Source organism: Fundulus heteroclitus, chromosome 12, assembly GCF_011125445.2.
Source record: "Fundulus heteroclitus isolate FHET01 chromosome 12, MU-UCD_Fhet_4.1, whole genome shotgun sequence".
Lineage (NCBI taxonomy): Eukaryota > Metazoa > Chordata > Actinopteri > Cyprinodontiformes > Fundulidae > Fundulus > Fundulus heteroclitus.
Genome location: NC_046372.1, coordinates 20,982,119 through 21,054,207, shown reverse-complemented (window position 1 = coordinate 21,054,207; position 72,089 = coordinate 20,982,119). Strand labels below are relative to the sequence as shown.

The 72,089-nt window shown below is 40.2% G+C and overlaps 3 protein-coding genes and 1 long non-coding RNA gene across 4 annotated transcripts in view; 2 read left to right on the top strand and 2 right to left on the bottom strand.

Annotated features, from left to right (window-relative positions):
• LOC105922586 (phospholipase A and acyltransferase 3-like) overlaps window positions 1–3,414 on the top strand; it is a 3,889-nt gene extending 475 nt beyond the window's left edge. Inside the window, exons 3-6 of the mRNA XM_036144797.1 lie at window positions 1,234–1,265; window positions 1,963–2,074; window positions 2,150–2,409; window positions 3,177–3,414. Coding sequence (XP_036000690.1) covers window positions 1,234–1,265; window positions 1,963–2,074; window positions 2,150–2,409; window positions 3,177–3,275 — 503 coding nt within the window. The 3' untranslated portion in view covers window positions 3,276–3,414. The remainder of the gene's footprint in view (window positions 1–1,233; window positions 1,266–1,962; window positions 2,075–2,149; window positions 2,410–3,176) is intronic.
• An 11,981-nt stretch (window positions 3,415–15,395) lies between these two features.
• LOC118565111 lies at window positions 15,396–17,638 on the top strand. Its single transcript, XR_004932196.1, has 3 exons — window positions 15,396–15,537; window positions 15,705–15,755; window positions 17,603–17,638. It is a non-coding gene; the product is annotated as an uncharacterized LOC118565111 (long non-coding RNA).
• A 10,922-nt stretch (window positions 17,639–28,560) lies between these two features.
• Window positions 28,561–47,566, bottom strand: LOC105923168 (actin, cytoplasmic). The gene is made up of 10 exons (XM_012859068.3): window positions 47,496–47,566; window positions 45,410–45,534; window positions 45,288–45,296; window positions 35,261–35,362; window positions 34,783–34,893; window positions 34,573–34,657; window positions 34,052–34,210; window positions 33,746–33,931; window positions 33,439–33,620; window positions 28,561–28,854 (listed from the first exon to the last, which is right to left on the bottom strand). The coding sequence occupies exons 2-10, from the start codon at window positions 45,530–45,532 to the stop codon at window positions 28,711–28,713; spliced, it is 1,101 nt and encodes a 366-aa protein (XP_012714522.2). The 5' UTR covers window positions 45,533–45,534; window positions 47,496–47,566; the 3' UTR covers window positions 28,561–28,710.
• An 18,860-nt stretch (window positions 47,567–66,426) lies between these two features.
• Window positions 66,427–69,791, bottom strand: LOC105921430 (actin, cytoplasmic 3). Its single transcript, XM_036144789.1, has 9 exons — window positions 69,669–69,791; window positions 68,988–69,112; window positions 68,783–68,911; window positions 68,307–68,417; window positions 68,118–68,202; window positions 67,875–68,036; window positions 67,597–67,788; window positions 67,270–67,451; window positions 66,427–66,913 (listed from the first exon to the last, which is right to left on the bottom strand). Exons 2-9 carry the CDS (start codon window positions 69,108–69,110, stop codon window positions 66,770–66,772), a joined length of 1,128 nt encoding a protein of 375 aa, XP_036000682.1. The 5' UTR covers window positions 69,111–69,112; window positions 69,669–69,791; the 3' UTR covers window positions 66,427–66,769.
• Between the last annotated feature and the right edge of the window lie 2,298 nt (window positions 69,792–72,089).

Here is a 72,089-nt window from a genome sequence, read left to right as displayed (position 1 = left end):
AACACAGTGCACCTCCACAGTCCGTTTAATTATTTGGTACACTTCTTCATTCGCTTATTAACATGACTCATGACTCAGCCAATCACACGACAGCAGCTCAGTTCATTTAAAAGACAATTTGCTAAATTTGTTGATTTGGTGCAGAATGGGCTGACAGGTTCCAGTTTATAGAAAGGAACCAACCAAGTTCTGCAGAACATCATGTCTGATCATTCAACATGTTGAGCCTTAAAGCAGCAGAAGACCACAGGATAAAAACAACAGCAGAACATTTTCTGGTCCACTGAGTCTCACTGTCAGCTACAGTATTTAGACAGTCGAGTCAGAATTTGGTGGAAACAACATGAATTGTTTCAACAATACAGTCTTCAGCTGTTGTTGGTGTCATGAAGTGGGGCTAATATCTTTAAACTTTAGGCCTCTTACTGCTAACCAAGCAACACTTTATGACCACAGTGGACCCATCTTCTGATGGATACCTCCAGCAGGACAAAGCTGGAACTAGTTTCTCTAGTTCTCTGGACTCTCGTTAAGTCCACGGTCACCAGATCTTTGTCCAACAGAGCAGCGTTGGATCAGTTAGAATAGGAGGTACCAGCTACCAAATCTGCAGGAACTGTGTGATGAAATCATGTCAATAAGAACCAAAACGTCTCTGACACCTGCATGAGTTTGTGCCATGCAGGTAAATCAGTTCTGAAGGTAAAAATGGGCTGGAACCCAGTACTGACAAGGTGCACATAGTATTTTTGTTCTCTCTCATGATGAGTTTACATCTCAGATAACTCTGTCTGAGAAGCTTTTAAACTTTGAAATTTCAGCTGACTAAGTTTTTTAATTAGTTCATGTACTTAGCCACAATCCACAGCTTCTTCATCCAAACACCTGCAATTTTCCTTTGCAATCAGTTAATTAACTCAACACAGGTCCGTCTCACATTTCCCCAAATATATTTTAAATTTGATTTCTTTCTAAATGTTTACGTGTTGGATTTTTCTGCTATCTGCGCCTCCTTTGAGCAGCTATGAAGAACTCAAACTAACAAAATGATTTAAACCAGTTTCAACTCAGTTTTCTTAAGTTTCCAAAGCATTAAAAACAGGAGCAGTGAGTTTAACCAGAAGATCCTTTATAAGAACATAGAACAGCTTGATGTTGTTAGTTTTACTGGGTTTACCACAATGCATACTGAATTTTAACATTTTATATAAAAATATTCTGATTGTTCTACAGGAGCATCTGGAAAGGAACCGATCACCGACATGGTGAGAAGTTATTCTGTTTTTGTTTTCTCAGTTTATCACATATTTCTACTCTGTAAACCTGCAGCTTCTGGTTAAGGCAAATAGTAATAGTATAAATCTGCCACTTTAAAGGACGACCTTCAGTCTAAACAACATGTAGACGTGTTTAAATGTTTAATGAAGGATCAGACTTTAAATGGACTCGATCCCAGGATGAGTCCGACAGAAACTCATACAGTTCACTTCTTGGTCAGAATCACCTGCTGTTCTGATGGTTTTCAGGCTTTATCAGTAGGAGCAGAGACAAATCTGAAGGATTATCGGGTATCAGAGTCGATTATAACCAGAACACGAATGTGACTAAAAGGGGAGCTGGGAGGTTTCTGCCTGACATCGACATTCTATAAGATTCCTGGTTCTTTGTGGTTCTTCCAATAATGACATTTTATTCACCTCTTATTGCTGCAAGAAAGAACAGAAGGTTTTCACTGTCATGGAAACTTTTATTCTTTGAATTTAGACAAATGTCAAAACTTACATCATGCATTTGTTTTTAATTTCCTTCTAGTCTGAAGGAAAAAAGGATCAAAACTGTAAAAGCATGAAACTGTGGAGGAGCAAAACCACCAGAAAACTTAAAGATAAAAGAGGAAACAATAATGTTAGAATAAGACGGATGATTCTTTTAACTTCGTACTTTTGTTTGTTTAAATCTTAGAACGGAGACGAACCGAAGCCTGGAGATTTAATTGAGGTCTTCCGTAACGTCTATGAGCACTGGGCCGTGTACGTTGGCGACGGCTACGTTGTTCATCTTCTGGGACCAGATGGTGAGTCCACTACAAACCGACGTTACGGCACAGAACAGAAACCAGTTTGTTTAAAGGCCACATTCTTCCTTGAAGGAAGTCTGTCGTCCTCCAGCACCATCAACCTCCCCATTGGGAAAAACAACGTCCTGAAGCAGAAGCTGCTGGAGGTGGTGAGCTCTGACGAGTGGGTGATCAACAACCTCCATGACGAGGAAATGCAACCTCGGCCGGCTGAGGTCATCGTGAGGGAGGCCGACAAGCTCGTCGGTTCGAGTCGATCCTACAACGTCGTCGAATACAACTGTGAACACTTTGCGACTGAACTGCGCTACGGCAACGCTGAGTCCCAGCAGGCAGGTCAAACACGTTGGACACCAGAACGAGAGACCTGTGGAAGACAGGTTCATGTGTTAAAGATCAGGGCTTTTTCTCAGCAACTGAGATAAGATAGGCTTTATTGATCTCACATTGGAGAAATTCACATGTCACATCGGCTGAGTAATCAGTATTCATAGGAAAGACGAGTCAAGTAGGACGAGGTGCATCAAATATATACACAGTGTGTCCTCGTTATACCATGGATCACAAGGAGTAGGTAAGAAAAAGCAAAAAGAAAGAAAAAATACAAAAAGAAATAAGGCAGAGGATGTCTTCTGTACATTCACTGTGGCTTATACGCGTGTGTATTGACATATATTCGGGTGTGGTAGCAGCAGAACTAGCTTCCTAGAACAAGGAGAGAAGAGTTAGGCTGAAAACCCTCTACTGTTCTCCAACAATCCTCCTAGACCTTCATAGAACACTGAGGTCAAATTAAACTGGACTCTGCTAATTAATGACTTCTGAAAGCTATTAATGTTATTATGTTTTATTTAGGGTTACTAGAGTAAAGGAGGCTGAACACAGACGCCCACCACACTTTCCAGATTTCTTATTTCTTAAATATCTTTAAAATCTTTTCCTTCCACTTCACAACCCTGAGTTACTCTGTATTGGGCTAACAACACTAGAATAGAGGAAAATTTGTCATCATAATGCGTTTAAATGTGAAACAGCAGGGTGTAAAACATTTACACTGCAGGTATAAAACCTGGATTGATCTGTTCTTCCTGCTTTCCAGGTAGAAGACGCTCTGAAGATCGGACTTGGTGTGACTGGAGCATCATTAGCTCTGGGAGTCGTGATCCTGGCTTTGATTGTTTGGAAGACGAGGGAGTAATTGAGTAACTGATAGTGAAAGAATAGATTGTAAATGACTTAGACAAATTTTGGTTTAATTATTTATTTTTGCCCGAAAGCCAGAGCAAACATTTGACTTGATCAAATACAACTGTTATTTTGAAATCAAGTACATTAAATTTTAATCATTTCCAGTCATCTTCTTGTTTAATTATAATGACTGACACGTTCTATTTGTATTTATTATGTCTGACTTTGTGGCGTTAGTGGCCCTCAGTTGATTTTATAATACTGTGGCAGAGAAATGAGACGACATGTCATAAACTAACCGGGGCCTGGAGTCAAGTCAAGGACAGCAGCGCTGAGGACTGGCAGCCTCTCTGCCACAGGGTGCGAATGTTCTACCTCTGAGGCACACAGTGTCCCCAATCCTGCACTTCATTAATTACTATCTGCAGGAGTTGGGTGTGATTAACCTTTTTCTTTCTAAAGCTGGCAGAGGAGACACTGTCGGGCCAAACAGGCCGGCCTAAATGCCTCCTCCCTGCTATTAAACCATAGATCTACCCTTGCAATTACCTGGTCTTAATCATCACTCACTCATCCTTTGGACTTATTTTGCTCATGAAAATAATCAGAGACAGATACAGAGGACATAAATAATGTACCTAGCCCTGGTAAACTGTCTTTGTAGTTGTCATGATTTGTGGGTTGAGAGTTGGACCAAAACACAGACAGGAACTCAGGAGCAGCCTGACCAATTGAAGGATTTACTGATAACACATGACAAAATGTATAACCAGACACAAGGCCAACAGGACAGAGAACCAGGCAGCAAAATGGGGACGGGCATGGTAAGATCCAGCAAGGAACAACCAACTAATAGCTTATCCGGTTAGAGTGGTAAAAATATTAATTTCTATTTGTTGTTGCAAAATATATCCAATGAAATGTGTCATAGGTATTCAACCCATACCTCTGGGCAGCACCCAGGGAGCCTTCAGGAGCCTAGCGCTTAGACAGCAGGCCCTTGTGTGCTTGGTAGCCTGCAAGTTCCTTGGTTTGAAACCCACAGACTGCCACTCTGGGTCCCTGAGCAAGACCCTTAGCTCCAGACCCCGGGGCCCCCAATGTGTGAACCGCACCGCACATTCCACTGCATTCGTTCAGAAATATGATTATTGATTTCATTAACAGTGAGAACAATAATGTAATATCAATTTATACATTTACAATTTGCAGAAATGCTTACAAGGTCAATAATTTGGTTTATATATATATATATAACCATATATATATATGGTTTATATATATATATATATATATATATATATATATATATATATATATTTGATAATTATTGAATCATTTATTTATTTCAGTGACTCAATCACTAAGTAGATTCACATATGTAGATTAAAAGTAGAAGGATGTTTTCAAGCCTTTTCTTCTGTTAATTATGATTTTCTGCTCACAGTGACTAAAACACCTGAGGGTGAAAAATCAACATCCCAAAACAGTCTAAAGGAAACATTGACCTTCATATTTAACTAAATGAAACGATAGAATATGTCTGATGGATACCTTCAACAGAAGGAAAAGTCACCTTCTTCAGCGTCTTAATTATGTAACTTTTATGACTTGCATAAAGGCGCCCCCTAGTGGGATCGGTGAATAAAACTTAAAATTATTTGGTTTCAACCAGTAGGACACCAAGCAGCTGACGGTGAATTTGGTTCATGTTGATCTTTTTCTGGTTCAATTCGCATGCAACTTCTACTATCGTTTTCTACTTTCACTGTTTTAGGGCAATACGTTTAAATAAACAAAAGATAAACAATTTTGAACATTTAGACCCAGAACTGCAGAACATTATTGTTTAACCTGTCTGTCCTCCTTCTGCTTATTACATGCACTTTCCCCTCTTCTGATTGGTTGAGTTCTGTCAGGCTACTGTGTTTGAGTTGAAGCCAAGAGAAGGAGGAGGAGGAGGAGGAGGGGACAGGAACATCTTTTCGTTTTAGTCAAGTAATACTTGTTAATGTGTGAGTCAGTGCAGGATTTTTATCTGTGTCTATTTACAGCTGGCAGAAATGCATACATGATCAATAATTTTGCTAATTCTAAGTGTACAATTTATATACATATCTATTCAATAAAACTGATTATTATTGAAAGTAACTCCATCACTAAGTGAAACATTAGTAGACGGATGTTTTCAAGCCCTTCTGTTAATTATGATGATTTTCTGCTCACAGCGAATGAAAACACATTTAAGATTAGACTATCCCATCATACAAATGAGAAAATGTGGGCTTTTTCAAAAATGTGTTTAATACCATCTTAAATATTATTGATTAAAGATAGTTGTAACCTGACAAACAGGCTTTAGATTGCAGATTCTGAGTTATTGAAAATGACTGTAAAACACAAAACATTTTATCAAACATTTATTCTGTTGAACTTAATTGAATTGTATTGACCTGGTGACAGCAGTGCAATGAGAGCAACGTTAGCTCATCATGACAAAAGTTAAATATCATCAGCTAGGGTAAGGTCGGGGTGGGAGGGGGTTTATTAGGTATATAGTGGGTCAGGGGGGGCTCTGGTCGGATGGCCCGTACGGGTCGTGTCGGCCCCCCCTCTTTGGGGGGCCTGATCCGGGGGACGACAGGCAGTCGTATTGTTGAATTGTGGTGACCCCCCCCCCCCACACACACACACACACACACACACTTGGGGGTTGCAGATTTCCTGTGAAGGCCCCTCTCGGGCGCACTGCTTTGGGGGCCCCTTTGGGAGTCCGGGGTTACGGGTCCCCTGACTTCTGCCTCTGTGCTCGGGGAAGGTGGGCCTTCGGTTCTCCACAACCACTATCAAGCCATTTCCTTCTGGATAATTTTCACCTAAACTAGTGCACTCTCACAAACTCCCACAGGTGCTGGGTCCCAGGTATTAAATGTTCACTTATATACAGAAAGGCTATAATTTATTTATTTACTTTCTTTTACTTTCTTTTTTAGGTATCACATTACACATGTCAGCTTAAATAATAATACATATGATCAAGGTGTTACACGATTGTATCTGTTGCTTTATGTCCGTTGGTTGTGCTGTTCTTTTTGTGTCTCTTTCCAGGTGATGGAGCAGACAGAGGACGTTTTATCATTCTCTTCCTTTTATCTCTTCTTTCTTTCACCTCTTCTTTCTTTTTTTTTTTTTTCTCTTCTTGTTTTTCTTTTACTCTCCTACTTTCCCATTGTAGTGTCCATATAATTTGAAATTCTCCCTGCAGGAATCACAAGAAAGCTATTTACACGCACAAATCAAGCGGAGCATTATGGCGAAAGCTGTTTGCTCCACTTGTGAAAGTAAAATCTGTCGAGCTCTATTTGGCATTAAGACATCAATTCTTATTGCCACATTGCTAGACAGGACACTGGGGAAAAAAAAAAAAAAAAATATCATCAGCGAGGAATAAAAACAAGACAGCCAAGAGTTTATTTCTGTTGTAGTCGATATCTGACTCAATCCTCTTTAGAGTCACATTCTTTCTCCTTATTTGTTTTACTTGGTGTTATGACCCAATTCATCTAGGATGAAGTAGAGCCAACACGGAAAGGTTATGTAAAAACGTAAGGATTGATTTCTTAGTTGGCTTTAGAACAGGAGTGATGGAAACAATAAGTAGACTTTCAAAGGACAGGACATGATCTAATAACAAAAGAAACCCCGAAATGACTCAAGGCCACAAGAACTGTGTTGATGATGGAAACAGCATCAACCCTGAAACAAACCAAAAGGGTAAAAGCACAACAACAGCAACCTAGTGACACAACCAGCAAGTAACAGATCGACATATTTTGAGTGTTAGAGATAAAACCATACTCAACAAACAATGCCTGCCTGCCAGCCAGCCAGCCAGCCAGCCAGCCCTGAGGCAAGCTGCTCTAAAACGCAGCTGCCCCGTTTGTATGGGAGAGCTGCTTAAATCAGGAGGGCTCTCAGGTGAATGTCCACACAGGCATGGTTACGTAGACGCAGGGCCAGCGATTGCTATAGGCGAGCTAGGCAATTGCCTAGGGCAACAAATGGGTTGGGTGCGCCTTCTAGCGTCGCCCTTAGGCTTACTTCCCATTAATCATAGAATTAGAAAAAAAAGCGAATTAAACTGGTTATGAAGCGTACATCAGTTTGACTTAACCTTACGTATATATATATATATATATATATATATATATATATATATATATATAGCAAAATATGAACAAATAAATATACCACCGAATTTTTTTATTTTCTTTTTCACATTTAAGAGAAAATCGGAAAAGGTTCTGATCACTTTTCAAGCGCCCTCCAACCCGGAAGTCATGACGTCAGAACGGGAGCGTTCATCTCAACATGGCGGATTACGGCTCTACATGCAATCATAGACATAATATAATATATATGTCTATGCATGCGATAGCCAAAACGATAAATCTGAAAGCGAAATTTCGACTTCAACCGAGCGATTCCTACCAGGAGACCATTCTGATGTATCGGAGGAAGAATATTTGTGTCTGGAGCCTCACATGTTCGACCCAGACGTTTCAGATGAAGAGAACCCATATATATATATATATATAATATAAAATATAAAAAAATATATATATATATATATATATATATTTTGATTCTTATAGCACATATATATATATATATATATATATATATATATATTTATTTATATATATTTATATATATATATATATATATTTTTTTTTTTTTTTTTTTTTTGTATGTGTTATGAATATACGGATCAATTTGTTAATTGATCTAAACATTGTGGTCTTCGTTATTTCATAAAACCGTTATTTCATAAAACCGTGTCACATGTGAACCTTTAGGAACAGACTTTTTGGGGGAATATTAAAGAGGTAAAATGAATAATATGAGAAAAAAAAGTCCTAGGTCAATAAAGTAAAAATAAACAAACAAACAAACAAACAAACACAAAAGTGATAATGTTATGATAAAAACATCATATTATGAGAATTAAGGGGGAACATTTCCAGAATAATCACAGTTTGCAGAATTATTTCACTCCTGGAGTAGGCCAGGTTAGATTATTTTAAATATTTTTATTCTTTAGGAGAATAAATTCAGGAGAATGAAGCTGAAGGGACACGAAAATAAACTTGTAACATTACAAAAAAAAAATACTACGAATACAAAGTATATTCAGAGATTAAAGTCCCTCTGATACTGTTTAAGTGACTGAGTAACTGCAGATTTGCCACATTTAAGATGGCGGACGCTCTGACGCATCGCAGCATAGGCAGAACCCGCCCAATGACGCGTCTACTCTTATATTATGTCTATGAGACGAACAACAGCGAGTCGGACAAGGAGTGGAGATTGGACGTCGGGAGATTAGATGAATGGTAGGACACGTTTTTTTCTTTTAACCACACAGTTCAAATATTTTTTTGTATGTTGACATAATTTTCTTTTAGGCACCATAGATATTTAATGACTAAAATGCCGGTGTTGTGCGAAATTCAGTTCCCCTGTGAACCCCCCCCCCCCCCCCCTTTGTCGGGAGCGCGCATTGCAGCCGTTTTCACGGCGCTTATAATTGATTTTTCGGATTAAACAACGCATATAATCATATCAAGGTTGTAACATTAGTTTAATCGGCAGCTGTCTACAAAATTTATAAAATAAAAATAAATAAGCGAGGTCTTCTTGCGCTGTTTTGTGTTATTTTAAACACCAAGATAATCGGTCTTTTGTCACTTTTATTTAGCCGAAGTGACACGTGAATTTCTCCACTGTGAGATCAATAAAGTCTATCTTATCTTATCTTAAATAAAGAGATGAGGACAAAATGTATCATTAAAATGAATGAGCATTTATTCACAACTAAAAATGAATTTATGCCGTGGCCTAGTTAGGCCCAATGATGAGGTGCTACTTATCATAAAGAATCACTTGACAACATTTTAAAAACAGTATCTGTACATTAATATTTAGCCTACCTACATACTAGCAAAACAAAAGTCAAAAATAATTTATCAAAAATATACACTGAGTAATATTGAGGCCTAAATATTTCCTGAAATGTAAATCAATTTCCAACTTACCATAAATGCATTAATAGTGAATTTAGCAAATCAGTTATGGTGTGTAATTCATATACAAATATACAATTAATCAATCTTATTTTTTAGGTGTTCCTGTTCTCACTGCCAATAATGGATTCTGTGAGAGAGTGCATCTGTTTCCAGGAAATGGGCTTGGTTGTTGCTAAGATGGAAGAAGCCAGAGAGGAGATGGATGGAGAAATCCCTGACACAGAACATCCTGGCATGGAAGCGGTGTGTCTGCTTGGACATTGCAGGTTGCTTGGTCCCAATACAAGCAACAGCATAGGCTTATAGCCTATAGACAATTTGTGAGATGGTGTTGGGACTATTTAGGCAAAGATACCAGGGCTGTGATACCCTCGTGTGCAGTCAGCTGGATAAGGGCTCACTTCCCACCCCCAGGACATGAAGATGACTTTACCTTTAGAAGTCACCTGTTGGCAGTTTAAAAAAATACCCAAGCTGAAAGAATAAAATCTAAAACATGCATGTAAGCAAAAATGTTGTGGTTATTATGTAATATAAGCAATTACTAATAAAATTATTTCATGGTCTTTTTGAAAATCGACTGAATGAGAGATTGATGGCATCATCTCTTGTTGGTTTCACAAATTAACTTGTCAGTGATCGGGGCTCTGATGCTGCATCAACCTGCTTAGTTTTTATTTTCTCCAGCTCTGCTAGCAGCATCTAAACAAAAAGCAGCAGTGGGTAACATTTTTCATAACAATTTTTTTTGATTGCTGGGGTGCATTTACACACAAGTGAATAAACAGATACAGGAAAGTAAAAGACAACACATGTAGACATAGATACATGAAAATAAAAAGACAAAGAGTGAAGCAACTAGTATAGCAGTGGTGATTCCTGACAAAGATTATTTCAAAAAGGACATCTAATTATCTCAGTATATATGCAGCAGAATTATGTGCTATATTATTAGCTTGAGAATGGGTGGAGGATACTAATATAAATAAAATATTTTGTAGTGATTATCTGCATTGAGTATTCAAAAGGGATGTACAAATAATCATCAAAATCCAGTTTATTAGTTATACTTTATCTAAGTGTCCTTGCAGATGGTCAAAAGTGTTTTTGCACAGTCCTAACTTTGAGTGTGTAATAAATTATTTAAAATAATAAAAAAGAAAAGGTTCTGAAACCTATTCTGGTATTTGTTGTCTATGCATCACTCCATGCTAAGTTACAGTTTTTTCTGAATGCTTAAACACAACCCTTGATTCTTATAGCACAATTTCTAAAACTATTAATACTTATCGCAAATCCACTCACTGAGTTTACAAAACTAAAAGAACAAATACTGCTTTGCACTCAATTTGCAATTTTGTAACACACACTTTGCACAACTGTAGGCACAATTCACCGCACAGCACTCTTTGTGGAACTGTAAACACAACTCAATGAAGCACTAACAGATGCTGAAAACAGTACTGGTATTTCGCACGGCAAAAGTGAGGGGGGGGGGGGGGGGCGAAAAACTCAATCTCGCCTAGGGCAACCAAAGGGCTAGAACCGGCCCTGCGTAGACGCCCCGTCGTCAGGTGAGAGGCGTGCCGACATAGCGGCCATCTTAGATCAGACCAAGCTGCGCTCAGAGAGAATACACGTCAATTCAGGAAAATGTACTTTATGTTTTCAGACACTCTGAATCCGGTGAATTCTCACCCGATTTCCAGATAAATCAACTGACTGAAAACGTCACCCCTTTAGGGGCTACATGGGACCAATTGGTTGAATTAAATGATTGTTTAACTTAATAAATAATTTCGATTTTGTATTGATAGTATGCAAACTTCCAGAGCTACGTCCCAGGAAGCCCGACTTTTACTCCGCTTATGGGTGCGCAAATAAAAGGACACTAGGAACCAGATCCTGGGGAATTACCTTCCATAAGTAAGACTTTATGATAGATAATCGTCATGTTTTACAGTTACAGTTTTCCCGGCATAAACACAATATGTACTAATGGATAGCAGGGATTGAAGTAGAGAAAAGCACATTAAACACCAAAAACAAACAAAATGGTCCTAAATTACTGGATAGACATGATTTATTAAAATGTATTATACAGTATTTTTGTTTTTGCTATGATTTTGTAATATTTGATTCTAAGATGCGTTATTAGTTTTTTGTTGTTTTTTTCCCCCCCCCCCCCCCAGATTGCGGTTTGTATTATATAATTTTCAAATGCTGTTATGAGCCCCTTTGCTCTCACCTGTCTGTATCTAGTTTTGCTCCTATGTAGATAAGTGCTGTTGCCTGTAGATCGGTGTCTGTATATATATATATATATATATATATATATATATATATATATATATATATATATATATATATATATATATATACGTAATACGTAACTTGTGTAACTGACTTAAATGCGCCCCCTAGCGACTTGGTGAATAAAAAAATAATTACTTTCGGTTTTAATCAGTAGGACACCGATCAGCTGACTCAGGTGAGTTTGGTTCACGTCGATGTTTATCTAGTTTAACACAGGAAGATGGTTAAAGTCTCCGGATTTTATTAGAGAGGATTAGTAGCAAACTGAATCAGATTGTTGTGATTCTGCAGGTGATTTTTAGAGCACATCCATTAAATAAACGGACGTGTTGAAAATGAACCGCGTGGAAACATGAAGCAATAAAACTCCGCAGTCGAGGAATAAATGTGAAAAACAGGACGTCTTTGAACTTAACAGAGAAACTATTTCTCAAAGAGTCAATCATAATGATTAGAACGTATTTGGGTCTGGATTCTGAAATTGAACTTAAGAGGAGTTTAACACTAACGCGGAACAAGGAGGGCAGCAGCTGTTTTTATTCTCATGCAACTCGTACTATGGTTTTCTGGTTTCTGCTCTTTTGGGGCAATAAGTTTAAATAAACAATAGAAAAACTATTCAGAACATTTAGACCCAAAACTGCAGAACATTATTATTTCACGTTCTCCTTTTCCTGCTTATTAGATTGACTTTCTTTTCCACAACCATCCCCTCTTCTGATTGGTTGATTTCTGTCAGGCGTTTCAGTTGAAAGGAGGTGGAGACATTTTGTTTCCTTATCTTGTTTTAGGGCAGTCTAAAGTATTACTTGTTTTGCGAGTTAATGCAGGATTTAGCTCTGTCTCTCTATCTCTGTTTTCATCACTGTATTTTTTATTTATTTTGTGTCCCACAAAATAAATAAAAAACTGAAACGATCTGAAACGATCTTAGTCTTATTTTACAGACTGACACTTTTAATGCTTTGTGCAGGACTTTCCTTTATGTTGTTCATTTAGTTCTTCTACTTTGCCTTTTTATTTACATCACATTTCCCTAATTTTTATAGGGAACACCCATAGAAATAATATTAAATAACCATAACATAAATCTTCCATACAATGCATTATACATATTACTAATAATACTAACGTTACTAATTTTATTTCTGTAATTTCACAGTTACCCTAAAAGGCTTAAAACCCAAAATTAGAAACCTCTTTTAGGGTTTTGGTCACATGTTGTTTATGCTAAGTACATCAGTTGGAGAAGACATTATTATTAAGTAATATTATTATTATGTGTTTTTATCATACAACCAGATTAGATTCAGACAATTTACTGAGTTTATCAGCTAAATTCAATGCAGTCTGCTCAGTTTGTACCTCTGATTACATGAATCAGGTTTAGCTTTAAAGTCCTTCTCAAAGGATCTCTAATTGTGTTCTTGGTAAGGGAAGCATCTCTATCAGCCATCATCTGTTATACACATACACCACCTTGGCTGTATTCAGACCAGAACAGGTATAAAGAGAATTAGCATCAATCGTCCTTGACAAAAACAATAGAAAAACTAAAGATATCAGAAAATCTCCTTTTTTGAGGCATTTTCTGAGTCTGAGGAAGCGACTCCAGCAGAGTGGAGAAATTCTCCCAGATCTGTTTAGGGTAAAATGTGGAAGTAAAGTTTCCTGCACATCAGGGGAAACATTCAAACGCTGGTTTGTTTCTGAACTTTAGGGTTTACTGTAAATACTCTTAAACTTCTCAGTGCACATTTTCATTATAAGTCACATTCAAGCTCTGCTCTGCTACAGCAATCAGTAGTCTTTATGGGCTTCAGGTTCCTGCCTACAGAACTTTGACCTGTGGTCTAAAATAACTGAGAAAAACCCCACCCATCCACAGACTGCACAGCAGCTATGCATTTATATACCTTTAATACCAGGGTTTATACCAGAAATATAACAGCTGAAAATTTGTTATTATAAACTGTACCAGAAAGATTTCTAAGTTTGAGATTTATTAATATTAATTCCTCCCACTTCAGATTACTCCTTGTTTTGTTGCAAACAAAAGTATTTTGTGTATCCAGCTAATGCTACTTTCACTGCAGTGACTCAAGAATGTTTGCGTTTGCAATAAATTAATGAAAAAAACGTATTAATGTGAAAACATTATTAGTCAGTAGGAGTCGGTTTTTCTCCAAAGCTGTTCCTGAGCTTAATGGTGCTTAATAAGGAGCAGTTCTTTGTGTTTCCACCAACACTGGACTGGAGCCTATCCCAGGCCCAGTTGGCTACTGGACCAGAGGAAAGAACCACTTTCATCACGAGCTGAGGGCGGGCTCACAGGGAACAGCAGCCAATCACAAATATTTTGAACATCAGGTTTAAAACTAGGGTTGGCGAGTTTTCTGGAAGTATCCCCAACTCCCTTTTTGAATAATTGCATATGCACAGACCATCTTAACTTGCTCTTCTGCTGTTCAGACAGACCACAATGAAAAAAATCTCCCAAATCCACTTTGGTCTTATTCCTTTCTACTGACGCCTTCATCTTCTTCATAAACATGAACGCGGTTTGCTTTTTGCGACTCTCAGCCATGTTCTAAGTATACAGTAATAGCAGCGGAGCTACAATGAACGGCTAACACCAAAGCTAACCGCTAAACTAGCCCAATACATAAACACTAGAAGTGAGCAGACAGTAAGCGAAAACCAACCAGGAACGAGTTCGCACACTGGTGTTATGTGAGCGTGTCAACATGACGGCATGTGGGACAACCAATAGATAACGTGAAACCCCCAGAACTTGAGGGACGGGGGTGGGGGGGGGGGGGGGGGTTAGAGCAGGACCAGAACTCTGACCAATCTCTGCTCTTTGGACCAAATGGCAGAGTTTGGTCAGAGTTTTTACAGGCCTGCAGCTCTCACAGAGAATGAATACATAATCTATTGAATACTGTCAGGATGGAAGGACCATTTTACCCAGTGTAACAAAAGGTGTTTCTGAACAGGATTACCAACTATAGCTTTAAATGTCCAGATTATAAATTAAATTTTTCACAAGTTAAATTAAACAGTGGAAACACTGAGCTTCAGTATGAAGAAAATTAGCGTCAGAACAACAGAAGCTGACCCTCTCGGGTCGTCATACAGCCTTTTTTTGAAGTCACTCGTCACAGAGGTCAGCTAGGTCAGCAGGTCGTGTGCTTGAAGCTGAGGATTTTCCCCTGAATCTGCAACCATTACCTCTGACTTGCTTCTTTACCACTGCCGGGCTTCAGGTGGTGCTCATAAAGCCTGCTCTAAAAGCTGGGTTCTGTTTTCCAGCTGCTGGTGTGGATCAGAGATCAGCTGATCATGGTGCCTTTATTACTATTTTAAAACAGTGGTAATAAACTAAGACAGGGACGTTAGAGCAGCTGCTTGCAGGAAGAAACGTTCTCATTGATGAGGCTGAATTGTCTCCGTGCACTATGATCCTTCACAAAACTCATAATTAAAATAAAACAGGATGATCATTAGCTTGCCAAGATGTTCTTGATGCAGTAATTAGGTGGCTCCATGGAAAAGTGGACTGGTTCTTTGACAGAACCAGGTTAGAACTGGCTCTAGCACCAGTCCTGGTTAAGAACCAGAACCTTTTTCGGAGGAAAAGTCCTTAATCAAACACAACTGGATGGAAATGAGAGACTGATCTCCTGCTTCTGGACTTTTTCTGTGCTCATTCTCTCCTCAGGAGCTGCTGACCTCTAGCTGCTGAAAACAGGAACTTTCTGCTGGGAGTTGCAGGCAGGCTGGGAATGACAGCAGACAGCAAGGAAATAATGAACAAATTAGGACTTTTCTTCTGCAACATCAGCTGAATAAACAGGAAACTAGGTGAGGATCTCCTGTGCAGGTCGGTGATGAGAGCTAACTGACAGAACCAGAACCAATCAGAAATAAATGCTTGTTTTCTGCTGCTCTGTTTTCCTTCTTCCACTGAAATATTTGTTCTCTGGAGATAAAATGAAGAATTTATTCATGTTTTCTTTTTCCAAACTCAGTGAGCCAGTACTGACCAACTCCAGGAGACAGCATGGCAGCTGCAGAGCTTGGTGAGTAAAGCCTCTTTCTTCACTGGTGGTTGGTATTTGAGGTCATGGAAACATGGAAACACTATTAAATGAAACAGAATCAGGATTCTGTGTCATTGTGCCAGAAAGCACAACAAAATTTAAGCTGGATGCCATAGCCCAGCACCAATAACACAGAGCAGCAATAGAAGGACACCAAGAGCTCAGTTCTCAGGTTGTTCTTCCTGAGGATCCTCAGGAAGTCTCTGCTGTGCCTTCTTCAGGACTGAAGTGGAGTTGACTTTCCAGGTCAGGTCCTCAAAGATGTAGGTGCCCAGGAACATGAAATGTGACACAGTCTCCACCCTGCCCTCGTTAATAACGATGGAGTAAATATCTGAAGTTCACGATGAGTTCCTTTGACTTTGAGGTGTTCAAAAGGAGGTTGTTGGTGGTGGACCACACAGACAGTCGTTAACTACACTTGTATCATAAAGAGATACTGATTTAATTCAGATTTAGACAGAATCATATGCATAGTGCCAATAAATCCTTCCCAGTGTTTCTGCATCGGGTCGGGGAGTTCTGAGAAATTGTCTTGAAGGTTTTATCCTCACCAAACTAGAGTTGAACATTTCTGAACTCAAATTTCATTGGACATTATGTTAAAGTCCAAAATGATGCATACATTTGTTATTGCAGAAAAACAAACATGCATTTCTTCTTCTTCAGGTCACAACCTGGCCAGATTCAGAGGAACCGGTTTAATAGACCCAGAATTATATACTGTCGTGCTCTTCTGGTTCAATCTGCTGCATTTGAGCAGAACTTTATGTTGATGGTGTTACAGTTCAATAATCGAGCAACCAAACAGACGGACCAACACTGCTTGTATAGAATAAATTTGGACCAAACAAATGTACTAAATTATGGTCTTATGTTAGATGTTAAAATACCTTCTGGAGTGTCAAGATTTTGGACCCGTTCTGCTACAGGTAGCTGTAAGTATTAAAGTTCATCCATCTTCTTCCACTTATCTGGGGTCGGGTCGCGGGGCTAGCAGCTTCAGTAGGGAGGCCCAGACGTCCCTCTCCCCGGCCACTTGGGCCAGCTCCTCAGGAGGAATCCCAAGGCATTCCCAACAGAGAGACATAGTCCCTCCAGCGTGTCCTGGGTCTTCCCCTGGGCCTCCTCCCGGTGGGACGTGCCCAGAACACCTCACCAGGGAGGCGTTCAGGAGGCATCCTGACCAGATGCCCGAGCCACCTCAACTGGCTCCTCTGGACGTGGAGGAGCAGCGGCTCTACTCTGAGTCCTCCCCGGATGACTGAGCTCCTCACCCTATCTCTAAGGGAGAGCCCAGACACACTACGGAGAAAACTCATTTTGGCCGCTTGTATCCGGGATCTCGTTCTTTCGGTCACGACCCAAAGCTCGTGACCATAGATGAGGGTAGGAACGTAGATCGACCGGTAAATCGAAAGCTTGGCCTTTTGGCTCAGCTCTCTCTTCACCACAACGGATCGGTACAGCGCCCGCTTCACAGCAGACGCTGCACCAATCCGCCTGTCGATCTCCCGCTCCATCTTCCCCTCATTCGTGAACAAGACCCCAAGATACTTGAACTCCTCCACTATGGGCAGCACCCCCCCCCAACCTGGAGAAGGAACTCAACCTTTTCCTCACTGTCAAAGTATTAAAGTGTCTGACTGTATTTGGTGTAAAACCAAGTTGATTTACTTAGTTTTCCTTTGAAGAGTCAGTCCTGCATGTTCTGCTTCATTTGATCAGTTTTGTATTAACAGTAACAATGATGTTGTTCAAGTGTGGTCACTTTAAGTACAGGTGACCTGACAATAACTCATTGGTTTTTACCTCTTCACGGACAGATGATGGCAGCTCAATGAAGCGCTGCGGGAGCAACGATCTCATTCGTCCAGACAGTAAGTGCAACTGAACTGAGACTAAATGTTGGATTTAGTGTGTGTGTGTGTTCAGGACCCAACCTGCAGTAATCAGAATCAGAAATACTTTAATAATCCTTCCTTAGGGAAGGAGTCTAAACTATCCCCCAAAACCAAATGAATCAGCAAATATTGGATTAGTGGCGATTATGGAGTGGTGGCCTAGTGGTCAGAGAACAGAGCGCTTGCGTCTTGCAGTGGCTTCAAAGTTCCTGATCTGACTCCCACAGATTGCAACTCTGGGTCCCTGAACGACACTCTTAGGAGGAAATACCCCGGGCACGTAACATAAACGTTGCGGTTTACCGGTGTGTTTTTAAAAACATAAATTTACACCAGACGCTGCAAAGTACGCTTCAGCTGCATGATTCTGTGGAGAGAAGAACTTTTGTTGTGGAGAAAGTAATTAAAGAAAGACAAATTATTAGTAATATATCCTATGTTTAGATCATCAAAAAGTCTCTGTCTTGACAATAACTGATTAGAAACCACATATTTTAGTTTGTTAGCTTGTTAGCTTATCACAACTACATCATCCATAGTGCTTTATTTTTGACAACTCTTCTGTTGTGGTAATTCCAGAAAAGAACTTTGACACAGGATGTTCTTTTCCCATTTATTCCCTGCCTAACAGGAGCGTATATGCATCTGATATTAGAACTTTGGTCTAATTTAGGCGTCGCGTAGCATAAATACGTTTGTTTGAGCGTATTATGTTTCTAGAGTACATTTACTGATTGATTAAAAAGCTAACCTAAGCATGGACCTGCGTTTGCTGCTTTGCTGTGCTTACGCACCTCCTCCTTTAGTCCCAGAATGCTCTCTTGGCGCCACCCAGTGGCAGCCCACTGCTCCCTGAGGGATAGGTTAAAGGCAGAAGACAATTTTCATAAGAATGTATGTTACAATATCAATAATAATAATAATAATAATAATAATAATAATAATAATAATAATAATAATAATAATAATAATAAGTTACAACTCTGACTCGTCACCTTCTTCTTTTCTGAAGTTAAAAATGACTGCAGCTTTTTATTGAGTACAACAATGTCATCACATATAAACCAAAGAATCCAGAGTCCAGATTCAGAATATGTTTGTTTCAGAAATATTCTTTTAAGAAGAAAACAGATATCTACATACATTGGATCAAAGAAATAAACCATAACTGTTTCTGATGTTAACTCAAACAAAACCTTTCCTGTTTTTCATCAGTTAGGATCACCAATATAATTTATTTCTGATAACTCTCAGAATAATGATGGAGATAATTATATATTTTAGTACTGAATGATGAACTGGACTCATGGAGGTCAACAGCTCTCCTCCTAATATCTTGGCTGTTTTTTTTATTCTAGGTATCACAAGATAAATTACATATTTGTGGAGTATCATCCACAGGTGTGCCTCCATTTCAATAGAATGATGTAAATTAACCTATCAGACGCTTAGAAAACCACAAGATCATCATCTCATGTTTCCAAAACTGTTAAAACCTACAGCAGTCTTAGTTGATCTAAACTTCCAACTTGAAAACAAGTGATAAAAAATATTTATACATTATTTTGGTATTTAGTAAATTGGTTTGGTACTTTGGTTCTGATTGAATGTGAGTCACGGGGGAAAATGTCTGTTTGTCTTTTAATACATGTATGTAAATATTTGCTTCAACTGATTGTTAAACAGGAGAGATTGCTGCAAGTCAATGACTTAATGCAATCTGCTGGCTTTCCTCAGGCAGAAAACTACCTGTAAGAATAAGAAATTGAACCACTATAGATAGCAACTCTGCACAGATAAGTGGGTATGGACAATGGGTGATGACTTTACAGCAGAACTTTATTGTGGAGTCCCTCAGGGTTCTATCCTGAGACCTCTGTTGTTTGTACTATACCTCCTTCCTCTTCCTTCAAGGATATTTTTACTAAATATGGTATAGCGTACCATTTCTATGCAGATTGTCAAATTTATTTGCCAATTGCTAAAAACAGCCACTGCCTCCTCACACCCCTACTCGACTGTCTGGGTGACCTCAAGGCTTGGCTGTTACAAAACTCTCTGAAACTTCATGAGAGCAAGACAGAGGTGATGGTGTTTGGCAGCGCCATCCCTGACTTGGGTCGTTTTGAGGATTTTGTACGTTCCAAAGTAACCAGCCTCGGTTTCACCATAGACAGTGATTTTAAACTGAACGAACAAATAAACGGCATTTTAAAATTGTGTTTTTATCATCTTCGTCTTTTATCTAAGGTAAAATCGTTTTTATCTTTTAACATCTTTGAGCAGGTTTTACACTCTTTTATTTCCAGCCGTCTGGACTACAGCACTTTATTCAGGCGTTAGCCAACGACCTCTCTCCCGTCTGCAGGTAATCCAAAATGCAGCGGCTCGTCTTTTAACAGGGACCAGAAAACACCAACACGTTACATCAATTCTTGCGTCTTTGCACTGGCTCCCTGTTCGTTTTAGACTTGATTTTAAGATTTGTGTTTAGAGCCTTGAATAGGATGGCTCCTCAATACATCACCGACCTCCTTCAGATTTTCTCTCCGGCACGTGCTCTGAGGTCTGAGGGCCATCTTCAGCTCATAGTGCTTAAAACAGGGCTTAAAACCAGAGGGGACAGAGCCTTTTCTGTAGTTGGCCCCAGACTTTGGAATACTTTGCCCCTCCATGTACGGACTGCCTCCACAGTGGAGTGTTTTAAGTCTCGTCTTAAAACAAACTTTTATTCTTTGGCTTTTAACACCGCATAGTTGTGTGGTCCTCTGTGTCCATTTTAGTTTACTTATTTTATTAATTAATTTATTTTTTGTTATGTACAGCACATTGGAAACGTTTTCTGTTGTTAAATGTGCTATATAAATAAAGTGGATTGGATAGAACCTCCTTGTTGACACGCATGTAGCAACAGTGGACAGTAAGTTGTGAGGTCTGCAGCAATCCCTCATAGTGAGCTTGCATGTGGTGGCAATAGCAGGATCAGTTTTAAAAAGTCTTGATCGTACCTTAGTTTAATAAACTAACTAATTATATTTGGATTTGAGATCTGTGTTGACGAGAAGATTCTGACTTCTGGAGGCGCTTGGATTTACTGACTTATCTTGAGTTTTTTTACTTTTGGGTAAAACTGAACACCAGCAACAGCTTTTTAAACACACTTTTCCCCTTTTTAATTCTAGTGTCGGAGCAGAACAATGGAGATGAGGATGGAGGTCTAACCATGACTGTAAAAGCTGAACCCCCTTTAAACCTGCTTCTGTTTGGAAGAAAGGGAGCAGGGAAGACCTCAGCAGCCAAGGCCATCTTAGGTCAGACTGAGCTTCATTCAGCCTCCAACTCATCAGAGAGCGTTAAAAACCAAGGAGAGGTCAGCAGACGTTTGGTTTCTGTGGTGGAGCTGCCTGCCTTGTATGGAAGATCAGAGCAGGAAGTGATGGAGGAATCATTCAGGTGCGTCTCCCTATGTGATCCTGAGGGGGTCCACGCCTTCATCCTGGTCCTACCTGTGGGTCCCCTCACTGATGAAGACAAGGGAGAGTTACAGACCATCCAGGACACGTTCAGGTCTGTGGTCAATGACTTCACCATGATTCTGTTCACTGTGGAGTCAGATCCTAAAGCTCCAGATGTGGTTAAAATTGTGGAAAAAGACAGAGACATCCGGGAGCTCATTAATAGCTGCGGGAGAAGATATGTTGTTGTCAACATCAAAGACCAGCAGCAGATCCCAGAACTCTTGGAGATGGTGGAAACAATAAGTGGCCAAGGGTCTAGATTCTTCTCAAAGGACATGTTCATTAGGGACCTGATTGGGGGAAGTTTAAAACTTAAAACTGAACTCCAAGATGTGAAACAGAAGATAGAAGAAGATCGTCAGTCAAGAGAACAACTCAGGAAAGAGATAGAAGAAGTAAAGAACAAGAAAGAACAGCAGCAGAAAAAACAAAGAGAAGAAATTAAAGCACTGCAAGATAAACTTCAACAGGAGAAAAAACAGAAAGTTCAGATGCTAAAGGAAAAAGATGATTCCCTGGAGAAGAGAGAGAAAGAACATGAGGAAGATAAAAGAAAATGGAAAAAACAAAATGAGTCGCAGTGGAAACAAAAGCTTGATGCTTCAGAAAAACGAGCAAATTTTGAACGAGAGCAAAGGGAGGCGGCTGAGAAGAAGCTGGACCAGTGTACACGAGAGAGGATCAGGGAGCGAAATGCTTGGGATAAAGAAAAGGACAAAATCTGGAAAGAAACACATCAGGAGCAGAAACAGAACCAGCAGGAGATCAAGAAGGAGCTGGAGGACTTGAAGATGAGTCACAAAAAGCTCCAAGAAGAGTTCTACCGGAAAAGAAGAAAATGGACTTATGTGTTTGTTGCTTTGTTATTTTCAGTGTTTCTTTTATTATGGTACATATATCAAAGCCATTAGCTATTCAGCCCAAACAGTCCCAGAGGGAACACCATGGACCGGGCTGGGATCCAGTACTGTACTGTTTAGTAGCTGGAGCACATGGAGGAATGCCAGCACAGAGAAAACTGGGATTAGCATAAACCTGCTAATGATGTACTGCCTTCTGTGACGTATTAACATCAGAACCATCCAGTAGTTCTGCATTAGTAGACAGATTTTATCACAACTAAACTTCAGACTGTCTTAAACTCTAATAATGCACACACAAGCAACCTATTTGGCCTGTTTATACAAATATTTACCCACAAATTATGATGGACATATATTATTTTTCGTTATTCTTGGATCAGTCAACACTCAATAGTTTTTAACACCGTGCAGAAGTGATACGGGCAGAACTGCCTGTAGTAATAATGCATGGGTGGAAGTGTTAACATTACATCACATGTAAAAGTGTTAAGGTATGTAAATAGTGAATGAGACTTGGAAATGTATCAATGTGAATATTTTTCAGTGAGTCTGAGCATTTCCAGGTGATGTGGGGTCTGCATCCTGAGCAGAGCTAGCTGGACGGTGTAATACCTACATTTGTCCACAAGGGGGAATGTAGTATTATCACAATTTGGCTCCTGAAATGAATACATTTCAGTCCTATATAGGTGGAAATCCTAACTCCTATGGGAGTTGAAGGAAAGAGAGATGTGTCCCCACCCCTCTTCCAAAAATATGTAACCCTCCCAAAAAAAATTGATTAAATTAGAAAAAATACAACTGTACTAATGTTAAAAACCAGTGGAACTCAACAGATCCACATTGTAAATGTAAAATTATTTTCTTAATTATTAAAACATAATGACACATGAAATCCTATTTCACTGATCAGGTCCAGGTTCTCATCAGGACTTTGGTGGTGCTGCCTGTCTTCATGTGAAGCTGAGAGGAGTTTCAGTTCTCCGTTAAAGACTTGGGTGCTGTTATGGGAATATTACTCTGAAGTCACTATGGCCTGATGCCAACTAGTACTGGAGACACAAGGACACACACAAGGTGCTGCACTTCAGCTCCTCGGCTCCGCTGACTAATATCTTGTTTAATTTCCGTTTGTTGACAGTAAAGTAAATATATATTTCTGAAGAGGAGTTTGATTTTGTTGATTATTCTTGAAGGTTTTTCCTTTATAGTTTTAGAACTTACTTTGACTTGCAATTTCTTCTGAAACTACTTTGATGAACTGAATATAAAATTAGAGCAGCATGGAAATATAGATGTAATCATAGAGGTGGACCATTGCTGCCTTCCACCTGATTCCATTGATGACATCACTGGTTGAACAGGTAAAAATTGTTAAAATATGGACTAATAAAGAACACTGCTATGGATACTCATACTACTTTTAATAAAACATTTTCACATGCTGAGGGTTCAACCCCACAAGAAAAGTTGCAAAGGTACAGCCACCCCCCATAACCATCCACAGTCCATAGAAATGGTAGAAAATGTAACATTCTCACATTTTTCTCAGAATCCACTGAAATCTTCAGCAAAGCTTGTAAACAAAACATTGTCTACATTCTCTGGACGAAGCTTATGAAAATATTATACATGCTTTTTGCTAGATTATTAGGATGCCTCAACTGTCAGAGACATGAGCTCGTTGTCTCTAACAGTCTGTAACAATCAAAAAGGTATTAAATGGACTTAATATATCTGCTGCTTTTCCAGTCATACTAACCACTACAGCACTTTACACTATAGTCATACACGATACAAAAAAATCAGTCAGGTCATCTGTAATATTTTATCTCGTTTTATTGTGAATATGTGGTTATTCAGGGCAATGCGCGTTCCCGCTACAGGGCAGCCATGCAAATCTCTGCAGAGATACGCTTTTTATCATAAATAGCAGCTGCGCTCATCAAAAACGTGGTGGTTTTGCTACTTCTTTTCTATGTGTCGTTAAAATAATGCTGTTTATCTTTGGGTTCTTCCTTTTACTCCAGAGAAATATTGTCTCCTGTCCTTACAGAAGGAGCATAACCCTACATTTCAAGAGTCAGAGCTTAGCTTTAAGGGTGCTACAATTGTTTAAAGATTGTGGACACCCCTGGGATAGCTGTGACCCCCTCTGGCTCCCCCAAATAAAAAAGTCTAGCTCCGCCACTGCACACAACCTCAGTCAGATGCAGCAGCATGGTTGGTGACCACTTGGACAGGAAAAAATGTGTCCTAGAAGCACTTTCGATGGACAATAGATGGACCACATTCATCGTACTCCTGCTTGCTGATCCACGTCTGCTGGAAGGTGGGCATGGAGGCCAGGATGGAGCCACCGATCCAGACGGAGTACTTCCTCTCAGGTGGAGCAATAACCTAGGGTTAAAGAAACCACAAGTTTAAGTGACAAAGGTTAACACTTTAAGGTAGATCATTGAAAACATTCAAGTTTAATCAATAGTATGCCAAAGTTCAAGGATAAAAATGTTATTTAGAAGGTCAGTTCTGTCAAGCTCATTGAATCCCTATAGCTCTGAGATTTGACATCAAGGTTGACACCTTCTACAGGCAGCAAGCTCAATGACTTTTACAGAAGTTGTTGTGCCTGGCCCAGTTCTGGGCCTGGTCTATGTAGGCCGGGTCCTTCATTTGCAACAAAAATCCAATTCTATTTTATCCACATAGCACCAATTCACAACACGTCATCTCAAGGCTCTTTCCAAAGTCAGACTTCATCAGTTCCTCCAGGTTGGTCAGAAAGTTTCCTCTCTAAGGAAACCCAGCAGGTTGCATCAAGTCTCTCCAAGCAGCATTCACTCCTCCTGAAAGAGCGTAGAGCCACAGTGGACAGTCGTCTGCATTGTTGATGGCTTTGCAGCAATCCCTCATACTGAGCATGCATGAAGCGACAGTGGAGAGGAAAACTCCCCTTTAACAGGGAGGAGAACCTCCAGCAGAACCAGAACCAGGCTCAGTGTGAACGCTCATCTGCCTCCACCCACTGGGGCTTAGAGAAGACAGAGCAGAGACAGAGAAAGCACAGAAGCTCACAATGACCCAGGAGTACTTTCTATGTTAGATGGTAATAGTGGATGATCTGTCTCCCCTGATTATGTCACACCTAACAGAACACCAGACCAGGTGTACCTTCTTTGAAGAGAAAAATGACAGAGAAGAAAAAGTTAAAAACTGAAATAACAACAAACAATGTAGATTGGAGAACAGTAGGAGAACTCATCTGAGTGAGAGAAATAGACCCTGATGTCCTCCAGCAGCCTAAGCTCATGGCCTATAGAAAATGAGAAGAGATTGGCCTGTGAATTTGGACCGTCTAGCCTCCACTGGCTATATGCTGGTGAAGATTCTCAGTCATCTAGGTCATGGTCATTCCAAAAAAGTAAAAAACAAAGCAACTGGACTTGTTTTCCGTAGTTTATTGATTTGCACTGCTGACTGTTTATTCACAGTACCAATTGTTTACATATACATTTGCAATACCGTACTTTAACTGTAATATGCAATTACCTTCCACTGCACTTTAATTTAAATAGCTTCTGTCCAAACATTATTTATACATTTTATAGTAATAGCCACCTGTATATCATGCTCACAATTCTGCCTATAGTAATAGCCATCTGTACATATATTCATAGTACATGTAAACTCTGTTATAATAACAACCAGCTGTATTTTATGCTATTGTACAGATCTGTAAAACTATATTTATAGTAAACACATCCCCCCACTCCTCCTCCTTACAGACCCCCTGTCTGCTCCTCACCACCCCAATCCCCATCAACCGACTCCACCCCTCCCCCCTGCTCACGTCCTTCACAATCTGAGGTCTTCATCCCCCCACTTCTGTTACCACTACAGTGTCCTTCACTCCTGACATGGTGAGAAGACAGCTTACCAGACTGCACTTCGACAAAGCTGAAGGCCCCGATGGTGTATTCCCCAGGGTGCTCAAAGCTTGTGCCTACCAGCTGTGTGGAGTACTTAGTCAAGTCTTCAGTCTGAGCATGCTCCTCCAGGGAGTCCCCGTGCTGTGGAAGACATCCTGCCTCATTCCTGTGCCAAAGACGCTGTCCCCTAGCGGCCCTCAGGACTACAGACCGGTGGCACTGATGTCCCACGTCATGAAGACCTTTGAGAGGCTAGTCCTGGTGCAGCTAAGGCCCATGGTCGGGCCCTTCACTGATCCACTACAGTTCACCTACCAGCCCCGCCTGGGAGTTGAGGACAGCATCATCTTCCTGCTGAACAGATTCTACACTCATCTGGACAAGCCGGCGAGCACTGTGAGAATCATTTTCTTTGTTTTTTCCAGTGCCTTCAACACCATCCGCCCGGCTCTACTGGGTGAGAAGCAGGGCTTTGAACCGATTTTTTTTCCCAATCGGTTTGTTCCGAACAGAAACGGAATTATAACGTTTCCAGTTATGAGTTCCACCAATAAATTGACGTTCCCGAACCGGTTAGAACAAAAAAATACTGTTCCCGGAACGGTTAATTTCGTTCCTTTCGTTTGACAAACATAGCTATTGATATTGTGTTTGGAATGAGCGTTTTACTTAACAATGGATCGTAATTTACCCCTTATTTAAGATGTGTAGCTCTAGTGGGACATCGCTCTCTCTCCATTCAGTCAGCGAATGTGTGATGTGATGTCACACAGGAAGTGAAACCTCAGCCGTCATGGACACCTCCATAGGAATTGCCTTTATTGAAGGCTGGGCCTTATAAAAAATCCTTGCATATGATTGGATAAGCCACTTGTCTGTCATCTTTATCGACGTGCTATTTCAACCACTCACACCGAAGCTAACCCGTGACAGTGAGCTGACAGGAAGAGTGGGAAGACAGGCGGCAAAGCACCGCAGGTCGGAGACGATCCCGGGCCGACCGCGTCAAGGACTAAAGCCCTTCTAACATGGTTCACGCTAACCGCTAACCGACAAGATGTCCGCTGCGGACGCGCCCCGGAAAATAAAACATGCCAAATCCGGTCGGGAGAAGGGCGAAAACATGGTTTCCACCAACAAAAGCCTTCAGAGGCGTTCTCTGATGTTCTTTTAATGAAACAATATTAGGTAGATTGGACAACACAGAAGAAATAGTAGCATCAATGTTAACGCTTGCTTCCTCGATGCGAGCCGCCATTGCTATCAAAACTGTCTCACGTCACGGTCGCTTCTCCACTACGTAACATCTATGAAACTCCAGCCCTGTGTCCTGATTGGCTGGACAATAAAATTGGTTGGAGAAATCACTTTGAAGCTAGGCGGAGCGACATATAGCTGGCGGAGTCAGGTTAAACGTGCGCAGGAAAATAATAACTTTTTTTTTTTAGTTAATTAGGCAACGAAAACTTTGAGGAACGAAATAAAACCGGTATTAACCGGTTACCATGATTTTTAAATAAGTGTTCCAGTTCCAGAACATAAAAAATAATAACCTTTCCGGTTTTGTTTCTGTTCCCTGTAAAATACAAAAAGTTCCCGGTTTTCATTTTCGTTCCTTGAACCGGTTCAAAGCCCTGGTGAGAAGATGACGGCGATGCAGGTGGAGGCACCCATTGTGTCCTAGATTGTTGATTATCTTACGGGCAGACCACAGTATGTACACCTGCAGAACTGTGTGTCTGACAGGGTGGTCAGCAACACCGGGGCCCCTCAGGGGACTGTCCTCACTCTTTTCACCTCAGACTTCAACTACTGCACTGAGTCCTGCCACCTTCAGAAGTTTTCTGATGACTCAGCAATAGTTGGCTGCATTGAAATGGGTGATTAGAATGAATACAGGACTGTGGTGGACAACTTTGTCACTTGGAGTGAGCTGAACCATCTGCAGCTCAATGTGACAAAGACTAAGGAGCTAATAGTGGATCTGAGGAGGACAAAAACACCTGTGACCCCTGTTTCCATCCAGGGGGTCCCTGTAGACACTGTGGAGGAGAATAAGTACCTTGGAGTGTACTAACAATAAGCTTGACTGGACCAGGAACACCGAGGCGATCTACAAAAAGGGTCAAAGCCGAATGTCCTGTACTTATGGAACCATTGTTTATCTTGCATTTGCTGCTATTGCACTTCTGGTTAGACCTAAACTGCATTCCGTTGCCTTGTATCTGTCCCTGTGTAAGGACAATAAAGTTGAATCTAATCTAATCTAAATGCTGTGCCCTGTAGTGATGCTACAGTGAAAATTGCATGATAGTGGATCCATTTCAAGCTTTTGAAGAAGGTTGCACACACATAGACCCAGCATGGCTTTTTTTCAAACTTATTGATCATTTAATACTGCACTAATATGATTTTATAGATGCTTCAAATTATAGATATGTGCATCATTTAAAAAATAACATTTAAAGAAAAGCATACATTTCTTTCATTAAAACAATGGACACTTAGGAAACATTTGGTATATTCTACTTTATTTATTTATATTTATGAGTTTCTGAATGTCCAGGGCAGTGTCTTTAAATTGTTAAAAAACTGTGGACCCCCCTGAGATAGCTTTGCCCTCCTCTAGCCCCCTAAATAAAAAACTTTAGCTCCGCCACTGCAGACAACCTCAGTCGGATGCAGCAGCATGGTGACCCCTGGGACAGGAAAAAGGTGCTCTAGAAGCACTTTCGATGGACAATAGATGGACCACATTCATCGTACTCCTGCTTGCTGATCCACATCTGCTGGAAGGTGGACAGGGAGGCCAGGATGGAGCCACCAATCCAGGCAGAGTACTTCCTCTCAGGTGGAGCAATAACCTAGGGTTAAAGAAACCACAAGTTTAAGTTACATTTTAGGGTAGATCATTGAAAACATTCAAGTTTAATCAGTTGTTTTAAGCCCGTTGAAGCCCAATAGCTCTAAGATTTGCCATCAAAGTTGACACCTTCAACAGGCAACAAGCTCCATGACTTTTATAGAAGTTAATAAATCCCAATTCAGGTGCTGCATCCCTCAAAGGATCTGGTCTATGTTGGCTGTGTCCTTCATCGGCTGTGAAAAAGAAAAGACTGGAAAAGATAATTTTGTGATTTAGGACTTTCTAGCCTCCACCTGTGATGATTTGGACATTTGTTTTTGTTTTTTGGGCTGATTGGAAGTTTTCCCCATTTCTGCTCCACTTCACCAAATCAGAGTAGAGAAAGGTTACGATTCCTACTGTCATATCACATGACAGATGACCCATGATTTATGACCCGTGACTGTGTGACCTATGACTTAAGATGTATGACGTGTAACCTAAGACCTGTGATATGGTATTTATGATCACCGGACCTATGACCGCCTTAATGATGACCAGATGCAAGAAGGGATGTTGACACAATGGCTTCCTTATATTTAGCACAATACAGGGTTTAACCATCTAATGACCACCTCTTAACTATGCCACCTCCTAACCTTGAAGGTGGAGATTCCGGCCTAAATGTGGTAAAAAAATTGCATTAAGTAAAGCAGTCTTTAAAAAAAAGACTCATCACAAATTAGAGAAGCAGGTCAACTTCGATAGAAATGGATGAAGAACTAGGCTCAGCCATCTTTGATAACATGGATGTAGCGTGCAAGATTGTTATTTTCCAACCCGAGAAATGGAAAATTGTTGATAATGACCCCAAGACATCCCCTTCTCTATGAGAAAAACATCAGCCTCTAGAACCAACACACTTCTAACACCCTGCCCATCCCTCTATCCTACAGATACAGTGAAACAATGCAGGCCTCGGCATCTAGAACCAACCCTTTTCAAAGGCCGCGCCCCTATACTCCATAAATAGAGTGAAACAAAGATCCTTTTACACTGATTCTTGACTCATTCTTCTTCATAAGAAAATACAGACTTTAGATTCTTCAGGATGGTTGGTCCAACCAACTACTGTTAACGCATCATCTCAGACCAATGAAATCCCGCAGCATCTCGGTCATTGCGACACAGTTCTAGTAGTTATCTTCATTCCGCATCAACCAGACTGTCAGTGAATTCACGGTACTTAATGTTACACCTCAGAGCCGAGTTCTGGACACTGAAGCAAGGAGTACCCAACAAGCCGAGGAGATCAGTGAATTGTCAGCTACATTGTGTGTTACAAGAAGACCGTCCCCCATTTTGTGCTGTTTACATTCCCTGGTTGGATTTCCTGTTTGTTCTCGAAAAAAAACAACTTTTTCTTAAATCTATTTCCCCAGCTACACCTTTGATCAGACTGTCACCCAGAATTCGCAGACCCAATGGATTTAGAAGGAGAATATTAGGTAATAATTCATTTTTAAATCAGCTTCATACATAATTATCACAGATAAACATTTTTTTTCTTTGCTGAGTCATGCACCTCTTGTTAAAACTCCACTGAACCAGCACAATATCAGGATTGAGAAAGTGAAAGTATTTCACACAGAAATTTCCTGAAAACAAAAGGTCAAAAAATGTGTTGGGCTCTTTCAGGATTTTGGTTTGTATCTGATAATTGCAAAAAAAGAGTAAAAAACAAAGCAACTGGACTTGTTTTCCGTAATTGAAGACGTTTCGCTTCCTCTCCAGGAAGCTTTCTAAATTCAAAAGGTCTAGAGTAATGATGAGTACCAAGCTTTATACTACTGCCCAAACAAAGGCCCTGTAATGGCTTAGATAACATGCAAATTCAACAGAAACAGGTCCACCCCGTAGTAATGGGGAGTCGTTAAAGACATTAAGCCAGCAGATTGGACCGAAACAGGTCCACTCCTCTGTAACAAGGAGTCGTTAAGGTTGTTATTGGCTTGGGTTAAAGGAGCAATGTTTTGATCACCCATATGATCACCCAATGTTGAAGAACATTGAAGTGTATAGGAAACCCACACACACAGACCAATATCTTCTTTTTGACTCACACCACCCACTGGAGCACAAACATTCGGTCATCAGAACCTTACAACACCGGGCCGAGCATGTCCCTACTAAGACAGAAGAGAAGCACAAGGAACAGAAACACATCAAAGATGCCCTCCAAACCTGTGGGTACCCTAACTGGGCTTTTGTCAAATCAGCAAGAAAATCCAAAAGACCCGCTGCAGAACATAATGGGGAGAAGAATAAATGGAAAAACATCGTCATCCCATATGTTGCTGGAGTCTCTGAAAAACTCAAGAGGGTTTTCTCCAAACACAAAATCCCTGTACATTTCAAACCAAACAGGACCCTCAGACAGAGGCTTGTGCATCCCAAGGACAAAACCTCCAAACCTAAGATGAGCGGAGTGGTGTATGCAGTTCAATGCAGTGAGGAATATTCTGATCTTTATATTGGAGAAACCAAATAACCTCTCCACAGACGCATGGCTCAACACAGGATATATATATATATATATATATATATATATATATATATATATATATATATATATATTTATATATAGTGATATATAGTGAAAAAAAAAATATATATATCATATTACCTTGTGTGGAATGTTGTAAACATATATATATATATGTATATATATATATATATATATATATATATATATATATATATATATATATATATATATATATTTATAAATGTGTGTATATCTGGAGCATGTAACGAAAGTAATTTCCCTCTGGGATTATTAAAGTATGTCTGATTCTGTTGAAATTGTGTTTTTGCACGATATCTTTGATCATATAGATATCACCATTTATACGTGGGAAAAATAAAAAATATTTTTTTTGATTGCTCTTGGGGGCCCTCTAGTGGCCTTGGGGCCCTAAACCAGTGTTTAGTTTGTTTGTGCCTTGGGGCAGCTCGGAAACAATTTAGACAAAGCTTGGCAACCTCTCTTTTCACCGGGTTCACCTCAATCTCTGAAGGATCCAGCAGGATATTTTTCAATATAAGCTTTTCTTCTGAATGTTTTCAATGGTAGACTTATCTTTTAAAATGCGTTTGACTTATGCAACTTTTTTATGTGTGCAGCAGTCAATAATCTATGTGCACCTTTCACTGAAATTATATTATTTGTTACTTGAGAGAATAAATTCAACACAAAGTAAACGTCAGGATCCCCCGGAGTATTTAGTGTTAGGGTCCTGGGGATCCTGCAGTTTTGTTATTGTATTCTGACTTTATATTTTTTATTCATCAGTCTGTTAGATTTGGTCTTAGTCAGTTTCTGTTCATTATGATTTTAATAGTTCTGTTAGATCTTTATTGTCCTGCCTACCAGTTATTGGTTCTGTTAGTGAGCTCTTTGGTTAGATCTGTTGATTCACCATGTTTCCTCTTAGGTTCTGCTCCCCCCCCCCCCCCCTTTTCTGCCAAACGGTTGCTCTCTTTCCCTCTGCTTAATTACCACTACACGGTCCAAGCTAAATTTCTCCACCTTTCTTCTATTTTTTTCCTACTCTTTCTACTACTATTTATTCTGTCAGTTATGTCACTCTCATTGTTAGTACATCTGCTATGCACCTCCCCCCATTCTGGTTAATTTCTTGTTTTACTCCTAATCCCAATTTCACGTACCTGCCAGTAAGTCTGTTGTCTTATTCATTATTAAAATATTCATTACTTCAACATGCTTCTCAAGAGCTCTTGCCTACGCTTTGGTACATTGCCTCAATCTATTATAAGTGTAAAGTTATGTGAATAGAGTAGTATTTTCATAAGAATTCTTGCAAAAAAGTGAATCCTTCCTCCTGCTTTAAAATGAAGAGTAATAAGCATCTTGTAAAGCTGTAACTTTGGTACCTGTTTCACAAATAAAGAAATCAAAAATCTTTTTTAGCACATCAGTATCAAATGATCTCACGACCCCCACTTTGGGAGCCCCTAACCTAGTTCATTACATGGGGTACTGTGGCTGTAATTCCTGAACATCCTTGGGGAGCAGTGGGCTGCCATGTGCGCTGCCCGAGGAGCAATCGGGGGTTAAGGGTCTTGCTCAGGGACCCAGAGTGCAGGCACTGGGGACCGAACTGGGTACTTGCATCCTTCTATGAGTGCAAGCGCGCTGCTCTAACCACTAGGCCAACACTACCCCAGTGTTTAAAAGTGAGCCAGAGTACATGTTGTTGCTCTTGAGACTCTATGGACAGGGTACCACGATATACTTACCCCTCACAATACTGTCTAGGCAGTCAAGAGGGGCAATTTAGAAGAGACAGAAGCACAATCTGAATTTTTTTCTTACTAACTATTAGCATCGCTTGGGGTTTGAATCTTTTCTGAGCATGGATTTTTGACCAGATTGAGAACTTTTCCATAAACACCTATTGACAGATTGGATTTTGTTTAGATGGATTTTTTTTTTATGCTCACAATGCAGGGCAGAGTCCTTTTATAGATAAATTAAATTTGTTCTTCACTCGAGCAATGAAAGAGCAAACTTATGCACCTTGATTTTCATAGTAGACGGGGCCAAAGCAGTCATCTCTCTCTGCATGCGGTCTTCAAATCCAGGGAACAAGCTGGAGCCTCCAGAAAGCACAATGTTAGAATACAGGTCTTTCCGGATGTCTATTTCACACTTCATGATGCTGTTGTAAGTGTTCTCATGAACACCAGGTGACTCTTCTCCTAAATGATACAAACATGTATCAACAGTCCATAGTTTTTACTTCAAAAGATCTTGTACAACCTCAGAGTTTGAGATAAATGTTTAAAAGACTGAGGATTTATATTTTTTTCTAATTGTTACAAACCAATAAAAGATGGATCGAAGAAGAGCTCTGGACAGCGGAACCTCTCATTGCCGATCGTAACAATTTGTCCATCAGGAAGCTCGTAGTCCTTCTCTAGTGAGAGAACTGCTTTCTGCATCTCCTGCTCATAGTCCAAAGCAATGTAGCAGAGCTTCTCCTTCATTTCTCGAACAATTTCAAACTCAGCTGAAGTTCAGAGCAGAGTGTCATTCACAGCAAAAGTTTAGGAGGTGTATATTTTCTGATCTGTCCTTACCATTAAAAGGTACAAACAGGGAAAAAAAACACATTCAGCAGTTGTTTTACCATTAGTGAAACGGTGGCCTCTTTCTGTGAGAATCCTCATCAAGTACTCCGTCAGGTTTCTTCCAGACACGCGTGTGCAAAGAAAGGCGTGGGGCAAACCATAGCCTTCATAAATAGGGACAGTTTGGCTGTAACCATCACCAGATCCTAATACAACTCCTTTAAGATAAAAAATGACAGAGAAAAGGTCACTGTACACATTAGAAACACTAATGGATCATTATTTAGATATAAGAGAGATCCAAGAGCGCCACCTGCAGTCTATGAAAGCCAGACCCGAGCAGACTAAAGCTCAGAGTGGAGAGGTGGAAAGACAGAGACACACTCCAGCTTACTGCTGAATTAAGCTGTGTTGCAAACTCTGTCAGCAACCCCCACCCCCCACCCCAACCCCCAATGCCCTGATCAGACTGTGCAAAACTGCGAAAGCTGCCGGTTGGTCTGATTTACTGAATACACTAAATTAAAAACCCAGACCCTGTATGGTTTACAGGAGTATGAGCATTCAGGTTTTCACTGACCTGTGGTGCGACCAGAGCAAAACAGAGACAGGGCACACTGATTGGCCGTATAAAGGGCAGGAACCTTGATGCACTCAAACATTATCTGAAACAAACAAGAAGACCATTTCACCTGACAATTCACAAAAGCAACTCCACGGTTATCTTTTAATGCAGCGTAACTAATATAAATGATTTATTTTGACTTGTATACAACTGATGTAAACTTACCATTGTCATCTTCTCTCTGTTGACTTTGGGTGTGGTTGCATGCTCTGACAGCAGGACTGGATGCTCTTGAGGACTCACACGGAGCTCATTGCAAAGGGCATGTTGTAAAAGCTGCACAATGATAACAGTTTAATTTCCTTAATCTTAGGGGATTCTGACATGACGTTGTAAGTTGTACGAGATACATTAACATGTTCAAGTAGTTTCAAAGTTAGTGGCTAAGTGAAACAATGTTAATTTGCATTTTCCCAGTTACTTGGCAGCTGAGCCAGAAGAGGAAATTTATATATAAAAGTGATATAGAGTACCTTAAAGTTAGATTTACTGAGATTTAGCCAAACACTACGCACTATTCATGTATAAAGGAAACATTACTGGTTATGAAAACTTTAACTCTTAGTATTATTCTATCAAGGTCTTTGACCTTAAAGATGTTGCACATTCAATTACATTAGACGTTTTATCGCTGCAGCCTTACCTTTTCCAAATCATCCCAATCAGTCACAAAGTTGTTATCAGTGATGTATTTCAGGGCCAAGACGCCCCTCTTTTCCTGGGCCTCGTTTCCCACGTAGGCATTCTTCATTAGGAGGGAAGATTGAGGACATCCTTCAGAGTCAGCATGTAAAAACATTTGCAAAGCCAAACTCTCCCACAAGTTATCCTGAAAACCTTCTGCATATGAAAGCAGAATGCTCTCACATATATAATTAAGAAGTTGTGTCTTTGCACACACCAGTGAATGGCTCTAACGTTTGGCTAAAGAAAGGTAACAAGCACATTTGAAGTTCTAAGTTAAACCCAAAGGCTAGCTTTTTCATTTTTTTTTTCTTTTTCAAAAAGGAACAAAAATATCAGTTTCTGCTCTGTGTTAGTAGAAGCATCGAGCAGTCAGTTTACAGCATGCGTTTTTACCATGCAGTATTTTCAAAAGAGGTTTGGTTTGTCATTTGAAAGTTACTCAGCTGGTAAAAACTCAAAAACAGGCACTTTATGACCATATGCATAGATATGAATTTATTTCTTTAGGTGTGGAAGTTCAGGACACTTCCCTGCTAATGAAGTTTGCACTGCTCTAAGGTTCATTCAAGAGTACAACTCATAACTTTCAGATTTATTGACATAAAAGGGGTCAAATCCTAAAAAAAAGGCTTTAGTTACGAACGGTGAAAAGAAATCTTTGGAGAGAATAAGCTACTTTGTCTTGACATGCGACAGCTGATGCTATTGTTCTGGACCATGACAGCAGCTGCTATCTTTCAGGTCCGTTTAGTTATATTCAATTCAATTCAATTCAATTTTATTTATATAGCGCCAAATCATGAAACATGTCATCTCAAGGCACTTTACAAAGTCAAGTTCAATCATATTATACAGATTGGGTCAGATTATACAGATTGGTCAAAAATGTCCTATATAAGGAAACCAGTTGATTGCATCAAAGTCCCGACAAGCAGCATTCACTCCTGGGGAACCGTAGAGCCACAGGAAGAGTCATCTGCATTGTACATGGCTTTGCTGCAATCCCTCATACTGAGCAAGCATGAAGCGACAGTGGGAAGAAAAACCACCCATTAACGGGAAAAAAAAACCTCCGGCAGAACCGGGCTCAGTATGAACGGTCATCTGCCTCGACCGACTGGGGTTACAGAAGACAGAACAGAGACACAACAAGAGAGACAAAAAAGCACAGAAGCACACATTGATCTAGTAATCTGTTCTACATTAGATGGTAGTAGCGGGTGAGCCGTCTTCTCTGGATGATGTCACAGTTAACAGAACGCCAGACCAGGTGTACCTACTATGAAGAGAAAAGAGAGAGAACAGAAAGTTAAAGCAGAAATGACAACACATAATGTATAATTGAAGAACAGTAGAACTCAATATAGTGAGAAAATTAGATCCTGATATACTCCAGTAACCTAAGCCTATAGCAGTAAAACTATAAAGGTGGCTGAGAGTAACATGAGTCACTAGTTATAATTTTTGTCAAAAAGAAAAGTTTTAAGCCTAGTCTTAAAAGTAGACAGGGTGTCTGCCTCACGGACCAAAACTGGGAGTTGGTTCCACAGGAGAGGAGCCTGATAGCTAAAGGATCTGCCTCCCATTCTACTTTTAGAGACTCTAGGAACCACCAGCAGACCTGCGGTCTGAGAGCGAAGTGCTCTGTTAGGAACATACGGGGTAATCAGAGCTCTGATATATGATGGAGTTTGATTATGAAGGGCTTTATACGTTAGAAGAAGAATTTTAAATTCTATTCTTGATTTAACAGGAAGCCAATGAAGGGAAGCTAAAATTGGAGAAATATGATCCCTCTTGTTGATTTTCATCAGAACTCTTGCTGCAGCATTTTGGATCAGCTGAAGGCTTTGAACTGCATTTTGTGGAATTCCTGATAGTAAAGAATTACAATAGTCCAGCCTTGAAGTAACAAATGCATGGACCAGTTTTTCAGCATCACTCCTGGACAGAATGTTTCTAATTTTGGCGATATTCCGGAGGTGAAAAAAGGAAACTCTGGAAACCTGTTTAATATGGGATTTAAATGACATGTCTTGGTCAAAAATAACACCAAGATTTTTTACTTTATTACCAGAGGCCAGTTTAATGCCACCCAGATTAAGTGATTGGTTAAGAAGTTTATTTTTTGAGGACTCTGGCCCAAAGATTAAAACTTCGGTCTTGTCAGAATTTAGATGCAGGAAATTTAAAGTCATCCAGCTTTTGATGTCATCAAGACATGACTGCAGTCGAAGTAACTGATTGGATTCATCAGGATTTATGGATAAATATAGCTGAGTATCATCAGCATAACAGTGGAAATTAATCCCATGCTGTCTGATAATTTTGCCTATCGGAAGCATATATATAGTAAAGAGAATTGGTCCAAGGACTGAACCCTGTGGTACTCCACAAGTGACCCTAGAGTTTGAGGAAGATTTATTATTAACATGAACAAATTGGAATCTGTCTGACAGATAAGATTTAAACCAGCCTAATGCTTTCCCCTTAATCCCTACAGTATGTTCAAGTCTTTGTAGGAGAATATTGTGATCAACTGTATCAAACGCAGCACTGAGATCTAACAGGACAAGTATAGACACAAGTCCATTATCTGAGGCCATGAGAATATCATTAGTGACCTTCACAAGAGCTGTTTCAGTGCTATGATGAGCTCTGAAGCCTGACTGAAACTCCTCAAGTAGGTCATTACTTTGTAAATGTTCACAAAGTTGATTAGCAACTACTTTCTCAAGAATTTTAGATAAGAAAAGAAGATTAGATATAGGTCTGTAATTTACTAACTCATCTTGATCAAGAGAAGGTTTCTTAAGTAAAGGTTTAATAACAGCTACTTTCAAAACCTGTGGTACATATCCATTTACTAAGGATAGATTAATCATGTCTAAAATAGTGCCACTGATCAAAGGGAATATGTCCTTAAACAACTTGGTTGGGATTGGGTCTAACATACAGGTAGAAGGTTTAGATGAAGCTAAAATTTTAGATAGCTCAGAAAGCTCTACTGCTTCTAAACAGTTCAAACACTGCGCAGATTCTAAAGATTCCTCCAATGCTGCCTCACTTACTGAGGACGAGGTAATCATGTTTGGGAGGATGCCAATTATTTTATTTTTAATGGCATCAATTTTATTCATGAAGAATCCCATAAAATCATTACTACTGAGAGCTAAGGGAATGGATGGATCAACAGAGCTGTGGCTCTGGGTAAGTTTGGCAACTGTACTAAAGAGAAATCTAGGATTATTTTTATTCTCTTCAATTAATGATGAAAAATATGCTGCTCTAACTCTGCAGAGGGTCTTGTTATACAACAATAGTCTGTCCCTCCAGATTAAGTAGGATTCCTCTTGGTGTGTAGAGCGCCATTTTCTCTCCAATTTCCTAACATTGCGCTTCAAGGAACGCAGCTCTGAATTAAACCAAGGAGCCAGCTTCCTGTGAATAATCACCTTCTTTTTCAAGGGAGCTACATTGTCTAATGCAGAACGCAATGAGGAAGTCACATTGTTAGCAAAGGTATCGATTTGTGAATGGGAAGAAACAGCAATGCTGCCATCTACAGGGCATTTCTGCAATACTGAGGATATTAAGAAGGGGACAGACTCTTTAAGTTTTGATACAGCATTATCCGATAAAAATCTACTATAATGGAACCCTCTTTTGGGGGTGGAGAATTCAGTTAGATTAAACTCAAATGTTATTAAAAAATGATCAGACAGGACAGGGTTGTGAGGAAATACTGTTAATTCTTCACAATCAATGCCATATGTCAGCACAAGGTCTAAAGTATGGAGCCGAGAGTGCGTCGGTTCATGCACATTTTGAGCAAAACCAATTGAATCTAGGATAGTTTTAAAGGCTACACTAAGGTTATCACATTCAGTGTCAACATGGATGTTAAAATCACCCACTATAATAACCTTATCAGTATTTAACACCAAATCAGATAAGAAATCTGACAACTCATCCAAAAACTGAGTGTAAGAGCCTGGTGGACGATACAAAACAACAAACAGAAGAGGTTTTATTGCTTTGCAGTTTGGATGAGGGAAACTGAGGGTTAAATGTTCAAAAGAACTGTAATTATTAGTTGGCCTGGGACTAATTAATAAATCAGACTGAAAGATAGTTGCCACTCCTCCTCCTCTTCCCACAGATCTGGGAATGTGGAAATTTGAATAACTGGAGGGGGTTGACTCATTTATACTAACGTAGTCCTCTTGTAGCCAGGTTTCTGTGAGACAAAACAAATCAATCTGATTATCAGAAATTAATTCATTAACTAACAAAGTCTTTGGAGGGAGAGACCTTATATTTAATAGACCACATTTTATTATTTTATTTTTAGGTTCAAGGTGAACCATATTGATTTTTATTAGGTTTTTATGATTTGTTCCTTTTAGATCAGTTTTTGATCTGTTAAGTTTTGGCCGTGGGAAAGACACCGTCTCAATAGGATAATGGGTGGGTAACAGTACAGAAGCTGCAGAGAGGTGTGTTAAACTACGGCTCTGCTTCCTGGTCTGGACCCTGGGTTGTCAGCGTTTAGGAGAACTAATAAATCCGGCCAGATTTCTAGAAAGAAGAGCTGCACCATCCAAAGTAGGATGGATGCCGTCTCTCCGGATCAGACCAGGTTTTCCCCAGAAAGTTCTCCAGTTATCAATGTAGCCCACGTCGTTTTCTGGACACCACCTAGACAACCAGCGGTTGAATGATGACATGCGGCTAAACATGTCATCACTGGTCAGATCAGGCAGGGGACCAGAGAAAATTACAGAGTCCGACATAGTTTTAGCAAACTCACAAACCGAAGCAACACCAACTTTGGTGACCTCTGATCGGCGTGACCGGGTGTCATTACCGCCAGCGTGAATAACAATTTTGCGGTATTTACGCTTATCCTTAGCCAGTAGTTTTAGGTAGGATTCTATGTCGCCTGTTCTGGCCCCTGGTAGGCATTTAACTATGGTCCCTGGTTTCTTTAGTGCCACATTTCTCATTATGGAGCTGCCAATGATTAAGGTCGGCTCCTCGGCGAGATTGTCGCTCAGAGGGGAAAATTTATTAGAAACGCAGATGGGTTGGTGGTGATCTGGGGTCTGTAATCTAGAGCTATGCTTCCTACGAACTGTCACCCAGCCAGCCTGGTTACCAGGCTGCTCGGGTGCTACTGCTTTAGGTTCGCTACGTGAAGTTACTCTATGCGGCTCCGCGCTAGCAAAAGAGCGGTTATCAGCTGGTTTTTCAACAGCACGGAGCCGGGTCTCCAATTCTGACACCCTCGCCTCCAAAGCTACAAAAACACTACATTTATTACATGTACCATCATCACTAAAGGAGGCAGAGGAATAACTGAACATCTGACACAGAGAGCAGCAGATAGGAGACTTAGTCAGACACGGAGAAGCCATTATGAGGCTAAGGCTTGGCTAGCGCTAGGCTAACGCTAGGCTAAAGCTAGGCTAACGCCCTATTATCACGCCAAAGAACAAACCGTGTGAAACACGAGGAGTTCCCAAACGTGATGAGCAGCCACAGACAATGTTTTAAAAGTGCTTATGTTTGGAAACAGATGTTACAGCAAAGAGGTTTAAAGATAAAAAGCGAGAGAGCCTGGAGCAAAGCTCCGTCGTTCACACAGCAACAACAGGAAGTGACAGAATACGCCTTACCGCAAACAGGAAGTCCGCGAGCCAATCAATCAAAAAAATATGAGAGAATGATATGTCAATATGAGGATCTGATTTACAGAAATTCTTGATTATAAACAGATTCAAACATATGAACTGTTTAATTTGCAACAGAGAACAGCAGCATTAATGAGTTAAAGCTAACACCATAAACACTTTTGGTCTGCTATCATCAGTCCAAGCTTTATGGTTGAATTCTCTTCAGCGTATGAACCCGTTTGATACAGAACCAGAACTTCTGTCTTTGATTAGAAAATTGAAAGTGTTCCTGGTTTTTAATCAGATCCTGTGAGAAGCTTACCTGACTCCGCCAGATAGATTTGCTCCGCATATCCATCTGGAAACCTTCCGTTGAAGTAATTTTGGGAAGGGGCGAAAATACTGGTCAGCTGATTGGCCTATGTTGGTGATAGACGGGCCAAATAAACCAATCAGATTCGTCGTCGCTCTGTTACGAGCGACGACGAAAACACAACCACAAGCCAAGCTACTCTTGCTGCTGCAGGTAAAGGCTCGTTAGCTCAGCAGAGAAATACTCTGTAATTCCGATAAAACTTGCTCGATAGCCGCGCTAACGCTAGTTTCATCGGCTGAAGCCGCCATGTTCTTTAGACTGAACTGACGCGCTTCCCGTTGCGTCACACCGCAACCTGCCTCAAAGCCAACGCTGATTGGACGTTCGTTTGGTGAACGGCTCCAAATTTTCTTTAACGGAGAGTATCCAGACTGATCTGCGAGTGAAACCTTGAAACCTCGCGAGATCAGGATGGTCTCACGAGGCTAGTGAGAAGCACCCTGAAAGAGCTAGTGGTACAAATAGCTATGTGTTAATGGTGGTAGTGAGCTACAGCTAAGTTTATATGACTATTGTGCCCTCCAGCTCCACATTTGCTTTTAATTGTAGGAAATGGGTGTGACGTTTTTACTGTGCATCCTTTTTGACTGCTGGTGGTTTAGCCAGCCCAATCATTCAAGATACTATTCACTGTCCAAACCGGCAGGACGCAGCTTCCTGGGAAACAAACATGAAAACAAGTTTCTGCTATATACTCTATCAAGCTTGTATGCCTGGCATGCACCTACAGGTTCTGCATTCGCTGCCAGGCTTTGCTGTCAGGGGAACTCTTCAATTTAGAAGCCAGGCAGGCCAATTTACTCCCTTTTGAAACCAACTTTCCTATCAGAATCAGAATCAGAATCAAGTTTATTGCTTTGCACTTACAAGGAATTTTACTTGGTGTTGATGGTGCAGACAAAAACAAAATAAAATAGATATATATACAGACAGAAGCTATATACACTCAGTAAGCTGTGCGTTAATGTAACGCAGAAGCTTGTAAGTCCTGAATGGGGAAGAGGCAGTGTCCAGTTTCACAGGCTCTTGGCCTTATTCATAAGACCGGTAGCAGATGAGAAGCAACTGTTCTTGTAGTGCGAGGTTTTGGTCCTGATGGACCGCAGCCTCCTCCCAGAGGGAAGTGTCTGAAATAGTCTGTGACTGCGGTGCGAGGGATCAGCCACAATCTTCCCTGCACGCCTCAGGGTCCTGGAGGCGTACAGGTCCTGGAGAGATGGAAGATTGCAGCCTATCACCTTCTCTGCAGACCGGATGACACGCTGCAGTCTGCCCTTGTCCATAGCGGTGGCACCAGCATACCAGATGGTGATGGAGGAGTTGAGGATGGACTCTAGCATGTCTAGCATGTTTGACAGAAAGCACTGAAAACGCTCTGTGCAGATTGGCTGCAAGTCGCTGTCATCACTCGTAGCCAGTTGGATTTTAATAGCTGGCAGTAGTCTTGATATTTTTAACAGTGTTTCATGTCTCCATGCAGACCATGTGATATTATGAAACTTACCCAGTTTCACAAAGGAGATCCCATTTTCTTCACACAGCTTCTTCAGTGCAGCATTTTTTTTGCACCCCCTTTTTGTAGGTAAAACTGCAGCAGCTTGATCACAGTGCGATTAAATGTCTCACAGTAAGGAATGGTGCGATCGGCCGATTTTGCGCAATTCTCCAGTTTGTGCGCGGTGCACAAAATGTGCACAAGGGAGTCTCCAACTGCAGCAAGTTCCCTGAGCTTTGGCACAACACCATTGTACATATACCGACGTTGACAGCAGCCCTATCTGTGCACACCGCGACCAACTTTGTTGTCCAGTTATCCAAGCCTGTGTCCTGGAAAAGTCTTACAAGTCCGTCTGTTATAGCCTGCGCGGTTCGGTCACCACCCAGTTCAATCAGTCCGAGAAAGTCGGAGGTAAACTCTCCGTCGCTGGACACAGACAAAATATAAACGATTTCCTGCTTAGTTTTCGTGATGTCCTCAGATCCATCAAAAAAGCAGCCCCCAAAATTCAGTAGACTGCAGCTTGGCTCTTAAATCCCCGCTGATGGTGTGAGCGATGCTCTGCATGATCCGTGTGCCACCTTCACGTGAATGATATGCACATCCGACATTTACTCCTAGCCGCTTCAGTAAGGGAGTATCCTCGGAATAGGAAGACATGGGACGTGTGTGTTTAGCTTTATGGAAGGCGAGGAGAAACATATTATGGAGAGCTTGCCGCTGTTCTTCATTCAGTTTTTCTCGCCATCTGGCAAGTGGGCGACTGGACATTTCTTGTCGGCTAGTTTGTTTATTAGCAATGGCTTGAACCACATTCATGTGCTCCTTGCTCTTTTCATGTTTGTCAAATAAAGGATGGTTGAAATTCTTTGAGCCTTTATAGAACGCACCTGTTTTGTCTGCTAGATTTGGATGCGAGCGGCAAATCTTGCACCACATTTCAGTGCGCTCCACGTCGGCTTCAAGCCACGGCACGTCTTGGAGCCACTTTTCTGAAAAAAGCCTTTTCTTCGGCTCCGGTCCAGTTTGGCGTTTCTTTGTAGGTGGCTGAATGCCAAAGAAGCTGCTTAATGTTTGCTGTTTTTTGGACATCTTCGACAGTAGTTCAAAACAGGTGACGGTCAGGTAGTACGCAAATTTGCGTAGTGATAAAATTGACGTTACGCTTTCCTGATTTGTGACGCGCATGAGTACCTGTGTACAAGTTATGTGCACCCCTGCCAAACACAAAGAATAACCTGCCCAGTGTGTGTGTGTGTGTGTGTGTGTGTGTGTGTGTGTGTATGTGTACTTGCAGCTGAGTTAAAACATGTTTTTCGTATTTTACCACCAAAGTGAGGACTTTGATGTGAAGTGAGGACCTTTTTTGGTTCTCACTTTTTTGGGCTAGGGGTTAGATCTAGGACTATGGTGTTAATTAGAATTAGGGTCAGGGTTAGGCCACAGAAAGGGTTACAACAAATGGAAGTCAAGGGGAGTCAAGCCAAGGTCTTCAAGGATGTGTGCCAGTTCTTCTACTTGCAGCTGAGCAAGAAGGTGTGAATTAGGTTAAGGTTGGAGGTATGTATATACTGGTAAAGGTTAGGGTTAGGCCATAGAAAGGCTTGAAAATGAATGGAAGGCAAGGCATTGTCCTCACAAGGATGTGTGTGTGTGTGTTTGTGTGTGTGTGTAGTCTCTTGGTGAGGGCTCATTGTCAGCTGCATGATTTTATTTTTCTGTGTTCTTCATAGGTATTTCATTTTGCTGTTCTGTTAGAAATGTGGCATATGAGTAGAATGTAGAAATGGGATGGACGAGTGGAACGTCAGTCCTGGGAGCGTCATGCACACCTAGACAGTCTGGGACACAAGGCTGGGACACAAGGTCATCAGATAGCACCCAAGTGGTGACACATTATTTTACTGACGACATGTTAGGAAGCATACAGCCCTTGCATGGGCGTGTACCTAGATTTCTTTATAATGCTTAAGAAATAATCAGTCGGGGCTCTTGCCACATTCATTGCCGTTGTGTCATGTTCGATCAAGAGCCCATCAGCGCTGATGTGTCTGTAAACCATTCCTCTACCTTTTAGATTAAATATGGTAAAATATAGTTACGGTTTGAAGAGTCTTTTTATCACTACAGAAGTCTGCAATGCAAACACTACATTATCACATAAAAGAACCAGGGGAGGCCGAGAACAGGTCGATACCTGAACAGTTCTGTTTTATCTTTTGTGTGTTTTATTTTTATATCTATATTTACTGTGACAAACTACATGGTTTGTATTTTTTTATTCTGGTTCCACAACCTTTCTGTTGCATAGGTGAGAGCATTTAATTTGTGCATGTAAGATTTCTATATAGTTCAGATTTTGGTTTTATAGGTTTACATTTATGCCAATTTAAAATTATTTCCATGTGGCCACTTTAAGTTTCATACTCACTGATGCAGCCTGCAAAAACAAAAACAAAACACAAAATTAATTTGCACACTTACATATTTTGTCCTTAAATACAGGTAAATGGTTCTATTAAAATATTAAAAATAGCACTGATAAAACTGTACCCTGTACTTGTGGGATCCAACAAAGGATGGAATGACGACAGGGGGAGCATCATCTCCAGCAAAACCAACCTTGCACATCCCAGATCCATTGTCAATAACAACAGCAGCAATTTCATCATCCATTTCTGAAAGGAACCATTAACAAAATAAAAAATGCAACTTCTGAACAAATTGCAGTTAGAAATAACACTTGGACATCTAACATATAAAATCTAAATGAAAAAATAACCTCCAGGATTTGAATATGTTGACAGATGTTCAAATAATGCTAACACATGGTATAAGTTGTAAACTATATCTGAATGCAAAAGAGATAAAATGGTAAAAGGTGATACACCAGATTCTCCCTTCTGGTTTGTTGTCAGTGAGGCGACAGTGGCGCAGGAGTTAGTAAGTTGCCGGTACAATCCTCCACTCTGACCGTCTCAGTCATTGTGTCCTTGTGGAAGACACTCCACCTGAATTGCTGGCATTAGTCAGAGGGCCCGGTGGCCCCGTTATATGGCAGCCTGGCCTCTCTCAGTCTGCCCCAGGGCAGCTGTGGTTACTAACATAGCTCACCACCATCAGGGTGTGAATGTGTGAATAAATAAATCGTGTGAATAAGTTAATGCAGTGTAAAGTGCTTCGGGATCGTCAGACTTGATAACGCACAAATACAAGCCATTTACCATTCTGAGGGACATTTAAAGATATTTCTGGGTTTCTTTCTTTAGAAAAACATTAATTTTTATTATATAATGAATACAATTAAAATAATAGTTAATTAAAAATCTGACTTTCCATATTATTACAGTGTTGCATTTTCCAATTTTACAACTAAAAATGTGAATATTAAAGAAAAAATATGAAGTTTATTTGTTAAAACCAGATATTGACATAAACATTATGTCAATATATATATATATATATATATATATATATATATATATATATATATATATATAAGGGGGAGTGGCGGCCTAGTGGTTAGAGCTGGGCGTTTGCACTCAGAGAAGGATGCAAGTACCCGGTTCTATCCCCAGTGCTGGCACCCTGGCACCCTGAGCAAGACCCTTAACCCCAGATTGCTCCCCGGGTGCTGCACATGGCAGCCCACAGCTCCCCTAGGGTGATGGGTCAAAAGCAGAGAACAAATTTTGTTGTAATGTATGTTTCAATGACAATAAAGATGATATTACTATTACTTTAATATTTTTCCCATCACTGTCTGACTGTAAACCAGACTGAACGTTTTCTGTTTAGTTCAGTTAAAATAACCAAAGCTAGCAAAAACCAAAGCTAGCAAAAATATGAATATACATTTCTTTAGTGATATATTGATATAACTTTTTTTAAATTCAGAAAATCATTATGTCTTTATACAATTTGAAAAGCCTGAAGGGCGATGCTATGGCTTTGCAAGCTTCTGATTAATGCACAACATTTTACTTAAATAGAGGCAAAAGTTTTTGTATTTTAAGGCAACAACACAAACACACACGTATAATCAACCAAATTATCAGGAAGAGAAGTGTGGACTGCACCTGTCTGGTTCATCCTTGTTCCAGTTCATATCTGAAGGTGCATCATTAATCAATTATATGCAGGTATAAAAGCCACAGGAGTTTCCAGCCAAACACAACAGAAGTTAAATATTTGGTGAAGATATTGTTAAAGCTGATGAGTGTCTCCAAAGTGCAATGGAGACTCTTACCAGTATGGGCTGAAAAACCACCCAAACATGATGAAGCCATTACTCCAAAAGCCTGATTACAGTTTTCAGATAAACTCAGTGATAAATGTCTTCATTTTTTTATGTTCTGGGTTCTGACAAAACTAAAACTAAAATGAATAAAGCACAATTTCCCACCAAATACTGTGAAACCTTCATGCAAGCCCACTCAGGACCTCTGACCAAAGTCACTTAGTATACAGACAGTTTAACCTAAAACTAAGCAAATGTGTAAAGAAAACACAATAATACGAATAAGCTATATATATATATATATATATATCTATATATATATATATATATATATATATATATATATATATATATATATATATATATATGTATCATAAAAAGCCACAGTCTGGTTCTTACCTGTTGCAGGTGAACAATCGTTCCAGGTGTGAATGCAGAATGGATGTAATTTAGATTTACATAAGACAAAGCCAAACCTGACACTGCCCCAATCGGAAAATGATCCTCTCGTTGCATGAGGAGTTTGACCCACAGCCAATGAAAAGAAACATGTCAGTTTTGTTGTGACACACCAGAGAGGAATGAGATAAAACTAGTTTAGGGAATGCCAGTTAAAAGGCACATTGATTGTTTATATTTGGTAGGATGGAGTAGCATATGATTAGTTGATCTGGTTTCTGTCATGGGTTTTTAAATCTGGCTGATTTGAATTCAAGCAGCTGCTGTGTTTGTGATTATGGAAGCGTGTCTAAGTTCTGTTGGTACATGCTGGCGCTTTTTTAAAAGTAGAACAAATAATGTAGGTAAAAGCAACATGGTGGCTGAGCATTATTATGAGAGTGTTTGAAGGATTGTTTCATATTTAGCTCCTTAAATCGGAATTCATTTGACACATACTCAGTGAAGGAACCAGTTTTATCTCCACGACACAGAACTGGTTTATGCAGTTTTTGTTTCTTTTTGCACTTTGTTTTTCTTTCAGTTTTGAGAAAAAATACAAAGAGATTTTGTGTGAGATGCAACAACGTCAACTGCACACTTCATGATAATCAAACTATCCTGGATTTTTGTTTCCACACATCAGAACAGATCTTTCAACTGACACTGATAAATATGTATTTCGGAAACACAATTTATTCTTTTTCACGATTTCCTCAAGTAGCCAAACATATTATATCATGTTTTGTAGTAGAGTGAGACCCCTCTTAGGCCATCCGGCATAACCTCCATCATATTGGGGTTTTTGCTACAGATGAACTTTAGATTATGGACAAACTTAGACGAAAAGCATGAAGGGACAGATTCTTTCAAGCTCACTGACAAGTTTAAAATGTTAAATAATTATTTTTAGTTCAGACCTATAGAGTAAATCATTGAAATTGTTGGGACACAAAATGATAGGTGCTGAAATGTTTTCAGAAAGAAACGAGCAAAAGTCCAGATTTATGATCTGAAAGCAGGTCATTTTTTGTTGTCGCTTTCCCTTGATTAGAATAACATTTCAATCTGGAGAGACTCAGACGGAGAAAGAGAAAACGATTAACAAATTTATTTGACAAAATGAATAACAGTTCTTTGGCGCTCGGGCCCCGGCTGAAGATTTGAGCAGTGAATTCCGACGAATTCAGATGAGCCCATCAACGCTTAATAGGGATGCTCCCCCGGGGCCCGACACTGGTGGTGGAGGTTGGAAAAGATGACGTCTTGGAATGCTGGTGGAGAAGGGGAGGAGGTGGGTCGAGCACAGCTGGAAAGCGACAGGCGGCGAGGGTGTGGAGCCTTTTAAATGGAAGCTTGATTGAAGATTGGAGAAAGCGGGTCGAGGTCCGGAGATGAAGATGACGCAGTAACAGGTAGGCGGAAGTCTTCCAGCTTGAATTTGCGCCTAGGCTTCATATCATCAATTATAATATCCAATTATTGTCATGATTTGTTCTTGGTTGAACCTGGACGGAGCACGCACACACAGAGCTAAAATAGAGAGTTTATTGTAAGAAAGATGAATCATGGCAGGTGGAACCAGAGATGCAGGACTGAACTGGAGCAGAGGTGTAGCTGTGTGCAGGAGATGGCAAGCAGGACCAGAAACATGGCAGAGAGGGTACTTGGAGACCAGAGTACAGCTGCAGGATCCACAGCTTGGCAGGAAGAATACTTGCTGGTCAGAGTTACAACAGGATAGCTTGGCTGGATGAATACTTGTAGGCCAGAATGACAGCAGAATAACAGCAAGGTAGGGTGAATACTTGCAGGTAGAGTCACAACAGGATTAGAAGCTCCTCCTGAGGTTCAGAGGGGAGACAGGATAGATCCAGCAGCAGGCAGAGACTAACATAGTGAAACTGAGGCAGGAACCAAATAGCTAGCAGGAGCAAACCAGGTAGACAAGTAAGGAGTGAGTGTTGTCTGATTACAGACCGCCAGAGGATTGAAAGCAGAGGGAGGCTTAAGTAGGGAGGCTGGCAGGTGAAGTGATTCTGACTGATTAATGACCAACAGGTGTGACTGACTGCAGAGAGAATGAAGGAGAGATGAGTAAGAGGGAGGAGGAAACTGAAAACTAACAATAAATGAGGCCAGAACATAACTAAACCCTGACAAGGAAGAATAACTGAAATAGTAGTGAACAAAAACCTGATCAAAACTGAACCCTGACAATTATAATTATTAATAATAATCATAATCAAATAGGTTACATTGCACAACATGGTGTGTTATTAGTTGTATTCATATGCCTATTTTTAAGGACTACACCAGCGTTTGGGACTCCTGACAACTGGATCACAAAACCCTGAGCTGACTTCCAAGTGGGATCCCACAAGCAAAGTGGGAGAAATGAGATTGTGATCTGTAACCCAGAGAGTTTTTGAACTTCACATCAACACAAGAGCCTTGAATTGTTCACTCTCAGGAGCCTCCTGCCATTGCTGGATGTTGCATTTTATTCTGAACTGTTATGATTCACCCAAATTTTGCTGCCAAAATAGCAGTGGATTAGGAGACTTGGTACTCAGTCATTCAGGTTTTATTAAGAGGTATATATATTCAATTTGACAACAATTTATTCAGTCTTTTACTAAATTATTTTCTGTTCTATATTTTGATAACCACATTCAATACTGTTAATGTGTAATGTAAATATGGGTAATTTTTCTAAACCAAAATAGAAAATCTGACTTAAGAAGAATTCAAATGTCAATTCAATCTGAAAAACTCAAGCAGAAAGAAAAAGACAATTAGAAGAATTTTATTGAGATAAATATTTTAAGACTTTGGCGCTCAGACCTCAGCAGGAAACATTAGCGCTGAATTTTACTTTAATATGCATAATCAGGTGTATGAGAACAGGGATGTTTTTGTGAGGTGTTTCACCTCACAAAAACAACATAATTTATTTATCATTAGTTTTAGTAGCACTACAGTTTAATCTGTAGTGATCTCATTTAGCCCAAACTATGACACTGAGGGCCTGATTTTCAAAGATTCCAGCTAAATTGTTGAACAATGAGAGCAAAAAGTGGCCGTGTTGTACCTGATCAAAGATTGTGTCCGTAGTGGATAAGAAGTACAACACATATTTGGTCCGCACCATTAAAATGAGTAAACTATGCCTACTGTTGGCAGTTTGGGAGCTGCTGTCAAAGAAAGAAGATCAAATCCTTCACATAATCCAGACATTCAGGACGCAAAACAAAAAAAAAAGAAAAGTTTTTCATGAATGGAGAGTTTCTGCTGTTAAACGTCTTTGTGACAATTATTCTTTGAAATAAAGAAAAAAGGTTGTTTTGGCAGCGGACGTTCTGCAAAACTGAAGAGCTCTTATTTTATGGCTCACTTTAATGAGAAAATATTAAAGTTTACAAATCAGATTTATGTATTTGTGTATTAGTGACGGTGGTCACAGCAAATGCAACAGCTGAGCAGAGCCTCTGCTGACTGAAATCCCCCTCCCCCCCCCCCCCCCCGTCGCTGAAGCTAAGCATAATAATTAAAAAGAAAATAATACTACACTATGGGTACAAAATTAGCAAACAAACAGTGACAGATCTGACAAATCTCATATAATTCCAGTTTTGAATGACTAAATTATACATTTATTTTTTTATTTTAACTAATCATTTTTGTAGACCCTGTACTGCCAGAGTATTTGGAGAGGTTTCAAATTGCTACATATAAAGTATAATGTTTTACACATTTTCCTGTAACCAGAAATTTTCCATCGTTGTGAAACTTTGTTTCTAGATATATTTCAAAGTTCAGTTTACATGTATTTCACAAGAATTATAATGTATTTTGTTATTGTTGGAATATGATTTTGGTTCAATAATGTCCATCTTGTTCAAACAGTATCTCCATGCCTTTCAAAACCACATTTTTGTGGTCGATCCTATGACAGGGTCAAAGGAGGCTGTGTCATGTTTTAAGAAGAAGACTCTGAATGAGAGCAACTACAGAGGCAGGTGGTTTGGTTGAAAGGTTTATTGCAAATGATGGGTCTGTACAAGAAGCTGTGCGGTCTGGTCGGGTTTTTCTGGGTTTCTGCTGGGAAGATGAGGAGACTGGTGAATGAACGGAAAGAGCTGCTGGGGAATTGTGCTGGACGGATAAACTCACTGGAGAAAGGCTGGGGTCCGGTCTTGGGGGGTGTATCCAGTGGTGTGAGTGCAGGTCCAGTATTCTCTCTCTGGTTGATGGTTCGAGGGTGGACAGGCAGGTGAGCGCAGGCAGGAGGGCTAAACGATGAATTGGTCCGAGGTCCCTCTCGGGTTCCAGGTTGAGTTCTGTTGGTTGGTATCCAAGGTCTGGGGTTTAAGGCTTGGTGTCTTTGGTCTGAGTCAAGGGATCTGCAAGAAAGGAGCAAGAGCAAAGTTAGACACAGGTTTAGGTGTCATGAACAGGACAATGTTTTTGGTCTGTACCAGCACTGAAGCGTTAACGAACTGACGCCCTCCTCCTTCTTCTTCTTCTTCTTCTTGATTTTATTGGCGGTTGGCAACAAACTTTAAGCAGCATTACCGCCACCTACTGGTATGGAGTGTGATTCGAAATGGACTATCAACTTATATAAGTATTTGTATCTTCCTACTCCTACCTTTAATATATAATTTAACTAAATTACTTTCCTATTTATATATACCTACATACTCTCATCCATTTTTATATATATCTTTATAATCCACCCCCCTAGATCATGCACCCATTCACACACACACCTATTTTAATCATATTCTTTGAAATAATTTAGTTTTCTTTAAATATTTAATAATTATTTGTATATGTTTACTCCCCAAATTCTTCCTCAAAATATCTGACGCCCTCCTCCTGGTTCCAGCTCCTTAAGAAAGGCGGTAATCTGCTCAGATGTAGTACACCTGCCCGTCCAGCCCTGCTGAGGAGAGAGAGAAAGAAAACCTGGCCTGCACCCAGAACCTGGAGTATGACAGGCTGAGGACCCGATGAAGGCTGGCTACAGATTTGAGAATTTACAAAACTATTTTGAAAGGAGAACATTATGAATTTTGGGATTCTAAAATAAACGTTAGATTCCTGTAAACAGTGCTTCAAAATTAAATGGAATAGACTTGGGAAAGACGACTGGGTTAACATCTGTGACAGACTGGTGACCTGTCCAGGATGTACCCCGCCTCTCGCCCATTGACAGCTGGAGATAGGAATCAGAACCCCTTGCGACCCCATGAGGGATAAGCGTGTCCAAATCCAACCAAAACTATCTGTGCGTCTGTGTCAGTTCAGTTGACTATACGCATTCAGTTGGAAGAAATTGGGCCAGGGTGAACTGCTTGTCTGGGCAGCGAGCAGACAGCTAGCTTGAAAGGGAAAACAGCCTTTTTTGGAAAACCAGGGCTGGGAAAGCTGCACACAGCTCTGGGAAGTGGTGCGTTCGGGCTGTGGAAGTGAGGACCCCGGCTCGGGCTCCTTAGCGTAGCTGCTTCTAGTGAGGGCCTCTGCAGGTTGCAGTGGGCCACTTAAGATCAGCTTTCCTGCAACAACTGAGAAAGGTTACAGGCAGACCGTCTCCAAGGCAGTCGGCTGTTTAAGTTCTGATGTTGGTTTCACAGAAAGCAGACTTTACTTATCCTGACTGGCATTGAAAATGTTTGTGGGTGTCCGGACCCATTAAGACCCAGGTGGCTGTCTCCTCGGTGTGTCCCACTCATCACGAGAGCTCATAGGCAAAGAGAGCTGAGAGCGTTCTATCCAATGCTGCCCAAGCATCGGGCAAAAGAGAGCATTTGTCCGTGACCAGGGGGGTTTATACTGTGGCCCCCTTCTGTGAGAACAGTCCCCTTAGGTCCTGTAAAAGTCTCACATGTTAGTATCTTTAAACTTTAGGCTGATTCTATTGTTTTGCTTGATTGCACAACAATAAGATTGTTTCTCACTGTCTGTCTTCCTGTGGTTGCAGAGAGGTGTTCGTTTTGTAGAATCAATGTTCCACTGATGGGTTATTGATTCAGAAAAGCCGAATCTGTGAATATCTTTCTACCTTTACCGATGATTTCCTGCCATTGCCAGGGAGAGTCGCCTTGTCTGCATTCCATTGATGAGGGCTTCTTTCAAACTCGTGATCACTCAGGGTTGGGTTTAGTTACCTGATAATTATCACCTGTTCTGAAACAGAAAATGCTGAGTATGACAGAGTGAGGTAGAACTACTCAGAGTATCTGTTTTCTTCTCAGGGTAGATCTGCCAAAGCTCCTATCTTAGCCTAAAAATCCCTACCTAGGAATCTTATCTTGAGAGCGACTGAGCTGAGAGCAACAATGAAGAAGGAAATGACAGGAATTTTTATGATAACGAGGAGGTGTTGTTGATCTTGTTGCTTGATGTGACGCTGTCCTTTAAGAGCTGTGACTGGTTGATGGTACAATAAAAAATCAACCCAAATGTGCTCCTAGTGATCAAAGGAGAGAAATATGCAGCTTAAGCAAAAATTCAGACTGAAGAAACTCTATTGCCTACCTCCATCAATCAGGGACTCATCCGCCTCCGACACAAGCCAATCAGCTTTGAACTGCTCCTCCTCGAAACCAATCAGAATCCTGGGTTCATCTTAAAAAGAACTCCACATCCTCGTCTCGGCCTTCTCCTCAGCGAGCAAGCGGTGGCTGCGCCGTGTCTGGTTTGGACTCTGTCGACCGGTTTCAACCCACCTCCATCCCCTTCTCCACCATCGTAGCAAGCTCCGCCTGGCTTTCCTACGGTCCTCCTTCAACCTCGTCCCTATCAGAGTGTAATTCCTCCTGGACTCCTTTGGATTTCCCAGTCACTCCTTAAAACGGTCCGGCAGAAGACCGCCATGCTGAGCCTGGTTCTGCCAGAGGTTTCTTCCCAAAGCGGAGTTTTTTCTCTCCACAGTCGCTTCATGCTTGCTCATCATGGACAGTTCATGCAAACCTGTGTTTATCCAAGTTGGACATCTAGCTCAAACAGATCATCATATGGACTGAACAAACTTTATTTATCTCCACTCCACCACCAGTTTCAGACCTGGGGGAAATATCCCTATTCTCATACGCCTGCTTATGCATATTGAAGTATAATTCAGCGTGAATTTTTCCTGCCGAGGTCTGAGCGCCAAACTCTTAAAATATTGTATCAATAAAATTCTTCTAATTGCCTTTTCTTTCTGTGTGAGTTTTTCAGATTGAAATGAGGAAAACATAGTTAAAGTAATTAATTGTCAAACATCAAAATGTTTGAACGCACCTTATTTACGTCCTCATCATTTTGACTTGCTTATTTATTTTTACTCGCCAGTCATTTTACTACTTTATATATTTGATATTAATGCACTTCCACCTGTCAGCATTTTACTGGGATCGCCTGCTTGTATAAAGCGTTCATAATTGGCAAATTAACCGACATAAAATGAAGAAAAAAAGGTGAAAAAGCTGTGAGGAGAATAGAGGAGTGATGATAGGTAAATTGGTCCCTGGATCACGGTGTAAATAAACGGACTTTAAAGCTTATTGCCACAGATCAACGTATCTTTTATTCTGCTTTATACCCAAGGCTGGAAAATAATAAGTGCTCTGTGCAGGATCAAAAGTGAGGAGATGACATTGCACAAGCAAACTTCTAGATGACCATTTAGGCTGCTGACATTTTACAGTACAAAAATACTTCCTCACTTTTTATATACAGTCTTTGTAATTTTTTCTGCTTTTCATTCATAATTATACAATATATTTCTTATTATTTAACCTCAATAAAATGATGTTACCAGAGCCTTTAACCTGTCCTCCTGCTGAAACTAATTAATTTCCCTTTTCAGGGGTGATAAATTTATTTTATCTACATATTAATAATTATTTAGTTGTTAAAGAAGTTTATGTGGTGGCTCAGCCAATCGACTCTCTCTGTTCAGGTGGTGAATCAGCCAATCAGCTCTCTCGGTTTCCTCCATCTTTCTGCTTCAGACACTCTGAGGCTCGCTAAAAGTCTTCCTCACTACTCCTAACACTTTTTTTTCGCTTTAGGAGCTCTCTAAAGGCCTGAGAGGCTTTGTGAATAACTTTTATCTTAGATTCTAAGAAAATTCTTAAATTTCGACAAAAACTAAGATTTTTCCTAAAATGACGTCACTAAGAGCTACTTTTAAATTTAAGATTTTTTGTGAATACAAGCAAAGATGTTTTAATCTGAATTTTTACCAAATGAACATCAGCAGAAGCAATATTTTAACAGGGCCCATTGTAATTTCTTCCATCCTGTTGAACTAAAAAACTGAAAAATCTCTACTAGGACTACTATGTATTTATGTATTTGGGTTTGTGACGCATCCTAATCATAAGATATGTTGATGAAATAATTTTGGTTTGTTTCAACCTGTCTGTAGCCTCTGGTCTGACTGACAGCCTGAACATTAATAATGTTATTATCAGAATGGTTATATTACCCTCTGCTGGTTGAATGTACACATAACATGTTGTTTGTTTAGTCTTCACTACAAAATAACTTTGGAGCGGAGACTCAATTAAATGGATTAAATTAACAGGCCAAGTAGGTCATTAGGTAGAGAAGCCACAGCAATTTATCTAACACTGTTGTTCACACACTGCACAAATGTAGAAATTAAGGCTTAGTGGTGAGGAGAAAACCATAATTCAAAGATTTTATACCTGTAAGCACTTGAAACTAATTATTCGTTTCAAGCGCTCATAAGTATAACCTACAGACATTCAGTGTAACTTTTAAACTTCAGCAGAAATAAAACAAAGGATTGTACATGTTTGTACATCTTGAGACGGTGTCTGTCTTAAAATAAATTTCACTAAGTTAAGATGCGGTGCTATCTTTAGCAGCACAAAAAATAAGCCCAACAGCATTTCATAATATGAGTCTTACTTCTCAATTCAAGTCAAAAATACTTTATAATTCAAAAGGGAAATGATTGTTGGTATAGCTTATGTTATATGTGTTGTAGATGCTGATGGCTGCAGGCAGGAAGGATCTCCATTACACTTCCCACAGTTGCATTAACCTCATTGTTCTTTGTATGTTTCCTCATTTAATCCCATTTAAAATCTGCTGTGTTTTCCTCCATGACAAGTAAAAAACAGTAATCTTGGGCAGAAGTACAGTCATGGCCAAAAATATTGAGAATGATTCAAATGTTAATATTTACAAAGTCTACTGATTCAGTTTTTATAACAGCAATTTGCATATACTCCAGATTGTTATAAAGTCAATATTTGCCTAGAAAATGAACTTTATCCCCCAAAACACATTTCAACATCATTGCAGCCCTGCCTTAAAAGGACCTGCTAACGTGGTTTCAGTGATTGCTCCATTAACACAGGTGTGGGTGGTGATGAGGACAGGGCTGGAGATCAATATGTCATGATTAAGTAAGAATGACACCACTGGACACTTTAAAAAGACTCTGGTGCTTGGTATCATTGTTTCTCTTCTGTGAACCATGGTTATCTCTAAAGAAACACGTGTAGTCATTATTGCACTGCACAAAAATGGCCTAACAGGAAAGAGAGTCGCAGCTAGAAAGATTGCACCTCAGTCAACAATCTATTGCATCATCAAGAACTTCAAGGAGAGAGGTTCAATTGTTGCCAAAAAGGCTCCAGGGCACCCAAGAAAGACCAGCAAGCGCCAGGACCGTCTCTTAAAAGTGTTTCAGCTGGGGGATCGGGCTACAAGCAGTGCAGAGCTTGCTCAGGAATGGCAGCAGGCAGGTGTGAGCGCATCTGCATGCGCTGGGAGGCGGAGACTCTTGGAGCAAGGCCTGGTCTCAAAGAGGGCAGCAAAGAAGCCACTTCTCTTTAGGAAAAACGTGAGGGACAGACTGATATTCTGCAAAAGGCACAGGGAGTGGACTGCTGAGGACTGGGCTAAAGTCATTTTCTCTGATCAATCCCCTTTCCGATTGTTTGGGACATCTGGGAAACAGTTTGTTGGGAGAAGACAAGGTGAGCGCTACCACTAGTTTTGTCTCATGCCAAGTGTAAAGCATCCTGAAACCATTCATGTGTGGGGTTGCTTCTCAGCCAAGGGAGTCGGCTCTCTCACAGTCTCACCTAAAAACACAGCCATGAATAAAGAATGGTACCAGAATGTACCAGAGAGCAACTCCTCCCAACCGTCCAAGAGCAGTTTGGTGATGAACAATGCCTTTTCCAGCATGATGGAGCACCTTGCCATAAAGCAAAGGTGATATCTAACTGGCTCAGGGAACAAAACAGAGATTTTGGGTCCATGGCCTGGAAACTCCCCTGATCTTAATCCCATTGAAAACTTGTGGTCAAAAAGAGACAGGTGGAAAAATGAAAACCTAGGAATTATGATAGAATGCAAGCATTGATTGTGCAAGAATTGACTGCTATCAGTCAGGATTTGATCCAAAAGTTGATTGAGAGCATGCCAGGGAGAACTGCAGAGGTTCTGAAGAGGGGTCAACACTGCAAATATTGACTTGCTGCATTAACTCATTCTAACTGTCATTAAAAGCTTTTGTTACTCATAATATACAATTGTATTTCTGTACGTATGTGATGACAACATCTGACATACACACATGAAAACCAGAGGGCAGCAGATCATGTGAAAATATATTTGTGTCATTCTCAATACTTTTGGCCATGACTGTATATGCATAACAATACTTTTGGTCATCTTTTTTTAGTGAAATTACCTTTCTACATTTTTTTGTAGAATATTTTTGATAATTGTCACATTTGTTGTTGCTGCAATCATAATAAGCATACATGCTTAAATGAATACTGCAAACATATATTGCTGCTGAGCTGAACCTTTAACTTATCATCTCATCTTTGCTCAAGGTGAAACAAACTGAATTGTTAACTTACTGATATGCCCTTATGTTTTGTGAGGGTTGCAGTGTGATTTATAACGACGACTATACATTTGAGCATTTTATCTTTATTTTCAGCTGTAAAGTCAAGGTGTGCTGATTTCTGAACTCTGTAGCATACATGCAGACTTTAAACCCAGGTTGAAAGTAACCACGCAGTGCTTAGAGAGCAGAGCACCCAGTTCTGGCTTCTACAGAGCTGAAACATTAACTCACTGATAGCTCAAACTGATCTGTGATTGGTTCATTTTGGGAGTGGAGTCGGGTTGCACCTAGTTGCTGAATGTTCCGTTCACCGTTCGGTGAGTGGAAAGGTAACAGGAAGTTGAACAAATAAGAGGTGCAGCTTTTTCCATGTTTTCTGATTCGTTTTGTTCAGTCAACTGATTGTGAATAAGTAAACAGGTTTTGAATGAGTGGTTCACTTTTCTATGACAAATATAGCTTTAAATATAAAACTCTTTGGCTCTAAAAAATGTTTCCTCTTCTTCTGTTTCCACAGTTAAATTACTCAGCAGAGTGAGAGAAATAGACCCTGATGTCCTCCAACACCATGAGACATAAGTACAGAGATAGCTCAGGGTAACATCTTTTTCATGAACAATTATGTATATTTAATTTCAAGTGAGGCGGCAGTTGGAGTGATGCTGTCCTTTCCGACAGCCATCATTTCCAAATTTCAATACATATTTAGCTTAAATTTGGGTGATGCCATGCTATTCTTTGAGGTACATTTGTGGCTGGTACACTGGTGGAGTGGTTAGCACTCTTGCCTCCCAACAAGAAGCCATTGTCACTTGAAGCTTTGTCCTAGAATCCTTCTGTTAGTCTATAAATCCCTGAATTAGCACCTAAATACATCACAGACTTGTTATCAGGGCATCAACCCTCCAGACCACTCAGGTCTTCTGGCTCCAGCCTGCTCTGCAGAACCAGAACCAGAACCAGACATGGAGAAGCAGCATTTAGTTCCTATGCTCCACTGATCTGGAACAAACTTCCAGAAAACTGTAAAAGTGCTGAAAGCCTGAGTTCCTTTAAATCAAGATTAGAACCTATTTTTAACATTACCTTTAGTGTTAATGTTGAAGTTTGGAGCCCAACTCGTCTGATGTATCAGACCTACTGCTAATATTCCAATGCAATGAACCTGCCTCTGCAATACTTTACCTGTCTCTGCTTTCTTTCCTCTGTTTATTTTATTTTATTTTATTTGTTTACGTACAGCACTTTGAATTGTCTTAATACTGAAAAGTGCTTTATAAATAAACTTACCTTGCCTTGCTGTTGTTCCCTATTTTGCAAACTCTTCTCTTAGGAATATCAAAATGCACATTTTTGTAAATGTAGCCTGAAATCATTGCACAAAAGTACCTTTTAGCTTTATTAGTTGTTTTCTGTTGTCTGCGACTTTTTTTTTATTCCCACAGGGACTAATACCAAAACCCTCAGACTCTGATACAGTCGTTTGATCTTTTTATCTTTTTTTAACCTTTGTACGCTATAATGTGAAAACAAAACGGTAACCTTCGTTCATTGCCTGTTGTATGTTGTGTGTACTCCTAGCTGGAGTGTCCAAAAAAAATTTCCCCACATTAACACGCGGTGACAGCAAAAAAATCTTTGAATCTGTTTTCTAGTGATGGTGAGATGAGGCCTCATGGGGCATTGAACCACTTCAGCCAATTGCTTCAGCAAAGGGTTCATTTCTCAAAGCTTCATTTGTACATGAAACCACCTCATGACTGAGTGACATAATCACAGTGAGCAATATAATCTGTAATTCTTATATTTACCCTTTAGAGCCTTTGGGAATAATCATTAATAAGTATTAATTATTAATTTCTCTTATGATTGATCAGTTGTATATAATAAAATATTTTTGAACATGTTCAGGGTGTACCTGCGATAGACTGGCGACCTCTCCAGAGTGTACCCCGCCTCTGGTTATCAGGGCATCAACCCTCCAGACCACTCAGGTCTTCTGGCTCCAGCCTGCTCTGCAGAACCAGAACCAGAACCAGAACCAGACATGGAGAAGCAGCATTTAGTTCCTATGCTCCACTGATCTGGAACAAACTCCCAGAAAACTGTAAAAGTGCTGAAAGCCTGAGTTCCTTTAAATCAAGATTAAAAACAAATTTGTTTAGGATTGCCTTCGACTGTTCTAGTTAAACTGTTTTACTGAAACATCATTAGTTCAACTTTGTAGTCCAACTGTTTTTTAATGTTTGCTTCTATTTTCCCATGTTCTATTTTGTTTCTAAATTTTATTCCTACTTGCTTTTATTCTGTTTTATTGTCCTATATTTTAATCATGTAAAGCACTTTGCATTGTCTCTGTACTGAAATGTGTTATACTAATTAATTTGCCTTGCCTTGCCTCTCGGCCATTGACAGCTGGAGGTAGGCACCTGCACCCCTCATGATCCCACAAGGGATAGAAGTTTGTAATGTAATTTTTCTAAGACAATTACAATCTTATATGGCAAGCTGTGTATTTTTTTCTGTCACTTGTGAAACGATATGAGCTTGAGCAAACAGACCGTCTGCTTAAGCCCATTTCAGTAAAAGCGCTTGTGGAACTTGAAGGAGGGCATTGGATATGTTTGTGCAGCTTGGAAAATTATGTACAAAATGGCATATTTTATTAAATAACAAGAGTTTTTCAACACTTTTTGGTTTTAATCGATTATTTTTTTACACTTCTCTGGCCTTTGAAAAAAAAAAGCTTTTCACAGGACACTGAAGATGCAAATACAGGTGAAAATTTGGGTACAGTAGTTTTTACCTCTCACAGTACACCAGCTTATTTTCCATTCTGCTGATATTGGGCTCTCGAAGGTAGGGCTGAACTTCAACCGTGGCATAATTTTGTATTTTTCTTGATTCCATCACACTCGTGTCCAAACGATGCCACAGTTTGCTACCTAAGAGAAAACAGCTGATCAACTTACAAAGTGTTATGATAGAAATAGCTGATGTCAAAATAGAAACTAATAATTACCTCCAGTGATATCATGAGAGGTGGACATCTGCTTTCCTCTGAGCTCTGTCTAGAATGCATAATAAGGACAGAATGCTTATGCAATGCTAAATCTAAAGTCTTTCCCTTAGTTGCCTTATGGGTTGTTCTCCAATTTCTAATGCAGCTGCTGGTTCTGGCTTCGTCATCTCCTCCTGAAGGCTTTGGAGGCAGAAACATTTTCCTCTGCAGACAGCCCTACAGTGGTGTCACAGAATAGAGACAGCAAATAAAGGCACCATCTAACAATGTTGAACTTATCTAATGTTAATAAAGGGATGCCAGTTTGTAGGCCATCTAATGCTGCTCCAACTGGCTCCCTTAATTCTAACAAGCATTGCAACATTAAATATCCACTGTTCAGCTGGTCTCCCTCTCTTGCATCAGTTTCAGCTGTCATAGGCCCAGATAAAGCTCTACATGTGTTAGCTTTTTAAAAACACAGATGAATAAACTATTGAATCACTGCAGTAGGAGCATAAAAAGCTATTGAAGATTCAAGAAGCTTTATTTGTCTCCACGTGTTACCGTGGTGAAATTCCTTTCAGGACTCTGGCTTAAGGTAAATGCAATAAGCAACAGGCAATAAACAGTGAGTAATGACAACAACATGGCAAACAATGGGTACAGTTTTTCTTTTCACTTTAGAGCATGCAAAAGATAAAAAAAGTTTGTGTCAGAGTCCAAGGGGTCTGATATCAGTCCTTTAGCGAGTGATATGAGCCCAGTTACATAGATTAGTCGTCCTGCATGTATCACAGTAATGAGGTGATAAGGTGTTTTCATGCAGTGCTTTTGAGGCTTCATATTCAGGAATCTGCAATTTGATATTCCTGAAAGTTGTGTGCAAATAGGTAATAACAGTACAGGGATTATAACATATGATGGACATTTTGATTGACAATTCTCAGCAGGGGGCTATACCCCCTGCTGAGAAACCACAGCTGTGATATTGGAGTGATTGTAACATCATGGACCACAATCTCTGAGCAGGGGGCAGAAATTTGAAATTGAAATAATGGGAAAGAGCTTACCTTGGTGCAGCTTCTAAAGCTGGCAAGCAGCTTCTTTGCTTTGGCCCAGATGCAAGAGAGCACAGGGTGCTGGTCAAGTTACTTCTTCACCATCAAATTCATTGCATGTGCAATACACGTATGACAGGAAGGCTTTAGCTCTCTTACCATTCTCTGCCCTTTTTCTCTTTATAGAAGGTACACCTGGTCTGGCGTTCTGTTAGCTGTGACATCATCAGGGGAGGCAGATCATCCACTATTACCATCTAACATAGAAAGTACTCCTGGGTCAATGTGAGCTTCTGTGCTTTCTGTGTCTCTGCTCTGTCTTCTCTAAGCCCCAGTGGGTCGAGGCAGATGAGCGTTCACACTGAGCCTGGTTCTGGTTCTGCTGGAGGTCCTCCTCCCTGTTAAAGGGGAGTTTTCCTCTCTACTGTCGCTTCATGCATGCTCAGTATGAGGGATTGCTGCAAAGCCATCAACAATGCAGACGACTGTCCACTGTGGCTCTACGCTCTTTCAGGAGGAGTGAATGCTGCTTGGAGAGACTTGATGCAACCTGCTGGGTTTCCTTAGAGAGGTAACTTTCTCACCAACCTGGAGAATCTGATGGAGTCTGACTTTGTAAAGTGCCTTGAGATGACATGTTGTGAATTGTCCTTTATGTTCTATATTAAAAAACATAAAGAAACGGTAAAAAGATTTTTATTATTTAAGATAGAAAGAACTGTTCTGAAAACGACGTGGGCTACACTGATAATTGGCAAACTTTCTGGGAAAAACCTAGTCTGATCCGGAGAGACGGCATCCATCCCACTTTGGATGGTGCAGCTCTTCTTTCTAGGAATCTGGCCATGTTTATTAGTTCTCCTAAATGCTGACAACCCAGGGTCCAGACCAGGAAGCAGAGCTGTAGTTTAACACACCTCTCCGCAGCTTCTGTACTGTTACACCCCCCCCCCCCCCACTCCCCCCATTACCCTATTGACACGGTGTTTTTCCCACAGCAAAAACTTAACAGATCAAAAACTTATCTAAAAGGAACAAATCATAAAAATCTAATAAAAATCAATACGGCTCACCTTGAACCAAAAAATAAAACAATTAAATGTGGTCTATTAGATATAAGGTCTCTCCCTCCAAAGACTTTGTTAGTTAATTTATTGATTTCTGATAATCAGATCGATTTATTTTGTCTCACAGTAGCCTGGCAACAATAGGACTACGTTAGTTTAAATGAGTCAACTTCCTCCAATTATTCAAATTTCCACATTCCCAGATCTGTGGGAGCGGAGGAGGAGTGGCAACCATCTTTCAGTCTTATTTATTAATTAGTCCTTGGCCAATTAATAACTACAGTTCTTTAGAACATTTAACCCTCAGTTTCCCTCATCCAAATCGCAAAGCAATAAAACCTCTGTTTGTTGTTTTGATATATATACACACATACATACATATACATAATAATATGATATATATATATAAGTTAGTATATATATATATATATATATATATATCTACACCATATATATATAATTATATATATATATATTATATATAGTATATATATCATGTCATATATATAATATGTCCATGCCATGTCTATATAGATATATATATATATATTATAAGATATAGTATATATATAATATACTATATATATCTATTATATGTATATGTATAGTATACATAATATAATACATATATATCTACATACATATATATATATATACATACATATATATATATATATATATACATACATATATACATATATACATATACATATATACATATACATATATATATATATATATATATATATATATATATATATATATATATATATATATATATATATATACATGACATGACATCAAAAGCTGGATGACTTTAAATTCCTTGCTTTTTGCTTCAAGGCTGGACTATTGTAATTCTTTACTATCAGGAAGTCCACAAAATGCAGTTCAAAGTCTTCAAATGATCCAAAATGCTGCGGCAAGAGTTCTGATAAAAATCAACAAGAGGGATCATATTTATCCTATTTTAGCTTCCCTTCATTGGCTTCCTGTTAAATCAAGAATAGAGTTAAAAATTCTTCTTCTAACATATAAAGCTCTTAATAATCAAGCTCCATCAAATATCAGAGCTCTGATTACCCCGTATGTTCCTAACAGAGCATTTCGCTCTCAGACTGCAGGTCTGCTGGTGGTTCCTAGAGTCTCTAAAAGTAGAATGGGAGGCAGATCCTTTAGTTATCAGATTCCTCTCCTGTGGAACCAACTCCTAGTTTTGGTCCGTGAGGCAAAATGTGATGAACGAACCATGTTGTACTTTGCCTGCATACCGCCCATACAGGTTACTTATGTCATTGAATGTTGTAATGTTGTGGCATATAATTAAGATTACAAACTTCTTTTTCACATGAGTTGTGGCCATGAGGGAACAACAAAGACACAAAAAGTTACATCGTTAAAACAAGAAACTGTGAAAAACAGGTATATGTTATTGAATCAGCCTGAAGAACTGTTAGTTTGGAAGCAGAAGCATGCAATAAGATAAATTCAGTTAACCTTGTTTTCTGAAGCGGGTTCCAGGAGGGTGCTCAGCGAACAAAAGCCTTCTTGCCCAACCCAGTTATTGTTAAAGGAACAAAGCAGCAAATTTTGTGAGCAAAACTCGACTTCTCAGTCCAATTCCAGTACAGATATAGGCTGACAGAAGTCCAAGTAATGTCTTATAAAGGTCAACCAATGGTTATTCCTTTGAGCAACCAAACCTGGCCATCCCAACCAAGAATATAAATCACAATGGTGTATTGACATTTATCCTTTTCTGATGAACCTGAGAGATAAAGTCAAGCATCCTAAGACATTGTGACAAAGCAATGATAAAGATCTCCATAGTCCAACAGACAAGTTACAGTGAAGCCACGTTTTAGCAGTATGTGCGAAAAAGAAAAAACTTCAGATTTTCCATATGGGGTTTAAAAGTGAGGCAGTCGTATAAATTTAAAACAGTCCATTTTCTAATAAATTAAAGCAACTTGTTCAGACAAAAACAGTGTTGACATCTATCCAAGTTTCATGAGTGATACTATCAAATGCTTTTGACAAATGAGATTCACAGCTTTGCTTCTTGAAAAGAATAGCCTTCATTGTAATTGAAATGATAGTATAATGCAACACTACATAACTGGGAATTTGTCTTATAGCCACTCATTCACAAGCAAGATACAGCACCAAGTATCAGCCATGAGCTGGCAGGATTACACATAAAGTGAATATTAGAAATACAATATGGTGCTTTTCTGCATGAATAGTGCCATGGGATGTTGGATTAGTTAAATCCATGTTCATGAAACTGACCCATATTTATCAGGTCACTTTGTAAAAGGGTGATTTGAGAGTTTTCAAAAATATGATTTAGTCTCACAGACAGAGCCAGTAGATGATTCTTAGTATGGAGGTGAGATGCTATAACTGAACAAGCATTTATATTTAACCGCTTTCCATACCCAACCAATAGTGACCGGTTGAATCAGTCCGAGAAATGAAACGCCAAGGATGCAAACAAGTCCCACTCTTGCCCTCCTTCAGAGTTTAGTAGTGTTAAATATTTAACTATGAGGCAAGTTGGTACATTTTATGCAACCGAAATCTGTAATAAACATGCTTAATGCAAGAAACTCTTAATGCAGGTGTCATTTAATTTTTAATCATGGTCCCTGGTCTAGCAGATGTGAAGCACATGAGAGAATTACAGTCCAGTTCCAACAAGCCCATAAGGGGGCTGAGTGTTTGCTAGAACCCTGGTGTTGGGTTTGGTTCTGCATCAGTGGTGGGTGCAACAAATCGTATAGATTACACGATGTTTGAGCCAGAACCTGTAGTGTTATATGTAACAAAAAAAATTAAAGCCAAGCAGCAAGTGACAAAAGAATGTTGTGTAAACATTTATTTTAGAGATTATGGATTTACAGTGATTTAATGCTTTGAAAGGTTGCAGGAACAGGCTTAAAACGTTAACTTGTCACTACAGAGAGTCGGATTGTCCTAGTTGACTTGACATTGTGAGGCTCAGCCATCCAGGTTTGTCACATTTCGTTTAAGATGATTGAAAATTCAGTGTTCCGACGTTCAGCAACGCTGGTCTGAACTGTAACCAATGCTGGTAAATCTTGAATGAGGCATGTTTCAGTCTGTTTACACATGGACCGGACAACCTCAGTTGGATGCAGCAGTTGAAAAGTAGGTTGACCACTGGGACAGGAAGGGGTGCTTTAGAAGCACTTGCGATGGACAATAGCTGGACCAGATTCATCGTACTCCTGCTTGCTGATCCACATCTGCTGGAAGGTGGACAGGGAAGCCAGGATGGAGCCACCGATCCAGACGGAGTACTTCCTCTCAGGTGGAGCAATAATCTAGAGTTAATATAAAAAAAAATAAGACACATTTATGCAGCTCACTCAAAACACCCTATCTTAAGCAATGGCAGGTCAAATAGAGGGGAAGGAAAAAAGAAATTCTGTCAAGCTCAATGAAGCCCATTAGCTTTGAGGTCTCCATTTTGAGATTTGCCCTCAGAGTTTGAGACACCAAGTTTAACAGCTTTTCCATTAGCTGGTGAGCTTTTCAGAGGTCAAGTCACACTTACTTACTAGTGTCAAGACACCCAACTCAAGTCACTGCACCACATCACCAGAAGCCCTTTAACACCTTGAGCCAGGTGGACTGAATCAGGAAACACATGCAGGATACAGGGCACCAAGTTTCATACCTTGATTTTCATGGTGGGTGGGGCCAGGGCTGTAATCTCCTTCTGCATGCGGTCAGCAATTCCAGGGTACATGGTGGTACCACCAGACAGGACAGTGTTGGCGTACAGGTCCTTACGGATGTCCACGTCACACTTCATGATGCTGTTGTAAGTGGTTTCATGAACACCAGCAGACTCCATTCCTAAGGATGAGAGTTACATGGTTAAATAAAACTCTGGTTGAAGTGCAAAAGCTCATAACTGAGCAAAAATTCCCTCAGTCTTGTTGACTTCAAAATATCAAATTTGATCCACATCTTAAAACCATTTTAATCTTCCATTACTGACCAAGGAAAGAAGGCTGGAACAGGGCCTCAGGACAGCGGAACCGCTCGTTGCCGATGGTGATGACCTGGCCATCAGGAAGCTCGTAGCTCTTCTCCAGGGATGAAGATGAAGCTGCTGTCAGCATTTCCTGCTCAAAGTCCAGAGCCACATAGCAGAGCTTCTCCTTGATGTCTCGAACAATTTCACGCTCAGCTGGAATTAAAGGTTGAAAGGAGTTTGGTACCAGAGAAGAGAATCCTGTCTTCCCTTTAACATTTAGGTCCATTTAACTTCTGTACCAGTGGTAGTGAAGCTGTAGCCCCTCTCTGTGAGGATCTTCATCAGGTAATCGGTCAGATCTCTACCAGCCAGATCCAGACGGAGGATAGCATGAGGCAGAGCGTAGCCTTCGTAGATTGGGACAGTATGGCTTACACCATCACCAGAGTCCATCACGATACCTGAGAGAGATTATGGTACAACTCAGTGAACAAAGGGTCATTTCAGAGGCCAATGCCATTTTTAAGGGGATGTTTCCCAACCTGTGGTACGACCAGAAGCATACAGTGACAGGACAGCCTGGATGGCCACATACATGGCAGGACAGTTGAAGGTCTCAAACATGATCTGCAACAAAGGGACTCTTCCTCAATTCATCCCATTTACAGCAAGTCTTGAAATCAGCTAAATGTGTAGTTTTCCCCAGTAGGGTTCAACAAGTCAGAACTCACCTGAGTCATCTTCTCCCTGTTGGCTTTGGGGTTGAGTGGCGCCTCTGTCAGCAGGACTGGATGTTCCTCAGGAGCAACACGGAGCTCGTTGTAGAAGGTGTGATGCCAGATCTTAAAATAAGAGAAGTTCAGGTTGACCACGAGTTATGAAGGCATCATGAGCAGACACAAGTGGTCCAGCTTTGACTGAAGAACTTGTGTAAGCTTTACAACACCACTGGGAAAGTAATCCTGGCATATTGTTTCCATACACACACTACCAGAGAGCAGCCTTTAAGTTACAACCTAGCCAAGTTTGCTTTGTTAAACCTCTTATACAAATAGTCTCATTGAGATAAATTCTCATTTACAAGAGAGTCCATCGCTTATAAAGCTAAGAATTTGCTTGTACCTTAAAAAGATTTTATAAAAGAGGTCTTAATGTCCAACCAGCTTCAGGCCTGCATTAATGAAAGGCAATCATAACATTGACTTACCTTCTCCATGTCATCCCAGTTGGTTACGATGCCATGCTCAATGGGGTACTTCAGGGTTAAAATACCCCTCTTACTCTGGGCCTCGTCTCCCACATAGCTATCCTTCTGTCCCATTCCCACCATCACACCCTGCACACAAACTCACCATCAGTTAACCCGTTACACTTCCACTCCTGAGACCCGCTGCAAGCAGTCAGGTTCCTACCTGGTGTCTGGGACGTCCAACAATGGAGGGGAAAACTGCACGAGGAGCGTCATCCCCAGCAAACCCGGCCTTGCACATACCGGAGCCATTGTCAACAACAAGCGCAGCGATCTCGTCCTCCATTTCTAAATGAAAACAGGAGACTTGCTTTAGTTCCTTTCGAAAAACTCAGTTTTAGCTTCAAGTCAGAAGCAGTATAAACATGTGCCACACCCAAATTCCTGTCAGCCTCCAAACCAGAGCTTCTGGGTGAGACCAGCTGAGTAACCAAATAATTAAGTTAAAAGTTCTCACTAGAAGCCTAGGAAGAGATGGAGTCCCCAAATCAAAATGTATGAAGCAAAAAGCAATTTAACTCCTGAAGCCATTCTCAATGCATTAAACAATCCCCCCCATGCCACCCTCCCAAGAATAGTTAAAAGGTTTTGCATTGAAATCTACATAAACATTTCAAAATTTCAAGTGACTCAAACAAGTTTGAGTCACAATACCTTGACTTTAAAAAAAAAAAAAAAAACATGCTAAAGTGTTAAATATGTGATCCTACCAGATGTACACTCAAAAAGAATTTAGAATTAAGTGTGCTATAAAAAAAAGACAAAAAAAATAACAATTTCGTATCTGAGATCAAACGAACCGAGCTGTAACTAAATCCTCTGGAAGCTTCTGGCTGCCGCTTACCTGTCCAGGTACGTAGCGGCTGTGTCTGTAGGTGAAGTCCTGCCGGTGTTGCTCTGTCCCAGCTGCGTCCACTTACTGCAACATCACAACACCCGCCGCACCGGCTTTATTCGGACCCGCGGACTGCGGGCGTTCTCCATAAAAGGTAGCGTTCTCTCAGCTCGTGCTCTGATTGGTCCAGGTGAGCAGAACGCGCTGAGATTATTCACATCGCGTCCTGATTGGCAGCGGTGAGTGTCAGTCATTAAAACTTGTTAAGCAATGGGTATGTCCAAATTCAGGGGTTGTATCCTTCTAAGGATCCCGTTTACGGTCCTACTTCAGCCGCGAAAAAAACCCCCATAAAGACCGAAAGAGATTGATCCAGCCTTCACCTGCTGTCCTCGCCCTTACCTGAGCGTAAAGTCTGCTGCCTAGCAACCAAAACAGCATTAAGCAGAGCTGTGAAGCTCGCTGTCTCCTCTAAATACCGATTTTATTTCCCCCTTTACATATTCCTGATGTTTTGTCTTAAATGTTATTATTTTCTTATTTCATTTTACTCTCATCCATCAATCGACTATTTATAGTTCAAAGTAATTTACATCTTCACAGATATGAAAATATATACTTAAATAATATTGAACACAAATACTGCTTATTTTCTTAAACTGATGTGGAGATAGTGGACCCTGATCAGTACCTGGCTGTTCACCAGAACCACAAACTGGACTGGACTCATAGTACTGATGCTCTTTACAGGGCGGGTCAGAGCAGAATCTACCTGCTGAGCAGGCTGAGGTCTTCTGGACTGCCGGGGCTCCTGCAGACCTTCACTAACTCTGTGGAGGCATCAGCCATCTTCTCTGGTCTGATAGAGCAGCAGCTGATCTGCAGCTGAGAGGAAGTTGCTGGATAAACTGATCAGGAGGACCGGTTCTGACCCGGGATGCCTTCTGGACCCAGAGCAGGTGGTGGGAGCAGGGCCTACTTAACCTGCTGGGAGGCCTTGGGGCTAAGGGGTCCTCTCAAAAAAATCTTCCCCATTTACCACATCATTAACTGTGATGATGGCAGCAAACTATCAGTGTCATAATTCAAATCATTTAATAAACCAACCTATAAAAACAGAAGCTGCAAAGAAAATCATAAATAGTTTAAAGTAGAACATTTTTCTCCACATACCCTGAGATCTATTTACGTCTCAGGGTGTGCGTGCTGAGCGTGCTACCCCTGTGTCACCAGCACATCAAATCATTCATTTTTTACAATATTGCAGTACATTCCAGGTAAAGAAACAGACAAATGCATATTCCTTTTAAATCACTGCACAATTAACAGTTTTAAAAACCTGAGCAGGGTGTGGGATATCAATAAATATAGCACTCTTACCTTTTTAGAAGTGCTTTTCTCCAAGTCTTCTTTGCAGAGAAAGCCATGACTTTATACTTTAAATCCAAACCACAAATGATGCGTGCTCAGCTGACATCAGTTGGAGGGTCCAACTCTTTCTTGATGCATGCCTGATCACGGCCAATTTGTGCCTTTCTTTTGACATAATGATAGTTTTCTGTGAAATTCAGTTCCCCTGAAATAATCTGTTCTCCTGCAGTCAGGAGACCACAGCAAAAACGCTGGAGAGGCTGATTCTACAACAGATTTATGAATACAGTAACAGAATGTCTTCTACTTCTCAGACACAACAGACAGAGACTAATCTGATCATGTTTTAACTCAGTTTTCTTTTTTTTCCCCCTCCCACCCATTTCGACTATTCCCATAAATTTGGAAACTATACTAGAATTTTCTTCTATTTATCCAGTGATGTATTATAGACTACATTAGAACATTGGTTTTAAAAAAAAGGGTGGAGAACTCTGATCTTTTCAGAAAGCTGTAATTGTCGTCCAGTGACTGAGCTTCCAGCGGTTTGTATGAGTGATAAAGAAGTGTTTACAAGAATGACTACATGTTGGGTTAAACTATTGTTCAAGTAAACATGACTGAAGTTAGGGAAGGTTAGGATTATTTCAGCACAAGAAAGACCCCTTTTCTCTCCTCTTTCTCTTTCCCTTTTCTCCATTTTTCCTCCTCTACCTTCTTGTTTCAGTGTTCATTTAACCTGAAATATTCCCTGCATAGATCATAATGAAGCTTCCTGCATATATAAATCAAGCGGAACACTACAGTGAAAGCAGTCAGGCTCCGCTCGTGAAAGTAAAATCTGTTGGGCTCTTTTTGGTATTAAGACAACAATTTTTAATGCCATATTGCCAGTCAGGACACAAAAAACGACTCTAAACACAAATCTGTGTCATAAACAAGAACACAATCAATTTTATTTATTTTATTGGGAACCGCCGGTTCAACTAGAAAATAAACTTGAATTCTGCGGAATGAAGAATTCGCCTCAGGCTGTATGATGTTATTTTTTTAATAAAG

What these genes read in the sequence shown, in the direction of transcription:
- LOC105923168 (XM_012859068.3), bottom strand. Translation starts at nt 45,532, where the DNA reads ATGGATGATGAAATTGCTGCTGTTGTTATTGACAATGGATCTGGGATG. An exon ending in TTGCTCTGGTCGCACCACAG is followed by an intron (nt 34,211 to 34,572) that starts GTCAGTGAAAAC and finishes TTTATCTTAAAG; the next exon opens with GAGTTGTATTAGGATCTGGT. An exon ending in CTTCGATCCATCTTTTATTG is followed by an intron (nt 33,621 to 33,745) that starts GTTTGTAACAAT and finishes TGTATCATTTAG; the next exon opens with GAGAAGAGTCACCTGGTGTT.
- LOC105921430 (XM_036144789.1), bottom strand. Translation starts at nt 69,110, where the DNA reads ATGGAGGACGAGATCGCTGCGCTTGTTGTTGACAATGGCTCCGGTATG. An exon ending in CTACAGCTTCACTACCACTG is followed by an intron (nt 67,789 to 67,874) that starts GTACAGAAGTTA and finishes CTTTAATTCCAG; the next exon opens with CTGAGCGTGAAATTGTTCGA. An exon ending in GTTCCAGCCTTCTTTCCTTG is followed by an intron (nt 67,452 to 67,596) that starts GTCAGTAATGGA and finishes TCTCATCCTTAG; the next exon opens with GAATGGAGTCTGCTGGTGTT.